Below are 72,089 nucleotides of genomic sequence, written 5' to 3' on the forward strand. Positions count from 1 at the left end.
GAAGCGATCTTTCAAGATGATTTCACATATATTAATAGTTTTTCTGATACCGAGAAAATCCTGAATTCTGATTCTGATGAGGAGAATAAACTGTTATACTTGACGAAAATGAGGTACTCAGAGGCTGAGGCTTTAATAGCCATTGAGAGATGTGGTCTGGATTCATCAATTGCAGAGTTGACAGATTTTATATGTGTTGCTCAAATGGCTAAGGCTGCTGACGCACTTCTTCTGATAGAAGATAGGAAGCCATTATGCAATGACCCTAATTACAAGAAAAGGTAAAAATCGGGCCATGATTTTTGGAAAAGGAAGAAGCAGAGGAAGCTTAAAAAGAAGCTTTTTAATAAAGACAATCATGCAGTTCATCTTCTAAATCTAATGATTGGTTTTGGGGTTTCTACCGAACCAGATCAGACAACTCAAAGAACACTTCCAAAAGATGATATTGGGTCTCCTTATTTCTATTATGAGAACGTGGCACTTGCTCCAGTTGGCGTTTGGACCGAAATGTCACAGTACTTATACGATGTAAAGCCATAATTTGTAGATTCGAAGTATTTTTATGTTACTGTACGGAAAAGGGGCTACATTCATAATCTGCCAATTGGGAACATATTTCTTCATATTTCGCTTCATCCATGCACCATACATGATGCTTTTCCATTGACAACAAAATAGTGGTCTTCTTGGGATCCAAAAATAAAGTTGAGCTGTTTACAAACATGTACAGGAAGTGCCATATTGACAGAAAAGATCCGTAAGACTTTTGAAGCTTATGACGATGATCCACCTTCGAGTGTCCAGAAGTATGTTCTTGATGAGTGTCGAAAATGGAATCTGGTAAGGGTTGGAAGGAATAAAGTTGTTCCACTTGAACCTGATGAGGTGGAAATGCTTCTAGGTTTCCCTAAAAACCATACACGATGAGAAGGATTTGCTAGAGACATGTTCCCTGGTGGTATCAATGTCCTGTCTCTTTTTCTGGGATCAGTGATGCAGAGGTTGCCTTCTACTGTCTTGGCATGCATTTGAAAGCAAATGTGCAAGAACTGAATGATGATCAGTTGGAGCAATTAATGATTAGAATTGGTGAATTTGACCTTGTTGTCAGTAGCATCCTGTGTAACAACCTTACCGGAAGAAATAAACCTCAACGGGATGAACTAGAAGATTTTTGTTGGTGCATTTTCTTACAATGATTGATACAGAGACTGCCTCTTATGTTGTTCTAAGATATATCACACTCTCTTCCCGAACCATGGAAAGGTTTAGTTGATGGTAAAACTGGTTATATTTACTTTTGGAATCCTATAACCAATGTTACCCAATATGAAAGGCATACAAGTGTAGAATCTGTTCCGATGTCAAATTTAAGTTCAGCAATCTTCTGAAGGACATAATGGATATAATCCTGTCAAGGAAAATGATCATCATGGAAAAGACAGCAATGATGTATCAAGACTTGAGCCAGCATCATGATATAACCAGAGTGCAAGTAGTGGACTTGTTCATTCTCATAATACACCTTAATGGGACTTATAGCTCTGTGATGTAATCTTCTAGAGAACATGGATTGGTGGATGGGGAAAATGATTTGTCTGGTGATGCTTATTGCCATCAGTATGAGATAAGTGATAATCTTTCTTGATGAATTGCTAATAATGTCACAGGACAGGCATTACAAGTTCAATTCTCCAGACTTTCTGGACTCTCAGACCCCTTGCCTTCAAGAATGTGAAATGTTTCATCATTTTTGGCCTTGCTCCTTCTTTTTCTTCAATTGAGATAGAATAGGAATCAACTTGCTTCAAAGACTTTCCTCATTTGAGACTGTCCTATTTGAAAATATTTTTCCCCCTTTCTTTATTGAAGAATGACAGAATTTTGTAAAGTATTGCCTTTTACAGGTTCATAATAGAATCAAATCATAAACAATGAGTTTAATGAATATCAAATAAATCAACTACACTTTTAAATCATTCAAAAATCATAGTCCTATGGCAAGTGTCAGAATTATTGACTGATTTAGGGCTTAGGTTGATTCTGGTAAAGTAAGGTCTATCAGATTGATCCAGCATATATGTCTCTTTGAGCTTCCATTATCTTGAAGGAATGGTTGTTATGCTCATCTTATAGAGATACTTCTTGGTTCCAGAATCTCATGAACATCTTTGGGATGTGTGGTGCTTCATCAAGAGCTTAAAATTGTCTCTTATGTCGTTGTTGCACCATTCGATATTCGAGCCACCTTTTAAGGTTTTCAACTCAAATCCTCCTTTGGTTTCAAGATGTTATTTAAAAATTTACATCTTGAACCCCCATTTTATCATTTTTTCATATCATGCATTAAAGATTTTAAAAAACCAATTTTTGCAAATAAAAATCAATCTTGAGAGGCGGAATGAATTTTGAAGATATTCTCTTTTAATTAGATGCCTTCAATCTTGCTTTGCTTGACTTGGATCTACTTTGCTGGGGATTTTTCCATAAGATTCGTTCATCTCCAATATTTCTTGAGCTTTTTGTTGAATATGAATCTTTGAACTAATTGTACTTGATCAATCTTGTAACTTGAGGCTCTATGAGTCACCCATTTTGATTCAATTTTTTCTTTTTTTCTTTTTTTTCTTTTTTCTTTTTTTCTTTTTTTTCTTTTTTTTCTTTTTTTTTCTTTTTTTTTCTTTTTTTCTTCAAGTATAATATTTCTTGACAGAATCTAAGTTTATTTGGTTTCTCAGAACTTTCCCATCCATTTCTGCCAAAATCAATGCTCCTCCGGAAAAGGCCTTTTTTTTACAACATATGACCCTTCCTAATTAGGCATCCATTTCCCACGTAAATCTTTATGTATAGGCAAGATCTCTTTTAAAAACTAGATCACCCTATTGGAACTCTCTCGGGTGTACTTTCTTGTTGTGATCTTTCATCATCTGTTTCTGATGCATCTACCCATGGTAAATAGCTTTCAATCTCTTCTCATCAATAAGGTTTAATTGATCAAATCGAGCTTGGATCCCTTCAACCTCCTCCAATTTTACCTCCTTCAAGATATAAAGTGGTGGGATCTAAACTTAAATCGGTAAAACTGAACAATAAGGTATTGCCCCAGTGATGTTCGAACAGTATTTCGATATGCATATAAGGCAAAAGGTAGCTTCTCGTGCCAATCCTTGTAAGTTTCAGTGGTCTTTGTAATGATCCTCTTAACGTTCTTATTTGCTCCTTCAACTGTCCCATTCATCTTTGGGAGATATGTCAATGAGTTTGCATGCTTAAACTGTGCACAAATTTTAGTCGTCTCATACATAGAAATCTTTGTAAAAAGAGGTATGTCTAGGGGGATGAATATTCAAGATTAACTTTCATTTACATGAAAACAATGTAATTAATGCATGATATATTTATTTAAATCAATCCCTTTTTTCTTCTTTGAGTATTCCCCAATCACTCAAAATTATCTTCAATAAATTGATCCAGGATGCCTCATCTCATCTCTTCTTGCAGGAAGATTCACGGATAATTGAAAGTTTGATTCTTTTGAAGTCTTTTGGTTTTACCAGTATGATGGTTTTGTATTTGGAAGGACAAAAGTGTGACTTATGAAGTCATGTATATGGTGGAAGGTAGTATCATAAACCAGTAAACATCTGGAGTTGGTCTCTCAAAAATAGGTAGAGACATTTCTTCAGAGTCTTAGATAATTGTAGTCTCAGGATTTGGTTTTGGTAAGGGTTAAGTAATTGGAGTTGGATGAGATATGGAAGATATAATTTTACCACTTGCCAAAGATCTATAACTCTTGAAAAATTAAAAGAATATTTAATCTACTTGATACTCAAGAATTTCAAGATTAAAACTTAATTCCTTGCTCATAACCATAAAAGCAACAAAAATTTATTTATTGTACAAAAGGCGGAGAAAATGAACAAAAAACAAGTTCAAACAAGATGTTGAAAATGAAGGTACTACAGTGGTAGATATCAACTTCCACTTGTTTATCTATCATGACTCATTATAATGTTGGGTGTGTAATAGGACTAAGGTTTTTTTCCTCAATTGCCCCCCATTTCTTGATCATATTTTGTGTCAACTTCTTTGGATAAACCCTCAAATGCATAAATCTTTGCTTCTTCCTGATCAGTCTCTATCATCATCTTTTTCTTCCCCGAGTGGAAATTGGGCTCAATTTTATATTCAAAACAGCTTCCTTTGGTGATGACAGTTTTGTTCTGATTCTGAATGCATCTTGTAGTTGTGATTGGAGTAGTATTTACCAGACTCTGTATATTGCCCACTACTTCACTTGTCCTCAGAAAATCTGATACAAATGTTGAGGTTTCTTCAGAGTTACATTTTTCCCATTCATTCTTAAACCTGTTGGCCAATCTCGAATTACCTCTCTTTTCATTTCTTTCTCATTTTTAGCATCAGAGAAGTATCAGGAGTTGAATCTGTCATACATACTTCATATTCCTCAATTTTGCCTTTTTTCTTTTCAATATCTTCTGTTATATGATCTTTATTTACCTTGACCCTATTAACTTTATTTTGGGGTTTGAATCCCAATTGTTTGATCAAAATGGATTGATTGTTAACATCCACTCTTATGATTTTATGAACCAAAAGGTCTTGAACTTGTCGTTTGAAGTTACCGCAATTCTCGATAGAGTATCCTCGGATTCCAGCATGATATTCACAAAAGACTTTCTCATTATACCATCTCGGGTAAGGAGGCAACAAAGGCTTAGCCTAACATGGGCCAATAATATGAGCTTTGAGTAACTCAGGATATAACTTGCTGCATGAAACTGAAGGAAACTTGGGTAGAATTTCCCCTGACATCACTGTCACATTACAATTGTTTACTTTGCTTTCTTGAAGACCTTGTGACTGACGATCTAGATGTTTTCTTTGTTTAGCTTTTTTCAATGGCACTGAAATTTCTTCCATGCTTCTCTTCACCTTGATCTTTGTCGCATTTTCTGTGGTCATACCCGATTTTTGGAGATTTATCGAATTTCCACATTCCCTGACAAAGTTCTGGTCATTTATTTCCATTGTATCAGCTACATCATTCATAATCCTATTCTAATCTTTCACAACAGGGTCTTCTAAAGGTTTCTCTCCATGGATCACAATATTCATCATATCCATTAGTTTTGTCATTTTCTCTTTTGAATTATTTTGGAAATTTTTTGCTTGATCCATCATTTCTTGTTGAGTCTTGATAAGTTGCTCTTGCAGTTTCTCAATTCTACCAACCCTTGTTAAAATCTCATTCATGGCTATTATCTTTCTTTTAGGAAGACCAAGTTCAGCTCCACTTTGATTTCAGAAATTCTGTCATGGAATCTTCCCCGAATTATTACCATGTTTTCATGATTAAATGCATGTAAAATAATTTGAAATAAAATGTAATTATGCAAAGATGCAAATGCAAAAATGAAAATGTAAATACAAACATAAAAATGCAAAAATGCAAATGTAAATATGTGAATGTAACAATAAAAATGCAAATTGTGCAATAAAAGTATAAATGCAAAATGCAAAGATGCACAATGCAAATGCATGTATGAAAAGGTGTTACTCAAGAGTGATCATCTTAGAACAAATTTCATTGAACACAAAAGTTTCTGTGCATCAAACAAAACTTTTACATTTAGGGGATAACTTTCAGTCCTAACTTCAATAAAACTTTACATATAGGGGATAACTTTCCCTCCTAACCTCTCTAAGTTAGTTTCCATTCATGCTCAAAAGTTGAGTTACCATTCTGCTTCAATTCCTTGTAAAGTCAGCTAAGTCTATCAACTCATCGGCCATATTGATTGTCAGGACTGTGGCTTCTTCCATGCCATTCTCTTTTTCCTTAATCTTTTGTGTCAATTCTTGGATTTGCTTATTTTCCCTTGTAAGAAAACCTTTGTGTTCAAGCTCTTGGACAAGATCTTCGTATATGTTACAGTTCTTTTTCAGCCTGGTGACCTATGTTATCCACTCTTCTGGGGTGTTTCCCATGCCAACATTTTGAAAGGCTTGACTGATCTTTTGGAAATCTTTATGCATGGTTTCCATTTCTATGCTCAATTTCTTGTTTTGATCCTTTAAATAACGTATTTGAGCCTCAGACCTCAGCAAATCTTCTTCCTTCTGGAAGCCCCTACTGATACTCTTACCTTTGAATACTTTTGGTATTAATCTAGCAGGACCTTCAGTTACCAAACTAGGTCGATCATTTATCATAATTTGTAAGGTTCTATGATCCAAAAGACTTTGGACTCGATGTTTGAAGGTAAGACAATTCTCAATGGTATGTCATTGAGCTCCGGCATGATATTCACAATAAACGTTGATGTCACACCACTTCGGATACGGAGGTTGGAACGGTTTTATGTAGTAGGGAGCCACTTCTTGCATTTCAAGTAGCTTATCATATAACTCTTTATATGATATAGGGATAACATCAAAATAAGAACCTCATTTTATCTTGGATTGAACCTGAGTTTCAGACGTCGAGATCAGGCTAAACTTCGACAATTTCATATTACATGACTTCTTCTCATCTCTGGGAACTTTTACAATTGTCACCATTTCTTTGGTATCTCCAGATGATTTGTGAATACGAATGATGACTGTCTGTAATTTCTCAAATTGGTTAAGATCAGAAGTCCCTTGTATATATGAGATTGCAGGGTTATGTTTATTGACATATCTCTCTTTTTGTGTAGGATTCTCTTTTCCTTTGGCCAAAACAGATATTCTACCCATCATCTTAGACATCTGCTCTCTTATTTCTCGTATCTCATTTTTCTCTTCAATGGGCATACAATTTTTGGATGCATAGCACTTCTTTATCCTCGGAGTTCCCTCATGATGTCATTCCATGGCTGCATCATATTTTGTTTGATCATAAAAATTTTTGTCCATTTATGAATTCTTTCCAATTTGATGAACAATCTTTCAAGTCAACACCTTCTGGTTATTCCATGATCATGCAATGCAAAATGCAAAAGAAATCCATATAAACAAATTAGAGCAATGTAAAAATAAGCAAAGATAAAAAAATGGTTAGTACCAATTAATGAAAAGAAAAAGAAAAAAATTATATCTATCAAGGTATATATCCTAACCTCATGCTTTCTAGTTCCATGCTTTGTTTGGAAAAATTTACCTAACCGCATGATTTCTAGTTCGCATGCATTTATTCAGAAGAAAAAATAAAATCAATTAAAAAAACAAAAGTTAGAACTTATTTCTCCTTTGTGTACACTTATGGACAGGGTTTCAACATTATCTTAGATAGGAAGAGTTTCTAGGGTTTACTATATGCAGGGTTTCAGTTCTAAGAGTAAAGGTACTCGAACTGTCCTTGTTGGTGCCCCCTTGGGCTGCTAAACCCTCAATCCTAGTCCACCACAGACTTAAGTGGATCGAGTTTAATTCGAGTGGACACATTTCTCTATGCCTGACACGGAGAATAAATTCTCACGAAGACATAGAGCATATGAACCCCGGAAGTTACTTGCTAGGTCTGACACGGAGAATAAATTCTCACGAAGACGTCGCTTTCACTCCCACTTAAAAGGGACAAGCTTGATTATAAAGCTTATGTTATGCAATGCACGTGTTGTGTGTGAGGAGAAAATATTCAAACCTCTGGCAAACAAATAAACAATGAAATTTAATACTTGAAAATAAAATAAAAACAATAATAAAGAAGAATATATAAAATATTTTGAAAATAATAAGTATATATATAAAAATTTTGAAAGGAAAGAATTATATATTAAATATATGAATTTTTAATTTCTAATTAATAAAGACAATTTATAATTGATTTTAAAGTTTTGACCAGTCCCCAGCAAAGTCGCCAAGCTGTCGTAACCAGTTTTTGCCTGGGTACGAATTTTTTTACTTGGCGGAAAAAATGAATAAATAAATGATTTTGAAAAATAAAATATTTTGGGAGTCGCCATTGACCCTTTTGGTTAAGTAGGTCAAATACCTAAAAATAACCTTTTAAAATAATTTTTTTAAGAAAACATAATTTAAAAGATAAACTGATCTACGTATAACAAAAAAAGTTTAGTAAAGAAGAGATTCATGGTCGATTACGTTTAGGGAATGATTAGCACCCCTATAACGCCCAAAATTGGTACTCATTAATTATAAATTGTCTTTATTATTGGAAATTTAAAAATTTTAAAAAATATTTAATTCATAATCATGTTATTTCAAATTTATTAGTATAATTTTAAGAAAATATATTGATATATATATATATATATATATATATATATATCTCTTTATTTTTATAAATAAGATATTTATTTACTTAGAAATATCAGAAAATGTCTTCTAGGTGCTTTAAGACAGCCCATTTCTTAATATAAAAAAATAAATAAATATTAATAAAACATTTCTCTAAAAATAATTATATAATTTATAAAAATGGGATATTTATTTATTTAAGAATATCAGAAAATGACTTCTATGTGCTTTAAGACAACCCATTTATTAATATTAAAAAATAAATAAATATTAAAATATGATTTATTTTAAAAATAATTTAAATTTATAAATAGGATTTTTATAAAAAAAATAAATAAATAAATATTATTTATTATATATATATTTATATGACTACATAATAATAATAACAATAATAATTAAATATATAAACATATAAAATTAAACTATAAATAAACAATGATTAAAATAAATAAAATTAAAACTATAGTATTGAAATATAAAAAGTAATAAAATTTATGAAATAAATGAAAGTATTTAAAATTAGTGACTAAAATATAACGTATTAAAATTAAATACCCTAATTCATAATTAGCTATTTAAAATTTCAGTGGCTAAACATGTTATTTTACCTAATATATATGTAATTATATAAAGGACTAAATTATAATAAACTAAGATTCGAATACCAAATTATAATAAATAAAAACATGTTTTAATGATCAAATTGCAAGTTTTTAAAATTAAAGTGGCTGTGGGAATAATTAAACATTCACGAAATTACACAGGGGTCCCTCACCAACCAAAACTACGTCGTTTTGGTGAGGATATTTATACCCCCTTTAAACCGTCCTTAAGGCCAAAATCTCCATTTTCTCTCTTCTCACACTCTCTCTCTAAAACGAGAGAAACAATTCTCTCTTGCCTCTCTCTAGGTTCCTCCAACCGGAGGGAAACCAGCCACCGTTAGCCACCTTGTTCCGGCGTCGATTGTCACCGCCGGCCACCGTCCATGGTGGCCGAAATTCATGAAAATATCCTCGAATCACCCTTTTCTTATCCTAAGGCCGAATATGGCCTATATTTCCCCTAAAAAAAATCCTTCGATAACTCTAGATCTACAATAAACCGAGAGTTTTACCTTCGGTTTCCTATGGTTTCCGTCGTCGTTTGAGATCTTCAATGGTAAGCTCCTCCTCTTTTCTCTTTTATTTGCGGTTGTGGGTTGTTGTTGGTCTATGGTTGCCTGTATCTCTTCTCTTTGTTCTCGAGTTCTTGGTTGCTGTCCTCCTTTTCCGTTCTTTACAGGTTCGGTTTTATAAGCCTCGATGAGGCTCTCGTCGGACCGGTTATACGAGTGAAGTTCGGTGAGTTACCGAACTATGTGGTGACTCACCCCATAGTTGTGACGTGGGGGGCATATGGCGGTTCTAGAGGTTTCTTTGAGGCAGCGTTGGAGTGTCGGCAACGGCTGGAAGTGGCATCTGGCAGAGGCGCCGCGTGGTCCCTAGGGTTATGATACCCTAGGGTTTCAAGCTGGAAGCATCTAGGCCGTTGGATCAAGATTAGATCCAACGAAAGCAAGCAATGGCAGCTGAGGGAAACCCTAATATGATTTTAGGGTTTGGCTGGGCCGATTCTAGTTGGGTCTGGCAGGATTGGGTCGGGCCTGTGTTGTAAGCGGGCTCTGATTTTGGGCCTATAATATGTAATAATAATATTTATTAATAATAATAATAATAAAAATATTATAATAATAATAAAAATAAAACGGGCCAAAAATTTAGTGTCTACACCCTATATACCTTTTTCGTAATTGAATCTATTGAATGACTAATGATCAATAGAGTTAAAGTCTCGGACTTTAGTGATAGCACATATATATAATGACTAAGTAAAATTATAAATAAATATTACTTTATAATTATTTTATACTATTAATAAATCGTAATAAAAATATTAAATAGTGTTTAGATGATGGAAAAAAAAGATGTAGATTGCTTTTGTTTTATAATAGTCAAAATTTCAATGCTAATGGAACAAAAACTGCGGCTTCTCGAGGGCAGATTGAGAAGCTTTCTTCTTTAAGGATATATAATGAAAATGGTAGATCCATAGAGGGAAGAGACAATGGAAATGGTTGAAAAAGGAGCAAGATTTTTCTTCTTCTTCTTCTTTTTTTGGTTAAACGTGGTCGTGTTCATTGAGTTGCTGCGTAGACCCCATGGATGGCTTCATAGTCGGCAGATTTATTTATGAAGTTTTATTTTAGACATTTTAATTATAAAAAAATATAATATATGATCAATGATATTAGTAATGTAAATAAACTATATTTTATATTAGTTGAATATAATGTTAATGTTCATATATGTATGTTATCCATTTGTTTTAATATATATATATATATATTGATCAACAATCTATAGAGCAAGTGGTTAAAAACTCTCAGTTGATATTATTTTCTTTCTTAGATTATGAATTCAATACCTATTACGAGCAAAATTATCCTTCCCCTCTCCCTAAGTAGAAATTGTTCAATATATATATATATTGTGTATTTTTTTTCTTTTTTATGTTATCACTTGAATTTATCAAGTTATTATTTTTTATATAAATTATTGCAGATTTTAGGAGCAATTTTTGTCCATATAGAGATTTATGTAAACCATCATCGTTTTATTTACGTTTTTATCCTTTTTTTTTCTCCTATAAAAGACAATTTTTCAGTTCATTGTTTTACACTATCTTTTACATTTAGGTTCACAAATTTAGAAGTTTCCATGTTAATTTTAAAGATAAAATTCATTTTCAGTTACATTAATCATAAAAAATTTGTATATAAAATAGGAAAATTCTAGAATGCATGTCATGTACCTAAATGTACCACTAATTTTAAAGGTAAAATTTTTAAATGGTCATTAAATTATACTAAAATATTCCTTTTGAACATCGAACTTTAAAAGTTAAATAATATCTCATTCAATCAATCCCTTAATTGTATTACAAAATGAATATCACATCTTTAATTATCATTAAAAGGATAACTTAACATGTTAAATTAATAATAAAAAAATCTCATTCAACCTTCAATTATAAACTAAATTTTATTTTGATATTTTCAATATTTTGAAATAATAATTCTAAAAAATAATATATATATATATATATATATATATAAATTAATGATTCAATTTTAAAATTATAAAAGTATTTTTTAAAAAATTATAACTTTATAATTAATCTTTTAATTCATAAAATTATAAATGTTTAAAATATGAATTTATTAATTCATAGTTTTTGGAATTATTACTTAAAATTATTGAAAATATCAAAAATAAAATTTTAGTCACAATTGATGGAGCAAATGAGATTTTTTTATTTATTTAATATGTCACATTAGCTCTTAACGATAATCAAGTGTCAATACTTTTTTTAACGAAATATAAAATTTAATATTCATTTTATAATTTTTTTTAAAGTTAAATGACTAAAAAAATCATTTTATCATAGTTTAATGATTATTTATAAATTTATACCGATACATATCGATGTGTGATGTACGATGTAGACTCATCCATCTAAAATAACAAATTTCAATATCACAACAATCACTTTATTATCTTATTTTATTTTAATTACTATTATAAATGTGTTTATTTTAAATAATAGTATTTTAACAAATATTATTTATATAATAATTAAATAATTTAATTACCTTCTTAAACTTGATTACAATTATACATTCTTGATAATTGAAGAAAGAGAAAGAAGAGGGGCACATACATGAACGAACCAAAACGGTCAAACTAGTAATGGGTGAGAAATAAATTTAAAAATAAAAAGTAGAAGAAAAGAAAGAAAAAGAAGGTGGCCGTTTGATTAGTTAAAGAGAGCATTAGTGATAAGCGCGAGCAATACGTATATCCTTTGAAGTTTCTAAGGGTCGAGACTCGACAGTGAGTTATGGAGCCCTTTCGTGTGTATCAACGTTATTGGTCAAAGAAGATGAAAATGCTGTCCCACTCGCCCACTTGCTCACATCTTAATGTTACAAAGTTAAACTCAACAGAGTTTCAAATAATTAAATATCGTGTTATTTGTGTTATAATTAGTGACTGTCTATAAATATTTTTTAGAATAGATATACATATATTAATAATATAAAATTTTTGAATGAGATGATAACAAATAAAATTTCAGGATGAACACTATTAATATAACTAATTGAAAAAATTTAGATTTCATGTAGATATATCATTGCTTATAACTATAAAAATAATTTATTTTTATATATTTTCTATTTATATCTCTTATTACATTAGTCGAAACTTATGACAATCAAATATTATATTTTTGAAGTGATTTTATAAGTATCAGACATAAAATATATTATAACTTATCTTTAAATGTTTAGGCATCATATAATGACTCGATTAGAGATCTTAATTATGTCGAGGATTTGATTGTAGAGTAAATAAAACTTGAAGAACTAATTAATGAATATTGAATATATATAACTAAAATTAGACAGCAAATAAGGTTGAGGAGAATCGAGCCCACACCTTAATCCCGTTCATGCTTAATATATATATTTTTTTGAATTAATTTGCGGTAAGTAAAGTACATTATTTGTTTAAAAATAATTCTTAACCTCTTAACATTGAACGCTCACATCTCTAACATCTATAATGAACAACAATTCCTTTTTAACGGATATCACTTAATTTGTGCACGTACTTAAAATATTAAAAGTTGAAGAATAACTTAAAATATTAAAAGTTGCAGAATAGAATTCGTTTTTCTCTCCCTTAAATAAGAATTGTTGAAAAAAAAATACTACAAGTTGAATAATTATATAGGGTGAGACTTTTAACCTAGATATATAAGGACCCGAAATATATGCTTTTACCAATTGTGTTAAGACTTCATTGGCAACATGATATTAAACTAGTAGTAAAATAAAATCATGAGGTTAAGTGATATGATTATTCTCCTCGTTTAATTCATAGATGGACAGAGGGATATTGTTGTGTGATCACACTCTAAAAATTTTGAATTCTTTTATATTTAATTTTTTTATTGATTATCTAATATCGCACGTGCTAAAATTTTATAACTCCTTACCTCCTAGATTTTTAATATAACTTCTTAAGTCTGCACCCTATGACATAAATTTCTGAATCCATCCTTGGTTTAATTATATAATTAAGTTTACGATTTTCATGCATGAACCAAACAATTTTAATGGTTACGAGATTATTGTTATTTCTTAAAGTCTCGGGTTCGAACATCACATTTGCATTAGTGTATGAGCGCTCATTATCAAATGGTTAAGAATCTTTTGAACAAATACTACTTATGTTACTTTGTTTAGTTTGTCTGACAGAAATATGAGATTATAATGCTTGGTTGGAAAAACATATGATAAAAATAATGTATATTTTATCAAATTGTCATTGAGATATATTTTCTTATTAACAAGTTGAATTCTTAAACTTAGAGTGAAACTATTTACATGAAAGTTCAAAGAAAATATAATCTTATCTATTATTTCTAATTCATATATTTTATGAAAGTTTTGTCCAATTTTATTTAATAAAAATAAACGTAGAAAATTAATAAACAAAATATCTATCCAAATTATTTAATAAAATTAAAAAAAACGTAAAAATAAAATATATAAAATCTTCTATTAAAATTAATTATAAAAAAATATATATATACCAAAAATAGAACTTGAATCAAACGCATACATTATAAATAATTAAAATAATTTATATATTTATTTATTTATTTTATATGTTCATATTATTTTATAATAAGTATTAAGAATTGAATTTGTTTAAGTCTGGATGCATAAGTTTCATTAGAAACTGGTTTTGGATCAGTAGAAGGATAATTCGAGATCATCATGGAAACTATCCTTGGCTTATAACAAGAAGTTAGGTATATCTTCCGTCCTTCATGCATAATTTGGGTGTTTTTTAGGGTTTAAAACTTGTATGGCTGCATGACTTTGAACGTGTTGTGACACAAATTGATAATGTTGATGTGCACGCCTTACTCTCTCCTCCTTTAGTTGAGAGTTTTTTTTTCTTTGATCAGATCCATTGCTGACATGGTTAATAAAGCATGGCTTGTCGATTTTGTCTTAATTCCACGTAATAAAGCATGGCTTGTCGATTTTGTCACTTGAAGCAAATTCGATAGCTGATTTCATGGCTAAACCCTTGTCGACCGTGACAGAGCTAATGGGTAGGAGTCGAAATATCTAATTTGTATAATATTTAAATTTACAATGACCTAAATTCTTATTAGACTAAAAATTTTGAGAATATGAACTTATCATACTTTAGTTTGACCCTTATTTATTTAAATATTTAATAAATTCGTGTATTTTTTTAATTAAAAACTTATTTTTACATAAACTAAAATACTATTAGACTAAAATCTATCGAATATATAAAATTTTTACAGGGGCCGTGACCCCTTTAGATCCCAACATAGCTCTGTCCATGCTCGTCGAGGCCTTGCTATTCGCTTCAAGTGTTCGAATCTCCTCCAACACTTCTGCTACTGATTTTATCTAGAGATGTTTATAGCCATCCTTCTAACTATGTAATAAGTTAATTTACTGGCCTCGACCTCTCTTTATTAAAAATAATAATAAAAAAGATTTATACACGTATAATTATATTAAAAAATGATAATTTTGAAATAACTATAATATTCCAGGAGTAATAAAGTATTTTAGGAGAAAATTGTCTAATATCAAAGAAAAAGGGAGGGAATGATATAAAAAAACTAAAGAAATACTATTATAAGAAATACTTTATTCCCTTTCTTAAACTAAACGTAAATATATTGTTCTAAAAAAATTATTTCCTAGTAATGGTTTTTTTACGAATCAAATGTCCCTTTAAAATCAAGTTAATACTTTCATTATAGCAATATTTTGCTTTTTATGCTTAACACCGGTTAAGAAGATGGTTACTACCATCTAACCTGTGACTCGGGAAAGATGACAAAAATGAATGATTAAAATAATTGATTGGGTGTTACATAGAATGCAATTCACCATAATGACGATTTGACGGGAAAGACCTATCCTCAATATATGAAACCGATAGATATTTAATATAAAAAAATACATTTTATTTTTTTAAAATAATTTAAATTTAAACCTTAAAAACAATATTTGTTATAAACGAACATAAAACATTTATAATTATAAAATAAGTGAACATGTGGAAACCATGGATGATAAATATGGACATAAAAGTACTTTCGTCCCCATTTTCTCACCTCGAGACATTTTTAATCGTTGCACTTTGACCCACCTAACCAACTTTCAAAATCCATCGTGCTATAAGGAGGGTTGGTGGCAACCATTCCAATGCCATCTCGTGTTTGGTGGATAGTCTACCGACACGTGTCTGAAATTGGAGTGGATAGTTGCCTCACGAGCGGAAACTGAACAGTGAGGTTAGCGGTCCTCCTCGTGAGGTGGACTTTCAAGACGGAGACGTGAAAACGAACTGGAACATACTCTGGTTTTTTTTGAAAAACCAAGGACAACTTGGGCATTTTCTTTCTCTATCCGGACTTCTCGCACATTTGATAATAATAAGTCCTTGTACACTTTGTTTGCAAAAACAACCCGTCACTATTCTATGTTTTACTTTCGAGTTCCTGTATGCGTGTGGTGGGACGAACTACCTAATAGTTAAATGAGATAGGATTGACAGTCGCTATGTCACCTGATAAAAGATCAGCCTATGATGTTTGATCAGATAAATAACCTATATCCCCCCCACTGTCACTATTGGGGTACAAATGAAAATTTTAAAAAATAAGATAATATATATTTATTTGTTTATTTTAAATGAATTTATATTTAAAGATAGATTTAGAAATATTTTTTAAAATGATTATATATATATATAATAGATTTTTTTTACATGGAACCATCATTAATAAAGAGATTCAATTTTCAAGGTGGGCAAATGCCCACCCTTAAAAACCCTTACATTTATCATCATATTTTGATGTATGTTCTTTTAAAATTTTAATTTTATGTCTGTATTCATTTGTTTATTTTTGAATGTGTTTGTGTACGATCATTTAGTATTCACAAATATATTTTTTTAGAGTTCACAAACACGTTTGTCAAAAGATGAAATTACACTACTAGTATTTAAGCTTTTTATACTTCACAATTTAAGCTCTAAAATTCACCATGTATTTAATTTAGTCATTGCCTTTACCAATTTTTAAAATATAAAAAAAGATAAAAGGAAAAGAAGAACTAGGTAAACGAGCTTATAAATGAATCGATAAATGAGTTTGTTCATGAATATAAACGAATCAAACCCTCTTATACTCGTGTTCATTTTTTTATTAAATGAGCATAAAATTACTGTCCATACTCGTTTATTTAACTTAATAAACAAATGTTATACAAAAATTTGATGAACATTTCATCAAACGTTTTGTTCATTTACATCCCTAATAATAATCATATGACACAAGCACATGGAACGATGATGAAAGGAAGGATCTTATTTTTAGTTCTCATTTTTTTTCTTATCTTAGAGTAATTGTAACAATTACTTCCATCCGAAATTGATTTAAAAAATAATTACGATCACCATAATTTCTTAACTATTCTCCACTTAAATTAAAGAGGTGAACTAAAATCAAACACAACCAAATCCCTCACTAAAAGAACGAATCGAACTCAAATATTAAATATCAAAACTCGAGCATGTCCATATTTTAAACAAATATATTTTTTAATCTAAATTTATAATTAAACCAAGTTCTACCTTAAAGATAATGTTAGTATGTAGAATGATCAAAAAGTGAAATCATGTGACGCAATTAGTTTTTGATTTCGTTATCCATAAAGTGTAAGTTTGTTCTAAAATTCACAATCACTTATGATAATAATTCAAATACTTTTATAGTCTTTAGTGTTTGAATATGAGAACTCTAGAGATAACAATTATCCATTTGATTACTAAGGTAACTTAGTTTGATGTGAAAATTTATTTAATTTAGTTCTTATAATATTGTATAAATAATTTTAATATACTATACTAAAAATAATTTTATGCATCAATTATCCTCTACTAAAAAGTGTAAACCTATTATTATATTAGTACATTTAAACTTTAAAGGTATGCCATAGTAAAAATTAATTACCGTTTAGTATAAATAATTTAATTATATTTATCTTTAAATCACTATCATATTTGAATTGTTCAGAGGATGTGATTTTAATATTTTAAATTAAATCTAATTAAATGTATTGATAATGCTAGTAAAAAGTTTTAAATTCTAAAATTAAATTTAAAATTATTATCTACTAAAAATAATTAGCTTCTGGTATATATATAATTTAATATCCGATTTGTTTAAAAATTATTATATTTTAAATATAATTCTCATTCTATAATAAAAATATCTTACAAAATTTGAATATTTATAGCATAACAATTAGAAATTCCAAGTAAATCACTTTAATTATTTTCAAAAATAAAAAACCACACAGATAAGTTCAGAACATTTACAAGTGTTGAATTTATTTATTTATTTAGATTTTTTAGAATATGGAATAAAACATATATCATTAGTCTGATTTTATTTTTTAATTATGGTAATAAATAAATTTAATAAGAAAAAAAATTAATTTGGGAACTTATTTGTTTATATCAGTAGGCGGCTAAAATACATATACTATTGGCCGCGTCCAGTGTTTATCCAGTTAAACAGTTTTTCACTTTTACATGACGTGTCTAATTACCTACCTTATTTTTAATAAGCTATTTTTGACCAAACTACCCTTATCGCTCTTTAAGATTTAAAATAAAAATATATTTTATTTTAATATATATTTTTTCTTAACCTACAATTTACATTTAAAACAATGAATACTTGTGTATCCCAATGAAAAAGGAGTCAAAATATTTTATTTCATTTTCAATTTTTAAATTAAACTCATGCACAGTGACACAGTTTGCGGAGGCTCGGAGCCGAACCTAATTTTCCCAAACCTTATTAAAACGACAAAAGCAGCCAACTCCCAGGTTGTTTATCTCATTCCGTCGCTGTGCCGCATAGGTTCAAAACGTACACGTGGCGGTTTTTTGAACCATGAGCTGTCACATCTCTATTGTAACGGGGTTGTTTGGGGTACAGAGGTAAATTTCTTTAGGGCTTTCCCCAAAACTGTGGCCCCCACGTACTTGTCACTGAAAAATAAATTCTCTTATTTTACTATTATTTTTTTTCTATATAAATCAAGTGCTCATTTCTTCGAAGGCTATCTAAAAGAGCAGCGTCTCAGGTCGGATCTGCTCTGTATTTTTCTCTTGTTTTCCTCCCCCTTTTGTAGTTTTCTCGTGCATTTTCTGGTTTCATTTCGTGCGATTTGATCGGAGAGGGAATTTCGATTCCTGGTTCGATTGATTCGAAGATCGGTGTTGGAGAACCCGTCGATGTTTCATATCTGTGAAAGAACCTCTATCGATTTGAAGGATTTGATTTTTGCTTGAACTGGATTTTAAAACTCAAACCTGAAGTATTTCGATACTTCGTTTTCATTTCCCCGGAATCAATCAGAAAAATACTTCAAAAATTTCATTTGAAATCCGTCCTATTTTCAGATCTCTCCATACTTGTTGTCAGATCTGAATCTGAGAACGATGCTAGATTTCCATTCCGAAATGTTCTGATCTTATTGGAAAGCAAACTCTGTGAATTGTTATTACGAGAACAAGTATTTGGTGAACCCCTGTTTTTTTGAGAAAAAAATGTCGTCCCTGTCGACGTCTAGCTCTCTTCTTCAAGATCGAAACAGCTGTTTACCGCGTCCTTCAATCAGCAAATCTTATCTTAATCCTCAGCTGAATGTTACTCTCTCAATCCACCGTAAAACTAGAAACGCTCGACTTTCAGTTACGAGAAGGTCCTCGGCGGCTTTGGAGAAGAAGTTTCTCGGAACCCGATTGCGGTGTTCTTCTTCCGACAAATTACACTTTTGGCACTCGGACGGGCCGGGTCGGATTCCGAAGCTCCGGGTGATGGTTCGGTCGGCATTGTCCGGTGTGCCCGAGAAGCCTCTTGGTCTTTATGATCCGTCTTTTGATAAGGATTCGTGTGGGGTCGGGTTTGTCGCTGAGCTATCCGGTGACAGCAGCCGCAAAACTGTATGTTTTAGTATACGTGTGCCGTGTAATTTATATTTGGTTTATATACGTATGTATGTGCGTATTTCGAGATTTTTGAGTGTTTTGACTCGACTTTCTTTTATGGAATTTGTTAGTTAACGGATGCTTTGGAGATGTTGATACGGATGTCACATAGAGGGGCTTGTGGATGTGAGACAAATACTGGAGATGGAGCTGGGATTCTTGTGGCACTTCCTCATGATTTCTATAAGGAGGTTTGTCCGTGTTATCTACATTTAATGCTCATCCCATTTCCCTTTTTTTAAAGAAAAAAATAGGGAAAAAATCATGTTTGGAATTGAATTCTATGGATGGAACAATAAAATTCTCTTACTGGAAATTTCCACTTTAGATTTCTTTTAAGTTTAAAGTTTGAACCACCTTTTGTGCGTCAGTGTGTGAAAGAATAATAAATGAAAGTGCCCCTTAATGCTCAAAACAATTACGGAGTTATTAGGGAAGTAAATGCTTTCTTTTTGAACATTTTTGAATTATCTGTGATCAGGTTGCAAAAGATGTTGGGTTTGAGTTGCCACCACAAGGGGAATACGCTGTGGGCATGTTCTTTTTACCCTCTTCTGAAAGCCGAAGGGAAGAAAGCAAAAACGTATTCACTAAGGTATATTTCTAAGCTGGAAGAGTTCTTAAATATTAGTAGTTGATCTTGTAAGTGTATTTCTGGTATTTTGAGTACAGGTCATAGTGTTGTGTGTTTATTAAATAAATGATTGCCTTTTTTTTCTCTAATATTTACCTTTTCTAAAGAGCACTCCTTTCACCTCACATATACATTTCTTTTAAATTGAAAATGTCCAACTATTTGTTTAACTTGAAAACTTTCATCCATTAAATATATATAGGAAGATTTGGTAAAATGTATATATCTTTTGACAACAGTTGATGAGAATTTTGTCGGCTTTTGTAGGTTGCTGAATCACTTGGGCATAGAGTGCTTGGGTGGCGAGCTGTACCTACAGATAACTCAGGACTTGGCAATTCTGCTTTGCTAACAGAGCCTGTTATTGAGCAAGTGTTTCTTACACGCACACCTAAATCAAAGGCTGACCTTGAACAACAGGTAGGTATAATTTTCTTTGTTTTAATAACTTGTTCCCACCGCATGCTATCATCAATTTGTTAGAATAAGTTAATCAATATTATTTCAGGGTTTATAAGAATCTGAAAATGGAATTTTTATAGGAATACAAGTAGTTAGAGTAAGCGGCATTACAAGTTGTTTCTATATGCCTGATTAAATTGCTAATATAGTAACTTTTTACAGATGTATATATTAAGGAGGGTTTCAATGGTTGCTATCCGAGCTGCATTAAACCTCCAACATGGCGGTGTTAGAGACTTCTATATTTGTTCTCTTTCCTCAAGGTTTGCCCTCTAGAAACCTGGGTTTGGTCATAACAAAAAGTTTTCCTGCAGTTCTGTATGTAAAAAATATTTACACCTGTACCTGGTTGGTGCAGGACTGTTGTATATAAGGGGCAGTTAAAGCCTGACCAGCTTCCAAACTACTATTATGCTGATCTTGGCAATGAAAGGTTTACGAGCTACATGGCCCTGGTAAATATATTATCCTGTTCACCTTCTATCTTTCTTAACTAACTCAATACTTACAGCATGGAACAACCGGTAATTGAAGGGATGCAAGGTTGAGGGATGACTTCTGAGGCATTGAGGTTTGAATGATCTCTTAAGTTCTTCCACTCCCTTGATAACTTACTATATGAATTTGGATGCTGGATTGGATGCCTTCGGTGAGTTGATAAGAAACCTCATTGCAAGTAAATAATGTTTGCAGAAACTTTCTGCAATGCTCTTTATCATCGATTGTGTGAGGATGAGACTTTTATTTATTTATTGGTGGATGGGAAATTTTTGTCTGGTTGAGGTAGCCCGGGGTAGTGAAATTTGTGTCTCAGCGCTGCAGTATACCACTCTTGAAATGCCCTGAACAAAAAATTTTGTGTTCATCATGCATTTCCAAATCAATCCTACATTCTTAGCAGAGGTGGCCGTGAATGACAAATCTACTTCTTTTGTTGATGCAGGTACACTCTAGATTTTCAACAAATACATTTCCTAGCTGGGATCGTGCGCAACCCATGCGTGTCTTGGGCCATAATGGGGAAATTAATACACTTAGAGGGAATATAAACTGGTATGTATCATAGGAACATGGAAATTCTGGATTAATTGTCACATGCATATAAATTACTATTTCCCCTTTTCCCCGTTTCAATCTTATTTCTGTAGCTGTCAATCTTCTTTTGTTGGTTGCATGCGGTCCTTTGTTCCTCTTTAAGGTAGATCTGATAAATAGTGAACAATGCATGCTAATTTGAGTTTTGACTGTTGTGTTTGAAAGCTGTTATGTTCAACAAGTATATGAGGTCATATTATTGAAGTATGTAATATTTTTAATTTTTTTTTTGTAGTAAATTTTTTTTAATGTTATTTGTCTATTAAAGCTAAAAGAACAGGACAAATAATTTGTATTGTCTGGTTTGTTGAACTGTTATATAAGATGTTTTCCTCCTTGTCTGTATTTATCAATTAAAGGGCATTGGTTGAATTTCTTGTATTTCTTTAGGATGAAAGCTCGTGAGGGTTTATTGAAGTGCAAGGAACTTGGTCTCTCGAAGAATGAGATGAAAAAGCTTCTTCCCATTGTGGATGCAAGTTCATCTGATTCAGGTAAACTTATGCATCTCTTCTTGTGCAGTTGGGTTATCTTGTATTTCTGCTTCGTGCTTGCATTTTCTTCTCATCCCATTTCAAAGTTTTGGATGTCAAACAGATGATACTAGTTGTCCTTTTAACCGGCAGGTATATGATCTTTATTCTTCCTTCTTTGCTTGCAGGGGCTTTTGATGGTGTCCTTGAGCTTCTTGTTCGAGCTGGTAGAAGTCTCCCAGAAGCAGTAATGATGATGATCCCTGAAGCCTGGCAAAATGACAAAAATATGGATCCTGATAGGAAGTCATTGTATGAGTATTTCTCAGCTCTAATGGAGCCTTGGGATGGGCCTGCTCTCATATCATGTAATTAAACCTTTTTTTCTGAAGGATTTAATATATTCTTTCAGCCTTCTTCAACTGATGAAAAACTTATTTGCAGTTACCGATGGTCGCTACCTTGGAGCAACATTGGATCGCAATGGACTCCGTCCCGGTCGGTTTTATGTTACACACAGTGGACGAGTCATCATGGCCAGTGAAGTTGGTGTTGTTGATATTCCTGCTGAAGATGTACTCAGAAAAGGAAGACTAAATCCTGGGATGATGCTTTTGGTAGATTTTGAGAACCATATTGTTGTCGATGATGAAGCCTTGAAGCAGCAATATTCTCTTGCTAGACCTTATGGTGAATGGCTTGAGAGGCAAAAAATTAATCTCAAAGACATTGTTGATTCAGTTCAGGAATCCGAGAGGGTCCCTCCATCAATTGCTGGAACTATGCCAGTAAGTGATTGGTTTTCTTTTCATTAATTCTTTCTCTATCTTCCTCAAGTACAGTTTTCTTTCCGAAAGAGTCTTACCGATGTTTAATTCTCTGACTTGAAGGCTTCCGTTGATGATGACAACATAGAGAACAGGGGAATTCATGGTTTGTTGGCTCCATTGAAGGCTTTTGGGTATGTAACTATTTGTTCAGCTATGCGTAACACAAAGGAAATTTCTTAATGTAACATTCTGTAATATTCTTCTGGCCTTCATGCAGCTACACAGTTGAGGCTTTGGAGATGCTGCTTCTTCCTATGGCTAAAGATGGTACAGAGGCCCTTGGTTCAATGGGGAATGATACTCCTCTGGCAGTTATGTCCAACCGAGAGAAGCTTACATTTGAATATTTCAAGCAAATGTTTGCTCAAGTAACCAATCCCCCTATCGATCCTATTCGAGAGAAAATAGTGACATCCATGGAATGCATGATTGGTCCAGAAGGAGATCTAACGGAAACAACAGAAGAGCAATGCCATCGTCTTTCATTGAAGGGGCCTCTATTATCAATTGAAGAAACAGAAGCAATCAAAAAGATGAATTTCAGAGGTTGGCATAGTAAAGTTCTTGACATAACTTATTCAAAGGACCGTGGGAGGAAGGGATTAGAGGAAACCTTGAACAGGATTTGTGCTGAAGCACGAGATGCAATTAAGGAAGGTTATACTTTACTGGTGCTTTCTGACAGAGGTATTACGTTCTTCCCTTCACTGTAACTGAACTTTTATTCTTTTATTTGATTGAACTTTTTGTGGCAATTTGCTCTGCACCTTCTCTATTGCCCGTCATCTTTTCTATTCATGAATCATGATTTAATGAACTACTTTCACCTCTGTTAAACATGTAGCCTTTTCATCGAAGCGTGTTGCTGTGAGCTCCCTCTTGGCTGTTGGTTCTGTTCATCACCATCTTGTTAGAAATCTTGAGCGTACTCGAGTTGGATTAATAGTTGAATCTGCAGAACCGCGTGAAGTGCATCATTTTTGCACACTAGTTGGATTTGGTGCGGATGCTATTTGCCCATACTTGGCCATAGAGACCATTTGGAGATTGCAGGTAGATGGGAAGATTCCTCCTAAATCTAGTGGTGAGTTCCTCTTGAAGGAAGAGCTGGTGAAGAAGTATTTCAAGGCAAGCAATTATGGAATGATGAAGGTTCTTGCCAAAATGGGAATATCTACTTTGGCGTCATACAAGGGTGCTCAGATCTTTGAAGCGTTGGGCCTTTCTTCAGAAGTAATTGAAAAGTGTTTTGCAGGAACTCCTAGCAGAGTTGAAGGAGCAACATTTGAGATGCTAGCTCGTGATGCACTTCATTTACATGAGTTAGCTTTCCCTTCTCGGGCTCCTGCTCCTGGAAGTGCAGAAGCTGTAGCACTGCCTAACCCAGGAGATTATCACTGGAGGAAAGGTGGTGAAGTTCACCTGAATGATCCTTTTGCTATTGCGAAGTTGCAAGAAGCTGCCAGGGGTAATAGTGTTGCTGCCTACAAGGAATATGCCAAGCGTATTCATGAATTGAACAAAACCTGTAATCTGCGTGGTATGTTAAAGTTCAAAGAGTCGGGAGTGAAAATTCCATTGGATGAGGTGGAACCTGCCAGTGAAATTGTAAAACGGTTTTGTACTGGGGCCATGAGTTATGGATCAATATCATTGGAGGCACACAGTGCCCTGGCTATTGCTATGAATACAATTGGGGGAAAATCAAATACTGGTAAGTTCTTAGAGAAGTATTAACATATCTGCTCATTTGAGACTCCTATGTCTAACTTTGATCTAAAAATGATGGATTTTTGTTAGTTTATCTGTAATTCAAATTTTGCTAATAGGTGAGGGCGGTGAGCAACCATCTCGTATGGAACCTCTTTCTGATGGTTCAAGGAATCCAAAAAGAAGTGCTATTAAGCAGGTTGCTAGTGGGAGATTTGGAGTTTCAAGTTATTACCTTACAAATGCTGATGAACTACAAATAAAGATGGCTCAGGTATTAATCTTTCATATGGAACAGTGTCTACACATTCTTTTTTGTATTTAGTGCTTCTATTCCATTAGGAATAGAGGTTCCTCTTGTTTATGGATTTATATTCCTGGCAGATGATGCTGTCTTATGCAAAGCACCTTTGAGTGACTTTGCACCATTAACTGATACCTACATTTGACATTTGGTGAGATTAAAAATACGAACAAAGTAAATTATTCTTTGTAGATTGATTATCTTTTACGTTAAGTTTTCTTTGTTATGCAGGGTGCCAAGCCTGGTGAAGGAGGTGAACTTCCAGGTCATAAGGTAATAGGAGATATTGCAGTCACTAGAAACTCTACAGCTGGTGTGGGACTTATCAGTCCACCTCCACATCATGATATCTATTCAATTGAAGACCTTGCGCAGCTAATTCATGATCTAAAGGTAGGTTTATGTACTCTTATCTTTATATATATATATATACATTTGTATATATTTGAGACTGCCAGGGCACCGGAGGTTTGAGTTCTTCACTCTACCCTCCACTTTTGAGAATTGGTTTGTGTTTCTTACTAGTAAAATAGAAACACATGCCAAGAGAACTTGGTCTGAGTTCTTCACTCTACCCTCCGTTTTTGAGAATTGGTTTGTGTTTCTTACTAGGATGCAACATTTTATGATGTTATTGTTGGATGCTTTGTCTATTTGACACTCATGCTTTGGATTTTCAGAATTCAAATCCATCGGCTCGGATCAGTGTGAAGCTGGTATCTGAAGCTGGGGTGGGAGTAATTGCTAGTGGGGTTGTCAAGGGGCATGCAGACCATGTCTTAATATCTGGTCATGATGGTGGCACTGGGGCCTCACGTTGGACTGGCATAAAAAATGCTGGGCTCCCATGGGAACTTGGTTTGGCCGAGACTCACCAAACTCTAGTTGCCAATGATCTTCGTGGTCGTACAGTTCTGCAGACCGATGGCCAACTTAAAACTGGAAGAGATGTGGCCATTGCTGCACTGCTTGGTGCTGAAGAGTTTGGCTTCAGCACAGCCCCTCTAATAACTCTGGGCTGCATTATGATGCGAAAATGCCACAAGAACACCTGTCCTGTGGGCATTGCTACTCAAGATCCTGTGCTGAGAGAAAAATTTGCTGGAGAGCCTGAACATGTTATAAACTTTTTCTTTATGCTAGCTGAGGAGGTCAGGGAGATAATGTCTGAGCTTGGCTTCCAAACAGTTACTGAGATGGTTGGGCGTTCAGATATGCTTGAAGTTGATAAGGAAGTCCTTGGTAGTAATGAGAAGCTTCAGAATATTGACCTTTCCTTGCTTCTTAGACCTGCTGCTGACATTCGCCCCGAAGCTGCTCAGTATTGCATTCAAAAACAGGATCATGGCTTGGATATGGCTTTGGACCAAAGGCTCATTAAACTATCTACTGCTGCTCTAGAGAAAGGTCTTCCTGTATACATTGAAACACCTATATGCAATGTCAACCGTGCGGTTGGAACAATGCTGAGTCATGAAGTAACTAAGCGCTACTACCTAGCGGGGCTTCCTGCAGGTACAATTCATATCAAACTCTCAGGAAGCTCGGGGCAGAGCCTGGGAGCTTTCCTGTGCCCTGGCATCATGCTGGAGCTTGAAGGTGATAGCAATGACTATGTTGGCAAAGGATTATCAGGTGGAAAAATTGTAGTTTATCCACCTAATGGAAGCCAGTTTGATCCCAAGGAAAACATAGTAATTGGTAATGTGGCTCTCTATGGAGCTACTTGTGGGGAAGCATATTTCAATGGAATGGCAGCAGAAAGATTTTGTGTTCGTAATTCAGGTGCCAAAGCAGTTGTAGAAGGTGTTGGTGATCATGGTTGTGAGTACATGACTGGTGGGACTGTTGTTGTGCTTGGAAAAACTGGTAGGAATTTTGCTGCGGGTATGAGTGGTGGTATTGCTTATGTCCTTGATGTGGATGGAAAATTTCAATCTCGATGCAATACTGAGCTGGTAGACCTTGATGAAGTTGAAGAAGAAGAGGATACTGTCACTCTTAAAATGATGATTCAGCAACATCAGCGTCATACCAACAGCCAGTTAGCTAGAGAAGTACTTGCTGACTTCGAAAATCTTCTGCCCAAATTCATAAAAGTCTTCCCCAGAGACTACAAGCGTGTCCTGGCAAAGATGAAAGATGAGGAAGCCTCTAAGGAAGCACTCGAACATGCTGAAGAAGCTGTGGATCAAGATGAAGCTGAGCTGAATGAAAAAGATGCTTTTGAAGAGCTCAAGAAGTTGGCAGCTGCTTCTTTGAATGAGAAATCAAGTCTGGTATGCAGTATTTGCCATTATCAAGTCTTTCATTCCTTTAAAAGGGTCTTTGCCTCTTTTTAGTTAAACTTTTCTTTCCCATGCTTATCTTTTGGATTTTTTTCATTGAATTTATACAAACCCTTGTGTATTGCATATTTTCTCCCTTCTTTCTGGTATTTGGTTGATATCAACATAATGCCTGTTTGTATACTATGATCTTATTTGGCTTTTGTAATTGTAGACGGTCGAGGCTGAACCAGTGCAGAGGCCAACTCAGGTTTCTGATGCTGTGAAACATCGTGGTTTTGTTGCTTATGAACGTGAAGGCGTTCAGTATAGAGATCCTAATGTTCGGATGAATGACTGGAAGGAGGTCATGGAGGAATCAAAACCTGGTCCACTTTTAAAGACGCAATCTGCTCGCTGCATGGATTGTGGTACTCCTTTCTGCCATCAGGTACTGTTACCTTTTTTGCTCTTTTTTCGTCACTTTAGATATGAATTTACCCAAAGCACAGCTTAAATCTAATTCATTTTTAATAAATGCAGGAGAACTCTGGATGCCCTCTTGGAAACAAAATCCCTGAATTCAATGAACTGGTGTACCAAAATAGGTGGCTGGAAGCACTAGATCGTCTTCTAGAGACAAATAACTTTCCAGAGTTCACTGGCCGAGTCTGCCCTGCACCATGTGAAGGGTCGTGTGTGCTTGGTATTATTGAAAATCCTGTGTCCATCAAAAGTATTGAATGTGCTATCATAGACCGGGCATTTGAGGAAGGGTGGATGGTGCCACGACCTCCTCTCAATAGAACAGGGTATGGCTTGTGTCCTTCAGTATGTCTATCTAGTAGACCTTGCGTTTAAAAAGTTAGTTCCTTTGTTAAAGGTTCAAGTAAATTTTTCCAATAATATGGCTAGATTCAGGAGATGCTTTGCCTTTCTGCAAGATTGATATATTTTAGAAATTTATGCTTTCGCTAAAGTAGAAGTTCGTATGTATTTATTACTGCAGGAAAAGCGTTGCTATTATTGGAAGTGGACCAGCAGGTTTGGCTACTGCTGATCAGCTAAATAGAATGGGTCACTCAGTCACTGTGTATGAGCGTGCTGACAGAATTGGTGGGCTTATGATGTATGGAGTCCCTAACATGAAGACTGACAAGGTGGATGTAGTTCAGCGACGGGTGAACCTTATGGCTGATGAAGGAGTTAAATTTGTGGTCAATGCCAATATTGGAAATGACCCAAGCTACTCCCTTGAACGGCTACGAGAGGAGAATGATGCCATTGTTTTGGCAGTTGGAGCCACAAAACCCAGGTAAATCTTTGAGGGAAGAAAGAAAGCTGTTGATTTTTGATAAATCTTTTGATAAGTTAATGTTTTTGCTTTTCCTTACAATGAGAAGGTGGTGGTCAAAATGATAATATTCATTATAACATGGTTGCAGAATTGATTGCATTTATTTGCTTGATGCAGGGACCTTCCTGTACCAGGACGAGACTTATATGGTGTTCATTTTGCGATGGAGTTCCTACATGCAAATACTAAAAGCTTGCTTGATAGTGATCTCCAAGATGGTAACTACATATCAGCTAAGGGAAAGAAAGTTGTAGTCATTGGTGGAGGTGATACTGGTACAGATTGCATAGGGACATCTATCCGGCATGGATGTAGTAGCATTGTCAATCTCGAGTTACTTCCTCAGCCACCACAGACTAGAGCTCCTGGCAATCCCTGGCCACAGGTATGTCAGTTATATTCTTTGTTTCTTAATGATTCTATACTGCGGCTTTTAATATGTGCATGAAAATATAGAATATGGGCTCGTGCTGGACTATTTAATTTTTATTTTCCTCTTTTTTTAGACAACAAAATTGCATTTGAAACAGTAAGATCCTTTACTTGCTATCTGATTGCTTTGCCTTTGGAACCAAGTAATTTAGTGGTGGTACTTGGTATAGCAGTGTTCATTGGAATAATCTAGAAATCTGACTGCTTCCTCTTTTTTTTTTTTTTTTCATTTTTTGGAATTGCAGTGGCCTCGTATATTCCGTGTAGACTACGGGCACCAAGAAGCTGCTACCAGATTTGGTAAAGACCCAAGAACCTATGAGGTTTTGACTAAGAGGTTTATAGGAGATGAGAATGGAACTGTGAAAGGACTCGAGGTGGTTCGTGTGCGTTGGGAGAAGGATGCCAGTGGGAAGTTCCAATTCAAGGAAGTTGAGGGCTCTGAGGAAATAATCGAGGCTGACCTAGTCCTGCTAGCTATGGGGTTCCTCGGGCCTGAGCCGGTCAGTATTGTGATCATTGCCCCCTTTATGTTTCTTTGTGGAAATCAGTTCATAATGCCTCGTTGTGAACCTGAATGCTTATTGACGCTTTGGTTAATTTCCTAGCATCGCTCATCAAACTCTCTTGCTCTTTGATTTGAACAGACAGTGGCAGAAAAATTAGGTGTGGATAAAGACAATCGGTCAAACTTCAAGGCAGAATACGGCCGCTTTGCAACAAGCGTGGATGGGGTCTTTGCAGCTGGAGACTGTCGACGTGGTCAGTCATTAGTCGTGTGGGCAATCTCAGAGGGAAGGCAAGCTGCTGCACAAGTTGACAAATACCTGATTAGTGAGGAAGAGGACACAAGCACCGATGGCGAGACTCCAGATTCCGCCAAGCGGCATCAAGACCTTTCCCAGAAGCAGCAAACGGTAGTGACATAATTTATCTTGGTTGTTATTGGTTTACATTGGGCTAAAAAAAGAAAAGCATAATTTGATACCATAAGGGGGAAGAGTTTTCGAAGGTATTTGTTGTAGGGTCAAGTGGGAACTAAAGCATGACATGGGTTGGTTTATTTAATAGTTTTTACAGCTTGTTTGGAGGTTCAGCTCTCATGGTTTTTCTTAAAAGGAACAATCATGTATAGTTTATTGCATCGTTGGATTTAGAAAAGAATGCTATCGTTATTATTATTTGGGTTAATATAAAAATAAGTAAATTATATTGTTTTTTCACATAGGTGTTTAAATTTTTTTTCCGGTCAATCCATATATCTAATGTTACAAACATTACCACTTTATGTGCTTCGATTGTAACGGTCGTTAAAAGTCTGTTAAATAATATATGTCGCATTTATATAAATTTTTTTAATAGAAAAACTTAAAATTAAAAGAAAAATCTTAAAATTTCCTTAAATCTTAAAAAAGTCCAAAAATTTTGAAAATTTTTATTTAAATCTCTGTACTCACGTCGATCGTAATCCTTTTCTGTTGATCGAACTACCCGATGAGCATCCACCAACGAACCCACCAGTGACCGGTCGTAGCCCTAATCCCCTAAAATTTTAAACTTAAATCCCTGAAATCACAAATATTCAAATTCCTAAAATTTTCTTAAATCCCTATGGCTGACCGTTTTGGAAGTGACAATCGACCAGATGTTTAGACAATGGTAGCTGGGTCGGCCGTTTGGACAGTGACAATCGGCCGACTGTTTGATCTTCTTCAAGTAAATGATGGTTGGTGTTGTGTGAGGCGAGAGAAGCAGGATGTGGGTGGGACTCAATGAATTTTTAAAAATTTCAAAATTATATAAATGTAACACCTGTCGGTTAACATAATTTTTTATTGACCGTTACGATTGGGCCACTTAAAATGATAATATTTATAACATTACCACTTTATGTGCTTCGATTGTAACGGTCGTTAAAAAAGTCCGTTAAATAATATATGTCGCATTTATATAATTTTTTTAAATAAAAAAACTTAAAATTAAAAGAAAAATCTTAAAATTTCCTTAAATCTTAAAAAAGTCCAAAAACTTTGAAAATTCTTATTTAAATCTCTGTACTCACGTCGATCGTAACCCTTTTCCGTTGATCGAACTACCCGATGAGCATCCACCAACGGACCCACCAGTGACCGGTCGTAGCCCTAATCCCCTAAAATTTTAAACTTAAATCCCTGAAATCACAAATATTCAAATTCCTAAAATTTTCTTAAATCCCTCTGGCTTACCGTTTTGGAAGTGACAATCGACCAGATGTTTAGACAATGGTAGTTGGGTCGGCCGTTTGGACAGTGACAATCGGCCGACTGTTTGATCTTCTTCAAGTAAATGATGGCTGGTGTTGTGTGAGGGGAGAGAAGCAGGATGTGGGTGGGACCCAATGAATTTTTAAAAATTTCAAAATTATATAAATGTAACACATGTCGGTTAACAAAATTTTTTATTGACCGTTACGATTGGGCCACTTAAAATGATAATATTTATAACATTAAGTATTTGAATTAACCAAAAAAAATCTAGACATCAATTTAATAAAAATGATCTAATTTTACATGAATTTGGGATTACTGGTAACTCCGTAAAAAGGTCATATTTGAGACCTTTTCACTTAAGTTATTGACTGTCTAAAAGCTCATATAGGATCATATAGATGCATTTAGCAGCATATAGTTGCATGTGGTGAAATTCTGTTTGTCGCGACATTTTATTTTGTAATCAGTGCTGCTTTATGGGGAAGGTGTTTGTCTGGTGATGTACAGGATTTGGGAGCAAGGAAAAACAAAAGGGAAATGCCATGACATAAGGAGCCTGTTGAGCAGAATGCAAATGCCGAACCAGTTGGCATTTCGAGAGCGATCAAAACGAAAGAAGAATATTTTTAGTAAGAGCCAATTGTCATGGCATAAAAAGTGCTTTATGCAATCAGCCATAAAGGAGGGTCCAATTACCATCTTTGCACCGACTCTCACATAAAAGGAATGAACTTTAGGGTACTAATGCAATTTTAACGCAAAACCCTAGGTTCATTCTCCCCTATAAATAGAAGATTAAGCCTAACTTTTTAAGGAGACTTGGAGATTTTTAGACAGCCGCCAAGAGCCTAAAAATTCAGAGAAAAAGTTCTATCTTTTTCCGTCAATCGTTTTTTCCGTGGCATTCCTCCGTTGACAAGCTAGAGGGAATGGCGAACTAGGCGTCCGAGAGGAGCTAGATCGCTGGGACTGTCCGTGGTGGCCGAGGGAAGCTCCGACAGTACACGTCGAAGGCTTTTCATCCATCCCTTTGCTCTTTGCTTTCATATTTTATCTTTTGGGTTGTAAGGAACGGATTAACTTGCTTCGTGCTTGCTTATTTCGAACCCCCACTATGAACTAATCCTATTTGGTGGGAGTTTATTTTGGATATTTAAGTTTTGCTTTAATGAATGATTATTTTTCTATGTTATATTCTGTTTTGTTTATGAATCTTAGTGCCTTAAGGTTGTAGGATCTACGAGAGTAGTCATTCCTAAGGAGATTACTTAGTGTTCGAGACAATACCTAGGTAGAACATCCTTAGTGTTCGAGAGAAACTAGGGAGGAACCACATAAGCAAGGGGTTTTAGATAATAACTAGGCCTAATCCACCATAGAGATAAGACTAGGATTTCATTCGACTAAAAGGAGTTGTGCATGAGCGATAAGTTAGATGTTAATGATGTTGCAAAAAGGTATTGCCAAGACATATCATGTTATCTGGACCAATAGGATCACTGCAGGGGTTTACGCCAACCGATTTTGCCAAGGCATCTTCACTCTGTCGAGTCCCTTACTAGAGATAGCATAGGGCACCCTAGTAGACTCTGTCGGGCAGATTAGACATAGAAGTAAGATCATTCTGAGAAGTGGACTTAGATTTTCCTTAGTGACTCCTATCACTCATTCTCATAGTAACTTGTCGTGTGAGGAGTCTAAAGTCCTTATAAGAAAATCCAATATTTACAATTTATTTTGACTTTACATTTACATTTGATTGCACTCAACACAATTCAATTTGCCATAACATCTTAAACTGCTACCATATTACCATCAGACAATTTCCACAATATCCATTCATTTTGCCACAGGATTTTTATTTGCAAATAACATTATTAACTTAATTATGTGACATAGTAAAGCGATTTGATTGAACTTATCAATTTCTTCCAATCCCTGTGGAGACGATACTCATTCATCATTGTATTACTTGTTCAATTGTGTATACTTGCACATATTTCCGCACCCATATATAGTACTCACAAATAGCGGACAAGTTTTTGGCGCCGTTGTCGGGGATTGGCAACTGAAAGTTAATTTGTTTTGTCATAGCATTATTATTTTACTTGTTTATTTATTTTTTATTTATTTATTTTAAATAGTTTTACTTTTTATTTTCCTTATCTATTTCAGGTTTTTCGCGGTATATGACCAGAAGACATTCGGACGAGCCATTAGAACTGGTTAAACATGAGATCGAGAGGCTTTTTAGGCAAAGAAGACGTGCTCAACGTGCAAATATGTATCAAATCAGAAATCAAGGCATTGGTCATGAGGATGATCAGAATGCCGAGGCAAATCTAAATGCTGGGAATGCAGCTCGACCTTGTGCCATTCGTGATCATTTAAACCCGATCTTAGATGACTTAAATCCTGGAATTGTGGCACCAGAAATTCAGGCAGCCCACTTCGAGTTCAAACCTATCATGTTTAATATGCTGAACTCCATAGGGCAATTTGGGGGAATGCCAAATGAAAATGCCAGACAGCACATTCGTAACTTCTTGGAGGTGTGCAATTCTTTTCGCCAACTAGGAGTGCATGAAGATGTTCTGAAATTAAAGCTATTTCCATATTCCCTGCGTTACCGAGCAAGAGCTTGGTTGAATGGCATTCTAGCGGGTTCAATGGAGTCGTGGACTGATATGTGCAAAAAAATTTTGTTGCGGTATAATCCTCCGAACATGAACACCCAACTGAGGAACAACATTGCTTCTTTTTCGTCAACCTGATGACTATTCGATATATGAGTGCTGGGATCGATACAAAGCATTGCTTCGTAAATGTTCAAATCATGGTTTTGAAGATTGAACGCAAGTGGTGATGTTCTACAATGGAGTTAATGCACCCATGAGGATAATGCTAGATGCCTCGACAAATGGGACATTACTTGACAAATCACCAGCAGAAGCATTTGACATTCTAGACATGGTTGCCACTAACGATTATCAGTTCCCATCCACAAGTCTTGGACTTGGGCGCAAATCACATGGAGCTTTCGAGCTAGACTCTAAGGATAACGTGTCCACCCAACTTGCTGCTATCACCAACATGTTGAAGAATCTGCAAAGGCCAAGTGAGGCGAGAGAAGTGAAGGCAACCCATTCAGCATGTTTATTATGCCGCGACAATCACAATGAGAGTGACTGCCCGACTAATCAAGAATCCATCAATTATGTAGGCAACTTCAACCGAGGTAACAACAACCCCTATTCTAACACATATAATCCTGGATGGCATCAACATCCAAACTTTTCGTGGGGAAACCAAGGAACCAGCAATGCCCATCAACCAACTTGGCAGCAGAATTTCAATGACTCCCAGGGATTTCAATCGAATATGCCATGGCATAATTCCAACAAGGGAGGGCCATCTTCATCTAACACTAGTTCTTTAGAGGCCACAATGCAAGAGTTCATAGCAACAACGAAGACAATGCTGCAAGACCATGCAACCTCCATCGGCATTACAAGAACGACGACCAAAACATCTGTCGAGTGAAACTAAAGTCACAAAACCTCATGGCAAAGAGCATTGTAGTGTGCTAACTCTACGAAGTGGTACACGAGTTAATGTCGAAGACAAGTTTGGGGGAAGATCAAAGGATAATTCACCCCCTGAGACTGTACAAGCTGATCAAGAAGTGCTAGAAGAAGCACCAGAGGAAGAGGATAAAGATGAGAGTTCATCAAGTAAAGTGACCGAGGGAGCAAAAAAAATGCCAAGGAAAATTCTGTTCCCACCCCATCAGTACAGGAAACCAGACCCCCACCTCATTTTTCACAAAGACTAAAAAAACATAACGAGGATATTCAATTCAGAAAATTTGTTGACATTCTGAGTCAACTTCAAATCAATGTTCCTTTTCTAGAGGCTATGGAACAAATGTCTACATATGCTAGTTCTTCAAGGAGATTGTGACCAAGAAAAGAAAGGTTGAACAGTATGAGACAATTGCCACGGAAAAAGAATTTTGCTCATCCTTAAACAAGCTGCCACCGAAGAGACATGATCCGAGAAGTTTTACCATCCCATGTTCGATAGGAAACAAATTTGTTGGGAAGACACTATGTGACTTTGACTCAAGTGTGAACTTGATGACTAAGTCAGTTTTTTTAAAGCTTGGGATAGGAAATGTGAGACCCATATCCGTCATCTTGCAATTAGCCAATCGTTCACGTATACGTCCTGAAGGGCGAATTGAAGATGTCAACGTGCGGGTTGACAAGTCCTTTTTTCCTATTGATTTTTTGATTATGGACTGTGAGGTCGATGCCACAACACCCATCATCTTGGGGAGACCCTTCCTAGCTACCGATCATATTCTCATTGACTGCGAGAGGGGCGAGCTGACCATGAGAGTGGCCGATCAACATGTCACTGTGAATGTCTTTCGATCCCTCAAGTACATGAATGATTCTGAAGAATGCTAAAGCATTTTAGAAGTGGATACAATAATCAAAAAAGAAGGAGATCAATTTTGCAAGGACAACTTCATTTAGCTGGGACCTAATGAGGGGTTATTCGAAGACCCAAAGGCCGAAGAGCCTAATGATTTTTCATCAGAGGAGCAGCAGGCTAGCTTCCTCATAACTAGCCCAGGTACGCATTTTGAACCGCTTAATTTTGAAGAGTTTGTTCCTCCCAAGCCCTCATTACAGCATGCTCTTACCCTAGAACTTAAGAATTTGCCACAACATCTTAAATATGCTTATCTGGGTAGTAATGAAATTTTGCATGTGATTATTTCCTCTGCCCTTACTCCTAACCAAGAATCTAGTTTGCTATGTGTTTTGTCACAGCATAAGAAAGCATTAGGATGGACGATGGCAGATCTGAAGGGAATAAGTCCAACTATTTGCATATACAAAATCCCGCTGGAGGAATGCCATGGCAAATCTATAGAGCCACAACGAAGATTGAACCTAATCATGAAGCAAGTTGTGATGAAAGAGATTCTCAAATGGCTTGATGCTGGAGTGATTTACCCCATTTCGGATAGCTCTTGGGTGAGTCTCATCCAATGTGTGCCAAAGAAGGGAGGCACGACCGTGGTGACAAGCGAAAATACCGAGTTGCTACCTACTCGCACAGTCACCGGGTGGCGAATCTGCATGGACTACCGCAAGCTCAACAAAGCCACCAAGAAGGATCATTTCCCTTTTCCGTTCATCGATCAAATGTTGGATTGACTTGTTGGCAAGGCATTTTATTATTTCTTGGATGGATACTCGGGGTATAATCAAATTGCCATCGCACCAGATGACCAAGAGAAGACAACATTTACGTGTCCTTATGGCACGTATGCTTTTCGAAGAATGCCTTTTGGACTCTGTAATTCCCCGACAACTTTTCAGCGCTGCATGCAAGCCATATTTTCTGACATGGTAGAGGATTTCCTGGAAATTTTCATGGATGATTTTTCTGTTTCTGGAGATGATTTTCAAAATTGCCTCGGCAATTTGGCAAAGGTACTGAAGCGATGTCAGGAGGCTGATCTCGTGCTGAACTGGGAAAAATGTCACTTCATGGTGACTGAAGGCATTGTTCTAGGCCATAAGATTTCTGCAAAGGGCATTGAGGTTGACAAGGCCAAGATCGAGAAGCTATCGCCACCAACTTCTATCAAGGGCATTCGGAGTTTCCTTGGACATGCTAGATTTTATAGACGATTCATCAAGGACTTCTCCACAATATCCAAGCCCTTGTGCACCTTGCTGCAACATTACCAACCGTTTGTATTCGATCAAAAATGCCATGGCGCATTCGAAGAGCTGAAGCAAAGACTTATCCCTGCACCGATCGTAGTTCCCCCACATTGGATGGCACCGTTCGAACTAATGTGTGATGCAAGTTATTTTTCCGTGGGAGCTGTGCTTGGGCAACGTAGAGGTAAAATCTTTCATGTTATATTATGCCAGTCGAACATTGAATGAGCACAATTAAACTATACCACCACTGAGAAAGAATTAATTGCCATGGTATTTGCATTTGAAAAGTTTAGGCCACACTTGATAGGCACCAAATCCATAGTTCACACTGATCACTCAGCTATAATATACTTAGTGAACAAGAAAGATGCCAAGCCTAGACTCATTAGGTGGATATTACTATTGCAAGAGTTTGACTTAGAGGTAGTTGATAGGAAATGTACAGAGAACTAGGTTGCAGACCATTTATCTAGACTAGAAAATATATCAGAATGCCATGACATTTTTTATATTAAAGAAGAATTCCCTGACGAGAAAATTTTATATGCCACGACAATTCTGTGGTACACTGACCTCATTAATTTTCTTGATAGTGGTGTTTTTCCATATGAATTGAATAGCCAGGGCAAAAAGAGGTTTCTGCATGATGCCAAGTTCTATTTTTGGGACGAGCCGTACTTGTTTAAAAATGTGCCGATCAAATGATTCGACGGTGTATCCCCGAATAGGAGCAACGAGACATCTTACACCATTTCCACACAGCATCCTATGGAGGGCATTTTGGAGGTGTGAGGATTGCTACAAAGGTCTTCCAATAAGGTTTCTATTGGCCATCATTGTTTAAGGATGCCCACGAGTTTTGCAAAGAATGCGACAGATGCCAACGCACTGGGAACATTTCCAGATGACACGAAATGCCGCTGTAAAATATTTTGGAGATATAGCTCTTTGATGTTTGGGGAATTGATTTCATGGGACCATTCCCATCTTATTTTGGAGATTTATACATCTTGCTTGTGGTGGACTATATATCTAAGTGGGTTGAAGCGATTGCCACACCGAGGAATGACTCTAAGACGGTGCTCAAGTTCTTTCACAAGAACATCTTTACTCGATTTGGAGTACCAAAAACCATCATTAGTGACGCGGGCAATCACTTTGATAACAAGCTAATTGCCAAGGCATTACAAAAATATGGAGTGCGACATAAGATTACCACGTCATATCACCCACAAACTAATAGGCAAGCTGAAATGTCCAACCATGAAATCAAGCAAATCTTAGAGAAGGTGGTGAACCCTCAAAGGAAAGACTGGTCCCCAAAACTGGACGAATCGCTCTGGGCTTACCGAACGATATTCAAGACACCTTTGGGAATGTCGCCCTTCAAGATGGTATATGGAAAAGCCTGCCACCTACCAGTTGAGCTAGAACATAAGGCATACTGGGCAATCAAGAAACTGAACTTTGACGCGCAACTAGTTGGGGAAAAATGGTTGCTTGATTTGAACAAAATGGAAGAGTTTCGAGCACAAGCATATGAAAATGCCAAGCTCTACAAAGAAAAAACTAAGAAGTGGCATGACAAAATGCTTTTGTCACAACATTTTCATGTGGGCCAGAAAGTGCTCTTGTTTAACTCTAGGCTCAAACTCTTCCCTGGCAAATTAAAATCACGATGGTCAGGACCATTCGAAGTCCACCATGTTTACCCGTATGACACTGTTGATATCAAGAACATGGACGATGAGTCCATCTTTAAAGTCAATGGCCAGCGCCTGAAGGTTTACCAAGGAGTTTCACCCATGCGTGACAAATATGCACTCCTCTTGCATGATGTCGAAACTGGCTCAACATCTTAAGGATGCTGTGACATTTTAGTTTTACTCCTGTGCATAAATAAATGTTTATTTTGTTACTGTTTTTATTCAGTTTCCTTTTATTTTACTATTTTATTTTTCTCTGTAATGTTAGGGTCCATCCAGATTTCAACCGTACCAATATCATATTTTGAACATTCCATCCCCACATAATTACAAAAGCACACACGTCGCACGATCACCGCGCCACCACAAGCGTAAAGTCAAGGTACCTTGCATTGCATTGCATTTTATAGCATTTAGTTTAGTTTTGCTTAGTTTTTAGTAAGCATTGAGGACAATGCTTCTCTCAAGTTTGGGGGAGGTAGGGTTCTTAAATCATTGCATGATAGTATTAGTAGAATGAATATGCAATGACATTAGTAAGTGGTTGAATTGGTTTTATGGAATAAATTAAGGATGCCCGATGATGATGAATTCTTGATGGCTAGGATTGAATGTACATGACTGTTGAGGATGATAGAACCAACTCTAGGACTTGCTTCTTTAAAACCTTTGAATACACGATTGTATGTTTTTCATGCTTAAGGATCTTAGAAATTTTTTATAAGAGAACTCTTGCATGTCTTGGCATAAACAATGAAAACAACACTTTGTAAAAACAAGAGAAAAAAAAGAAAAAATGAAGTTGTGAATAAATGCTTCGGCATATCTATGGAGTGACACTCCGCTATGCCATAGCATTTCCTGGAAACTACAAATAAATAAATGGCAGTTATGGTATATGAGTGAATGAAAGTAGTCACGGGATGACTCTACCTTATTATATCGGGGGTGGAAGGTATGCTCCCTTTCACCTAGAGTGTGGGATGGTAGGTGTGATGGGCTGACTCCCCTCGTAGCAATGTTAAAAAAAAGGAAAAAGGAAAAGAAAACAATGTGGGAGTAAAAATTGTAAATGTCATGGCAAAACAAGAAAACTTGCCTAGAAAACTTTTAGGTTTGTTAAGCATGGACTGGATACAAACACGCACACACCCACACAAAGAATCTTTCCCTAGGGGACAGTACTTGATTTCTCAAACTAGTCTAGCATGTTGAAGCCAAATGTTCTGAGAGCTGAAATTCTATCCCATATAACTATTCTGCTTCTGAACTTGCCATGGTATTTTTATTTTGCTTAATACTATCCATTGCTTGAGGATAATCAATAGCTTAAGTTTGTGGGTGTGATAACTCCGTAAAAAGGTCATATTTGGGACCTTTTCACTTAAGTTATTGACTGTCTAAAAGCTCATATATGATCATATAGATGCATTTAGGAGCATATAGTTGCATGTGGTGAAATTCTGTTTACCGCGACATTTTATTTTGTAATCAGTGCTGCTTAATGGGGAAGGTGTTTGTCTAGTGATGTGCAGGATTTGGGAGCAAGGAAAAGCAAAAGGGAAATGCCATGACATAAGGAGACTGTTGAGCAGAATACAAATGCCGAACCAGTTGGCATTTCGAGAGTGATCAAAACGAAAGAAGAATATTTTTAGTAAGAGCCAGCTGTCATGGCATAAAAAGTGCTTTATGCAATCAACCATAAAGGAGGGGCCAATTACCATCTTTGCACCGACTCTCACATAAAAGGAATGAACTTTATGGTACTAATGTAATTTTAACTCAAAACCCTAGGTTCATTCTCCCTTAGAAATAGAAGATGAAGCCTGACTTTTTAAGGAGACTTGGAGATTTTAGACAGCCGCCAAGAGCCTAAAAATTCAGAGAAAAAGTTCTCTCTTTTTTCGTCAATCATTTTTGCCATGGCATTCCTCCGTTGACAAGATAGATCACTGGGACTGTCCGTGGTGGCCGAGGGAAGCTCCGACAGTGCACGTCGAAGGCTTTTCCTCATTCCCTTTACTCTGTGCTTTTATATTTTATCGTTTGGGTTGTAAGGAACAGATTAACTTGCTTTGTGCTTGCTTATTTCAAACCCCCACCATGAACTAATCCTATTTGGTGGAAGTTTATTTTGGATATTTAAGTTTTGCTTTAATGAATGATTATTTTTCTATGTTATAGTCTGTTTTGTTTATGAAGCTTAGTGCCTTAAGGTTGTAGGAGCTACGAGAGTAGTCGTTCCTTAGGAGATTACTTAGTATTCGAGAGAATGCCTAGGTAGCACATCCTTAGTGTTCGAGAGAAACTAGGGAGGAACCACATAAGTAAGGGGTTCTAGATAGTAACTAGGCCAAATCCACCTTAGAAATAAGACTAGGATTTCATTCGACTAAAAGGAGTTGTGTATGAGAGATAGGTTAGATGTTAATGCTTCCGTAAAAAGGTATTGCCGAGACATATCTTGTTATCTAGACCAATAGGATCACTGCAGGGGTTTACGCCAACCGGTTTTTCCAAGGCATCTTCACTCTGTCGAGTCCCTTACTAAAGATAGCATAGGGCACCCTAGTAGACTCTGTCGGACAGGATAGACATAGAAGTAAGATCATTCTGAGAAGTGGACTTAGATTTTCCTTAGTGACTCCTTTTACTCATTCCTATAGTAGCTTGTCATGTGAGGAGTCTAAAGTCCTTATAAGCAAATCCAATATTTACAATTTATTTTGCCTTTACATTTTCATTTGATTGCACTCAGCACAATTCAATTTGCCATAACATCTCAATCTGCTACCATATTACCATCAGACAATTTCCACAACATCCATTCATTTTGCCACAACATTTTCATTTGCAAATAACATCATTAACTTTACTTAGGTGACATAGTAAAGCGCTTTGATTAAACTTATCAATTTCCTCTAATCCCTGTGGAGACGATACTCACTCATCACTGTATTACTTGTTCGATTGTTTATACTTGTACATATTTCCGCACCCATATATAGTACTCACAAATATCGAACAATTACTTATAAGCTCAAAATGATTTTATTATTATTATTTAGCTAAGTTCCATTTTTTTATTAAATACATGAGTTTGGGAGTTTGTATTGTAGTACGTATATAATATATAGTTTTTTAAAACATTTTTTGAAAATATATATATTAAATAGTTTTTGAAAACATTTTTAAAATATATATAATATACAGTTTTGAAAACATTTTGAAAACATTTATATATTATATAGTTTTTAAAAATCATTTTGAAAGTATATATAATATATAGTTTTTTAAAACATTTTGAAAATTATATATAATATATAGTTTAAAAAATATTTTTGAAATATATATATTATATAGTTTATATCATATTAATTATTTTATTTTATTTTATTTCATTTTATTAATTTAATTTAGTTTAATTTCATTTATTTTGTTTTATGGTCCAGGTTTGTTTTGGGTCCAACAAGTTACAGTCAGATAGTAGTCCAAAGGGTTTTGGGGCCTGATCTAACCCAATATATATTAGGGTTTAGGAACCTTAAAAATCAGTCAACAGCACCGCACAGTAAGGATATCAAGAGTCAGGTGCAAGTCGGTCGGCCGGAAAAATCGGGACTGCACTATCCCGAGAATCCTGGCCACGTGAACATCGAGGGGAACCGACCTCGTTATCATCGGAAACAACCTTCACCGAGGGGGTTATAAATACCCCGGTGAGGCCATTCAAGGGGGAAGATGAACACAACAATATACCGAGATATCAACAACTAAACCAAACAGTAAACGGAGAGAACCCCCGAGAACCATCACAAAAAACACAGGAAACCAACCATCACACGAGAAACACAATACCCTCGACAGTACACAAATAACACAGTCCCAAAACACTATTAACAAAGAACAAAGGCCACAACACTGAAACCACAAAAAACCAAGAGCCATAAGACGCACAAAAGCAAATCACAGAATATACAACACCAAAAACAAACCCAGAAGACAAGCATCAAGACCAAACCAACGATCATCGGGAAACCAAGGGTTACAGGAAAAAAGGGTAAAAAACCGGAACTTAAAACTAAGATCTACTCCAATCGGTGGGGTTTTTGGGAATTTAGGTTTCAGGTTAGTGTTTAGGACGATGAGGGCGTTGTTTTGGTGTGGTTTGGAATTTTCTGGCCACTGAGCGGCGTTTGTCGCGACAGGGAGGCCACTGGGTGGTGGATATGGTTCGACTGGCTGGGAGAGCTTCAGAGCATTTGAAAGTTTTTTTTTGTTTTTTTCCTGATTTCTGATACAAATGAAGGAGTTGGGGGGAAGGTTGGGTCATATACCAACCCGTCGAATCGACCCAACCCAGTCTAGGGATCTGCGTGTTTCCAGATTAAGGGGGAATTGAGCTTCAGTACCCAGGATTTTGTAATATTTTATTTTAATCATTTAATTAAGTTTCATTTTATTTTATTTCGAGCATGCATATTTCAACATTGGTATTATGGTCACCAATAAGAATTAATTTCCTTTTCTATGTTTTTTAATTTAACCTTTTTAATTTATTTTTTTAATATCTCTATTTTGTTATTTTGTTATTTTTTTATTTTCTTTTTATCTTTATTCATTTTTTATATTAATATTTTTTTTTATTTTGGATTCCATATTAACTTAATATTTTTTTCTTTCGATCTATTTCTATTTATTTATTTATTTATTTCCTAATTTATTTGATTTTATTTTTTTATATTTTTTTCTACTATAATTTTTTCCCCTTTAATTTATTCAGTATTTTTTTATTATTTGTTATCTAACATTTTAACTTTGTAGAGAAATTCTAATCGATCAAATGTAAATAATTCGAACCGAATTTTTAAATTTCAATTTAAAATTTTAATTTTCGCAAATAAAGACAACTGGCAAATTAATTGGTACCGAAAGGGCGATTCAAGAGTGCTAATCATTCCTTGATCGTAACCGACCCTCGAGCTTGACACATTTCTAGTAAAACACAGATCAGGTAAGATAGTGTCCGATCCACCTAAATGTTTTTAAAGTGATCGGTGGCGACTCCTAATCCATTTTCCTAAGTCGAATCACAATTTCGGGCCCAACTGAAGGACGACCGCGACATCTTGGCGACTCCGCTGGGGAAAGGTAAGTGAGTCAAGCCAGAATTAATTTTCGGTTGTCTTTTTGAGCGAAAATTACAAATTTTAATTTTAATTTATTTATTCGATTCCAATTATTTACCTTTAATTATTTTTCAAATAAATAGTTGTACTAACATTTTTTTCAATGATTTCAGATTTTCAAAGTTTTTCTATTTAAGACTCTATACCCAAGCTCCGAATCCTATTTAAGTGGGGGTGAAAGCGATGCCTTCGTGAGAATTTATTCTCCGCACAGGCCTAGCAAATAGCCTTCGAGATTCATATACCTTATGTCTTCGTGTGAATTTATTCACCGCACAAACATAAGGGAATATGTCATCTCGAGTTTAACTTAGTCCACACAAGCCCGTGATGGGTTTAGGACTAAGGGTCTGGCAAGCCCAAGGGGGCACCAACAAGGAGAACTCGAGTACTTTTTTTAGAACCTAAACTGGGAGATTACAGGGAATTAGAGCCCACCCCAAAACCTCATTCCAAACCCTAGACTACTTTGATATTATTTTCTGCTTTACTTTCTGTTCAAAGCATGCGAACTAGACAAATATACAGTTAGGATTTGTTTGAAATTAGCATGCGAGGTAGATATCATGTAGGGTAAGACTTTTATTTTCATGATTATTTTTTATTATTTTCACCTCACTAACCTTTTTCATTTTTGTTCTCTTTTATTTTATTTTCATCTTTTACATCATTCATTCAAAAGAGGTGTTGATCCACCAAAAAGGTGTTCGTTAAATGTAAATAATCTATATTAATGGATAAAGGGGTTATAATACAAGAGGTGAAAAACAAAAAAGTCCAATTCAGAAGGGTCTGGGATTTACACTGTGCACATCAAAAGTTGACTTTTCGAGCTGGCAAAGGTCGTAGGGGCAAGACGAGAAAAAGGTTATTGATCTGGAGAGTCCCTTCAAAGACGACAGACCATTGTTGACAACAACAACAACAACAACAAAAACAACAAAACCCTATTCCCATATGCAATGGGGTAAAGGGGAGGTAGGGTAGTAGGCTGTCCCCCAACGCCAGGTTGAGAGCAGTTTCCGTGGAAGACCTCCGGCAATCAAAAAATTAAAAATAAAGATAAAATACAATGCATGTTTAAATAAATAAATAAAATATGTAGTTGAACAATCTTCATATGCAATCCTCATATGCACGTCTGTAATGGGAAGTAATCCTTGCAAATAAACCCCTGCGTAAAAATAACTGCATATAGACAGAAACGTAAGACCCATCCAAAATTATAAAGAGAAAACATAAAGAGCAGTATACATAGAGTTCAACGATAGCACGCTTCGAGAAAGGATAAAGTCAAATGGGTTAAAACCTAAACTAAGGCAACACTATGCTCCGCTACCTTAGTTCTAGGCCTTCATAAATTCCAATGACAGAAACGTATAAAAAGTATAAGTAATGAAATTACTACAAAGGCATTAAAAGAAGACAAAGATGATACACCCAATGGATGTGACTCGCCCTACTCGGCTACCTTGGTCTTAAGTCGCCATAATTTTCTATAAGAGGTCATGTCCTCGGTAAGGGCTAAATCCTTCAAATCAAATCTCAAGCAGTCTTCCCATTTCCGCCTTGGTCGACCTCTCCTTTTGGTACCATCGACTGTAATCGACTCTACCCTCCTAACCGCATCCGATGGTTTTCGTCTTTGGACATGGCCAAATCACCGTAGTCTTCCCTCCCTTAATTTTTCGGGTACAGGCACCACCCCCAAGGACATCCTAATAACAGAGTTTGGTGTCATGTCCCACAGAGTCCTACCACATACCCATCGAAGCATTCTCATTTCTGCGGTATCCATATTCCTTACGTTATCCTTCTTGATAGCCCAACATTCTGATCCATACTGCAGTGCTGGTCTTATTGCCATTCTATAAAATTTTCCCTTAAGTTTTAGAGGTACCTTCTTGTCATACAAAACTCCAGTAGCAGCCCTCCACTTTAGTCATCCCGCCTTTATACGGTGTGAAACGTCTTCATCTACACCCCTATCTTTATGTATCATAGACCCTAGGTACTTGAAACAATCCTTTGAGGGAAGAACGTGTCCTTCTATGCATATTTCTACATCTTCATCGTTTTGGTTCCCACTGAAGTTTGAACATAAATACTCTGTCTTTTCAATATTGATCCTTAGACCTTTTTCTTCCAAAGTTGTTTTCCAGGTAGACAGTCTACTATTCAGCTCAGTTTTTGTTTCAGCCACTAAGACAATATTGTCAGCAAAAAGCATACACCATGGAACACCATCTGGTGTCGCACAATAGATGTCGTCCATAATCAAAGCGAAGATGTAAGGGCTAAGAGCCGACCCTTGGTGGAGTCCGATGAATGCCTCAGTGTCGCCAACTGTAGTCCTGACGTGGGTAGTAGATCTACAGTACATATCACGAATCGCACGGATATAAGCAGTTGGGATCCGTCTCATTTTCAATGTCTTCCAGATCGTATCGCGGGGAATGCTATCATACGCCTTCTCAATGTCAATGAACGCCATGTGAAGATCTCTATTTTTCCCTATATTTCTCCATAAGTTGTCGAAGTAGATGAATCGCCTCCGTAGTAGACCTGCCTGGCATAAAGCTAAATTGGTTTTCCGAAACCCTAGTAACTTGTCTCAACCTAGCCTCTATCACCCTTTCCCATAGCTTCATGGTATGGCTGAGTAGTTTAATAACTCTGTAGTTTCCATAACGTTGGGGATCTCCTTTATTCTTATAGATTGGTATCACCGTAGACTCTCTCCACTCCTCTGGCATCTTGGCAGTCTCTAGAATAATATTAAAGATATTGGTCAACCACTTAACTCCCTCTTCTCCTAGGGCCAACCACACAGTGATAGAAATTTGATCTGGTCCGACAGCTTTGTCCCTTCCCATCTTTCTAAGAGCCATTTTGACTTCCTTAAACCCAATCTTACTTGTAGGACAGTCATTTGAGACTCTTTTTGGGGCAAGTAGATCTTTGCTTGCATAATTTAGCCAAAAGGAGCAGGGACGGTTCGACAGTCTATTCAACCGATAAAAAAATGACGGAATACGAATCAACTTGTCAGAGGCTATTCGGGATCTATACCATCAAAATGTTTTTTGTCTCTTCAAAAGTAACACTTTTGTCCCCAATAAGGATTATTTATAATAACAAACACATTTTTAGATCAATGCCTCGAACATTAAATGCATCATGTATTTAGACATATTTTGCATTTTGTTATTTTTTTTCTTTATATTCATATTAACTAACAGAAGTATGTCTCATATAAAATTGGGGAACAAACCCTGGATATACCGCCTCAAGCATGGACACTCCTGAAGCATAAATTTATGCATCTGAGGGTACATCAAAAAGAGCCTCGGCAAATGAAACGGTCAAGAAATGGGGAGCAAGTGTAGATGAAAACATTAATCCAACCAGTGGGGCATCCTAATGAGGCCTTATTCTATTTTGGAACATCATGTTTGGACTTGTTTTTTTGGACTTTCTCATATTTCTTTTTGAAACCTACTTTTCAACGTTGACATATTTCTTTTTATGAGGATATTTCAATGAATTTACGATGAGCATTAAATCAAATTTACAACTTGAAATTCTTTGAATATCAGCTGAATTAAAAAACTCTGTAAATGATTCAGAGTTACAGATCTTTGACAAAGTAACAAAACAAAGACTTTACTCTGAAAGGCTCGAACACCACACATTTTCCTTACAAGAACCGATATAGCCTTCTCCCCTCATAAAAGAATGAAAAGAGGCTTGGTATTTAGATGTGCATAGGTGCAGACAACATGAGGCATCTTTTGCATATGACATTTCTATACTTTTTGTTTAAGACCTTCAGTGATGATAATGATCTTCACAAGATGGAACAGTCGAGTAGGTGAATATAGTTTAGGTCAGTTGCTTGGAAATTGAACTCTAAGAATGAGATTCATTGACTTTTAAAAACACCTAGACTATGACAGGTTCTTCTTGACAAACTTAAGAAATTGGACCTGTATACCCATATTATAATATTATATATATATAATAAAGCTTGAGTTGTCCCTCTAAAGCAATTGGTTAAACACCCCGACTTTATGGATAAGATTTAGCTAGCCTGATAAAGGTGATTATAATATACAATAAAACTTGAGTTGTCCCTCTTGAGCAATTGGTTAAACGCCTTGGCTTTATGGATAATATTCAGCTAACCTGATAAAGGTGAATATAATATCTATACAATGATATTAAGCTATCCCTCTAGAGCAATTGGTTAAACGCCCTGACTTTATGGATTTAGCTAGCCAAACAATGAAAAATACTAAATAAGGAGTTTCGGTAAAGATGGACTAAGGGAGTTAAGGAACACCTGTTATAGTCAACTTCACACGAGCACTCAGGAATTTCATTTTTAGACTGATATTTCCGCACTGCCTTTGTTAGAGGAGCCTATAAAGCTTGAACAAATGGGAGATTTCAGAGAACTGAAATAGAAGGTCTTGTAATTGATAATGCTAGTTGCGTCATTTTGTCCGCGTATAATTAAAATGCCAAGCCAACGAAAAACATGTTGCAATAACCGAAAAAATGACTTTTTTATGGCTGAAACCTTAAGTCAACCTAAAGTTAACTCATCCATTTGAACCTTTGTCAAAGAGCTATAACTCTGAAAGCATTAAAAGAGCTATTGATTCCTTTGATATACTTAGAATTCATGTTTATAATTTGATTCAATTGCGAACAATATTTTACAGAATTTTTATCCTTTTCCCTCCTAAAACAAGAAAAAGGAGAAAAACATTTTCAAACATGACATTCTCAAATATGAAAGGTCTGTAAAGCCAAATCTCGAGAAGCAAATGGGGCACGATCGATTCCAAGGACCAGATTGGCAGACAAAACACGAGACTCCAATCCAAGAGATAAAACATAACTCATTCATGTTGCATGCATCTTAGGCATACTTAAGAGCATCACATTTATTATTTTTCGCATACATGATTTTATTACAGCTTTTAGAGTCAAGTTTTGACTTCAAGATGAAGGATACTCGATTCAAAAGCACCTTTAAAGATCGATGGTGGTTGCTTAACTCAGCAGCGAGAAACTACACCTCAACCAACTCGATATATTGAAAGATTGACAATCAACCTCGGATGGGTTCGAGAACTAATTTAGAACGAATCCATTTCAGCTTAACTCAACAATGAGTAGTAGGTTTCCAGCCAGATTTCAATTCCACAACGGAAGATATCCGACTGACATAATTTATCAGTGGGCTTTCCTGTGAAGGGGAATCATCCAAAAATCATATCACTTGGTTCAGACACACTCAGGGGAACCAACTGAAGAATTATGACCAGCTTAAACCTGTGAAGGGAAGCCAATTTTTTTATTTGCAGCATAACTCAATGCTAGAAGGGTTATCTGCCAACCAAAGACCTTCGAGTTCGACTACGCTCAGCTCCAAGGCACATCATTTGCAGCATAACTTAAGTCGATAAGGGCTATCTGCCAAAGACCCTCGAGTTCGATTACACTCAGCTTCGAGGGCACATCATTTATAGTATAACTCAATGCTAGAAGGGTTATCTGTCACCAAAGACCTTCGAGTTCGACTACACTCAGCTCCAAGGCACATCATTTGCAGCATAACTTAAGTCAATAAGGGTTATCTACCAATCAAAGACCTTCGAGTTTGACTATGCTCAGCTCCAAGACACATCATTTACAACATAGCTTAAGTCGAGAAGGGTTATCTGCCAAAGACCCTCGAGTTAGATTACACTCAACTTTGAGGGCATATCATTTATAGCATAACTCAAGGTTAGAAGGGTTATCTGTCACCAAATACCTTTGAGTTTGACTACGCTCAGCTCTAAGGCACATAATTTGCAGCATAGCTCAAGTCTAGAAGGGCTATCTGCCACCAAAAGACCTTCGAGTTTGACTATACTCAGCTCCAAGGCATATCATTTGCAACATAACTTAAGTTGAGAAGAGTTATCTACCAATCAAAGACCTTCGAGTTTGACTACGCTCAGCTCTAAGGCACATCATTTGCAGCATAGCTTAAGTCGAGAAGGGATATCTGCCAAAGACCCTCAAGTTCGATTACACTCAGCTTCGAGGGCGCATCATTTACAACATAACTCAAGGCTAGAAGGGTTATCTATCACCAAAGACCTTTGAGTTCGACTACGCTCAGCTCCAAGGCACATCATTTGCAGCATAACTCAAGGCTAGAAGGGTTATTTTCCACCAAAAGACCTTCGAGTTCGACTACGCTTAGCTCCAAGGCACATCATTTGTAGCATAGCTTAAGTCGAGAAGGGCTATCTTCCAACCAAAGACCTTCAAGTTCGATTACGCTAAGCTCAGAGGCAAATCAAATTTACAGCATAACTCAAGGCAAGAAGGGCTATCTGTCAATAAAATTGTCGAGTTCGATTTCATTAAGCTCGATGACACCTCAATCATACTACTGTCCGGATGATATCGAGGTTTTCAAGTCGAGAAGAAGACATGGGTTAACCGTGCCTTAGTGACAAAAAATCATTTTTCGGCAGCATAACTTAAGTCGAGAAAAGCCATATGTCGACAAAGACCTTTCAAGTTCGATTTCATTCAACTCGAAAGCCTATCAACCACAGGGTGGAGTCAATGAACTACTTTCCAATCGAACTTTTAGTCAGAGTCTTTAAACCGAGAAGAAGACCGAAGGGCAACGAGAAGCCACATTCTGATTCCGAACTACGGCTTCAATCTCCATATCATTTCAAGGTGGACTCGACTTCGCGACGGAGGAGTCATCCACAACACAATTCGACATGGAGTTATTCTTGATTGAAATCAATTTCAACTCCACTGAACGAAAATTTGTGTATTTTTATCTTTGTCCTATTTTTTGTTCCACGAAAAAGGACAAAGAGAGACAGCTGTAGACACTAATTTTCGTCCATATTATATATATATATATATATATATTATAGTTTGCAAATGGTTTTTGAAAATACGTATATATTATATAATTTTTGAAAACATTTTTAAAATACATATAATATATAGTTTTGAAAACATTTATATATTATATAGTTTTTAAAAATCATTTTGAAAGTATATATAATATATAGTTTTTTAAAACATTTTGAAAACTATATATAATATATAGTTTAAAAAATATTTTTGAAATATATATATATTATATATTTTATATCATATTATTTATTTTATTTCATTTTATTAATTTAATTTAGTTTAATTTCATTTATTTTGTTTTGTGGTCCAGGTTTGTTTTGGGTCCAACAAGTCACGATCAGATAGCAGTCCATTGGGTTTTAGGGCCTGTAATATCCCAAAAATTTAGACAATGACCAAAATGAAAATTTGGAAAGTTTGATGGTCAAAGTAGAAATTGGGGAAAAGTTTAGGGAATTAAGTGATAATTTTCTAAAAAGAATTTTATTCCATAAATAGATGGTTTACTCTTGAGAGTAGAGTTTTATAGAAATCATATTTTTGGATTTGGAATTTTAGTAAAGAAAAACTAGAAAGGGTTCAAGCCGGTAAGGAAATCGCTATTTCAGATCGAATTGGAATTTTAAAAAAATTGGAAGGATGTTATAAATTGTTTGGAAATATTATTTTAATATTTTATATCAGAGAAATTTGGTTTGGAAATGTGCAATTTTTTAGATTTAATCGAAACCGTGGAATTTAGTGACTAAATCACAAGATTTGAAAAATTCAGAGGAAATTTCGGAAATAAAAGTCAAAATAATTCAGCTTTGACTTTGAAATATGATAAGGATGTGTTGTCATGGTTTTATGGTGAATAAGAAGATTCATTAAGGGTGATTTGGTCTTATCTCAAGAGAATGAATATTTTATTCATTTAAAGTTAGATTAAATGTAAATTAGGATGAAATGTACCTAACATTTCATTTCACATGCTCATGTTCTTCTCCAACCAGACGTGAGCTTTATCAAAGGTGAGAGAAAGCTTCAATTTCATTTTCAAGTAATTTCCTTAGGATTTTGAGTACGCTGAAAATAGAAAATTGTTATATGCGAAAAACGCTATCATTTGGTACCAATATTGCATGATAATATTGGTAGTGTTCAAGTTCATCTTGAGTTGATGAAGGGGATGCTGATTTCTTGTGTTTTATGGGTTGTGAAGAGTTAAGTGATTTTAAAGAATTGGTTGTAAGAATTGATGAAGAACCTAAGGATGAGGTTAAAGAAAACATTTTCTATTTTGAATTTAGCAGTGAGTTTGAAAATTCACCATAATTTATATAAAAATAATTTGGAGGTTATTTTTATATATTTGCGTTCATATATCGACCTAGTTTTCTTTAAAACAAACAGAGATCAATTTCAAGGTGTGTACAAAAAGATAGGAATTTTTAACCAAGGAAATGTCAAAAAAATCGGACAGCAGATTCTGCAAAACAGATTATGTTGGTCAACTTTGAAAATTCACCATAAATTGTACAGAATGAATTAAAAGAAGTTATTTATATGGATAGATTCTTATTCGAGTATAGTTTTCAACGGAAGAAACGGAATTAAATTCCAGTGTGTATATCAATACAGAATATTGATTCTTTAAAGGTAGTGTGAATTGTCTGAATATGGAAATTTTAGAATTTAAATGGAAAGGGATTAGAAGATGAAGAGTAATGTTTAAATGTTGAATATATTTTTGGATACTTGGAATTGAAGTTAAATGGTAGGAGACCATTTTGAGTAAATTGGAAAAGTTGGTTCCAATGTTAAAAAGGAATTATTAAGTATTGAGTATTTTGATAGAAATGAGTTTCAAATATATTATGGAGTTGTTATGGGATATGTTTATGTTAGTAAAATACTAACATATGTATTATTATGAATTTGTGATTTATACAGATCATGATTGATTTGCGATTGAAGCAAGTCAAGTATAAAAAGGGTTTATTGTGGACAATAGTGAGGAACATATTTTAAAATATATAAAGTGTCAAGGTGAGTGCAATACATGCATGAAATTATACATGGATGTTTTATACATCATCAGGAAGACTTGCGATAAGTCAACCTTGTTTATAGCAGCATGATATTATGTCATTTATCATATATTTGACATATTCTAAATATATCAAAGGTCGAATATAAAATGCATTGATCACTGATTTTTGCATATGTTGTTATCATGAACATATATGATTTTTATCATGAATAATACTGCGGGTATGAACTGCCCAATGATAAATGGTATTGATATACTTTGCCATGGACGGATCAAATAAAATTGACTATATGCCCAAGTATGTTATTAAGGTTCAGTGGTATTAATGGCATGCCATAGAGTCTAGCAGTTGCATATTAGGTAGAACTAAAGTGTCTAGAGAAGGCACATAGTGCAGGCCTCAAAGTGTCTAGTGAAGACATGGTACAAAACACTACGGTGTACTAGGTGGGTAAATCCCGACCTCAGCACTACGGTGCATTATTAGGTGAGCAAAGCTCGACCTCAGCACTTCGGTGCAACATTTGACTCCTATATCGGGTTCCTCATACAGTTATACTAAGGGCTATGATTTATGGTTTATTGGTTAATAAATGATAAACTGGCAAATAAACTTACGAGATTATGGAATAATGGCAAGTATATTGGTAAAATAAGCTTACGAGCTTATGGGATTAAATGGTAAGTATATTGGTAAAATAAGCTTACGAGCTTATGGGATTAAATGGTAAGTATATTGGTAAAATAAGCTTACGAGCTTATGGTATTAAATGGTAAGTATATTGGTAAAATAAGCTTACGAGCTTATGAGATAAATGGTAAGAGAATTTATCTTATTTTGATCATGGAAAACTATTGGATATGTTGGTAACATGATTTTATGGCATATTGAATTTGACATTGAAATTCATGCATGAATTGTATTACACTGTATATTGTTTTAATTGCCTCACTAAGTTTATACTTAGCGTGTGATGATTTTCAAGCGTAGGTAAAAAGTCAGTAATGGAATAAAGAGTTCAACGTGACATCAAGCATCGAGGAGTATATTTCATTATCAGTAAGACATCCTATGATGGAATTTGACTTAGATAGTGACATGTAATTTGATAATGTTTAATTTGTTTTGTTGAATTAATTTGGAAACAAATTGGTAAATTGATAGTAATGAAAGGTTAATTTTTATGAGTTTTATATGTAATTTTCGAAAGTTACTGTAGCAGTTATTATAACCACGTTTTAACAAAAATTTCCAGAATGCTTTAAGGGAACCGATTTCCTGCTACAGGGGTACCAATACCCTCAACGTTCACGGGTACGGTTCACGGTTACTGTTTACTATTCATTGTTCACTATTCACTATTGTTGAGTTAATCGATCGACGGAATCGGCCAAGAGGGGGGTGAATTGGCAATTAAAAATTTCGTGGAAGCTTTTGCAGAAAATTGAAAGAAATTGCACAGCGATTTACAGTGGTTCGACTTTCTCAAACAAAGTCTACATCCACTACCTTAGCTATCCACACTAAGGATTTTCCAACAAATTCACTAATTTGTTCTTTCTTTTGAGGCCAAAGAGATAACCTTACAACAACCTCAAGAATATACCCCAATTCTTGAGAACACTCTTTTTCCCAAAGAGAAGATTACAAATTTGCAAACTTACAAGAAAACCTCACAAGGTAAGATGTTTGCACAATTCTAGAACAAGAAAAGAACACTCAAAGATGATTACAAATGAGCACAATATGTGTTCTTGAAAGCAAAATGAATATTGAAGAAAAATTGGCTTGATTTGCACAAACTTTGTGTTTGATGCTTTCTCTCTTGTTTCTCAATGATTTCTTCTTGATCAAGGGCTTCAGAACTTGTTTAAATACACCTTGAATCACTTCTGAATGTTGGGGATGATTAGTGAAGATCATATAGCCGTTTAAGTGTGAAAGCAATTAATTTTTCTAGGTGGAGCGTCTCATGCATCGATGCATGATGGATGATGCATCGGTGCATCAGTGTAAAATTCAATTATTTTGACCGTTGGAACACTTGATGCATCGGTGCACTAAGTGTGCATCGATGCATGAAATGTATTCGATGTTTGAAAAATAGCCTGATGCATTGATGCATGGATAATCCATCGGTGCATGCCTTTGAAAAACTGATTTAAGGCTTGATTTTGGTTCAAAATACTTTGTGAAAATTGTTTCAAAAATAGTTTAAGTACAAATCACAATTTTTACACATTTAGTAAGGATTAAAATTGATCTTGAAAAACTTGGAGTAATAATTTGATATTCGATTAATTGAATCGAATATAATTTGTAAAATCATTTGTAAAATCTTAAAATTCATTTAACTTAATTTGTTATATCGAAATATCAACAAAATGTTTTCAACAATCTCCCCCTTTTTGATATAACAAAACATTTGAGTAATTTTAAGATTTGTTTAAGAAATTATTTTTGAAATTGATTTTGAAAAACTTACTCCCCCTTACTATAGCACATCAAAAACTTACTCCCCCTTACTATAGCACATCTTAAATTTTCTCCCCCTTTTGTTAAATCAAAAAGACTCTATAAAACGTTAGCCAATTGATTTATTAATAATAAGCTGCTAAGATCACAATCAAAAGAGAGATTAGCCATTAGTTTTCATAGACAATATTCATAATAAAATGTGAAATGGTATAATTTGGTCATAAATTTCTAATGATGCAAAATTAATAAACAGAAAGCGTTAAAATGTCAAACCAAATATATATAATAAGTTCAAGCATCCTCAAACAAACATCCAACAACTAATCAAGTTCAAAGTACCAAACAAAGCACAAAAATCAAAATCAATCCAAGTTTTAAAAACAAGAAAACATGACAAGCAAGTCTACTCCATCGGAGGATCGGGAGGAGGAGGATAATGAGCTCGAACTTCAAGAGTTAGAGCATCCATACGATCACGCATCTCCCTCTGAAACTCAAAAATCGTAGACTCAATGGAGGCAAAACGTAGATCAAACGACTCTAGAAAAGATCGGAAATAAGGTGGCGTTTGATCATCTTGCCGAGCTGGTACTTCCTCCTCAATATCTCTCATAAGCCTTTGAAGCTCTGGATCATCATCAGCGTCAGGAGCTGGAGGAGGAGGAGGAGCACGAGAAGAACTAGGAGCAGCTCGTGAAGAACTAGCTCCCGGGGTTTGCTTACCGGATCGAAAAGACCATAGTCCGGTGTTCTCATCCAATTTCCAATCTGATTTCTTTAAGGATGTGATATTGATTGGGTTTTGGAGCGGGATAGGATTGTCAAGGGAGACATCTAGGCCGAGTTTGATAAACAAATTGCTTAGTAGACAACAATAAGGTAGGGTTTCTACATGCTTTGAGGGAATGATGTTTATGATATCGACAAGCGTGCTAAAGACAATATGTGGAAAATTGATTTTCTTTTTGTTCTTTATACAGTGCATCCACCATAAGTCTGTAGTACGTAGTGTGGAGTACCGACCTGCGGATGATCTAAACCACCAAGAGATCATTAAGTGAAGAAATCGATCGTGGTGAGACCTAAAGGTACTGACACTAGCATTAGGGAGATATGGATATTCCACATCTTCCTTCTCATTAAATAAACCCTCGTCATCTAAACCAAAATGAGATGCGATAGATTCAGAAGTAATAGTGATATATTGTCCTAAAAGATAGGATCTAATCGCTATAGTACCGCACTGAGTTGTGTTCTGAATACAAACCGCATTGGAATAAAAGATGCGGACAAGTTGGTGAAAGACGATGGGTTGAAGAGAAGAGAGTTTATCAAACTTCCATCGGCGAAGAATTGAGAGGTATTCAAATTCAAGTTTTATCATAGCTTGTAGAGAAGGAATACGTTCTTCCCTAATACGATAGGATTGGAAGGAGTTCATGTACCTAGAGTACAATTCATCCCTACGGTTTTTAGGCATGGTAAAACAAGTACTAATGAGGGATGAAGGAATATTGGATGGATTTTGAGGTCTAGGAGCGGGAGGACGGTTTTGGTGAGACCGACTCGAGGATGACCTAGGGCGTTTGGGATTAGACATGGTTAGGGAAATCGGAAAAGAAATATCACCTGCAATTTAAAAACACATGTATGCACAAAAATCAATCCCAAAACTCAAATGAGTCCTCAATAATTCAAGGTTCTCTAACATAATCCTAATGGGCAAAGTTTTGAAAACTATTTTAAAATAATATCATAATATGTATAGTTTTCATGAAAACAACACAATTAAATCAAAACTATCACTTAATTTTAATTTTTTTTTTAATTCGAAATTTTAATTTTGAAAAATTATGTGTTTTTGATGAAATTCGTTGTACAAACTAGTTTAAAATCATCATATAGCCAATGCCTGATAATTATTTCAAACTAGAACTAATCTAAACTAGTCCTAAGTTCAAAAATTTAATGAAATAGAGTTTTTGTGAAAATACCTTGAAAAATTCGGATTGAGGGGAATAAGGAGATGTTTTGCGCGATTTAATGAGTGTAGCAGGTTTGTAGGATGAAAATCTTGAAGAATCCGATGTTTTCCCGAAGATTTTGAGCAAAAATAGAGATTTTGGAGAGAGAGGGGTCGAATGGTCGTATGTTTTAGTGTTTAGAGTTTGAGAAAAATGAAGAAGATGAGGATTTTAAACCTAAAACCCGACGGATGCATCGGTGCATGGTCTTATGCATCGATGCATTTTCAAGGCATGCATCCACTACCTTAGCTATCCACACTAAGGATTTTCCAACAAATTCACTAATTTGTTCTTTCTTTTGAGGCCAAAGAGATAACCTTACAACAACCTCAAGAATATACCCCAATTCTTGAGAACACTCTTTTTCCCAAAGAGAAGATTACAAATTTGCAAACTTACAAGAAAACCTCACAAGGTAAGATGTTTGCACAATTCTAGAACAAGAAAAGAACACTCAAAGATGATTACAAATGAGCACAATATGTGTTCTTGAAAGCAAATGAATATTGAAGAAAAATTGGCTTGATTTGCACAAACTTTGTGTTTGATGCTTTCTCTCTTGTTTCTCAATGATTTCTTCTTGATCAAGGGCTTCAGAACTTGTTTAAATACACCTTGAATCACTTCTGAACGTTGGGGATGATTAGTGAAGATCATATAGCCGTTTAAGTGTGAAAGCAATTAATTTTTCTAGGTGGAGCGTCTCATGCATCGATACATGATGGATGATGCATCGGTGCATCAGTGTAAAATTCAAATATTTTGACCGTTGGAACACTTGATGCATCGGTGCACCAAGTGTGCATCGATGCATGAAATGCATTCGATGTTTGAAAAATAGCCTGATGCATCGATGCATGGATAATGCATCGGTGCATGCCTTTGAAAAACTGATTTAAGGCTTGATTTTGGTTCAAAATACTTTGTGAAAATTGTTTCAAAAATAGTTTAAGTACAAATCACAATTTTTACACATTTAGTAAGGATTAAAATTGATCTTGAAAAACTTGGAGTAATAATTTGATATTCGATTAATTGAATCGAATATAATTTGTAAAATCATTTGTAAAATCTTAAAATTCATTTAACTTAATTTGTTATATCGAAATATCAAAAAAAAATGTTTTCAACAATCTCCCCCTTTTTGATATAACAAAACATTTGAGTAATTTTAAGATTTGTTTAAGAAATTATTTTTGAAATTGATTTTGAAAAACTTACTCCCCCTTACTATAGCACATCAAAAACTTACTCCCCCTTACTATAGCACATCTTAAATTTTCTCCCCCTTTTTGTTAAATCAAAAAGACTCTATAAAACGTTAGCCAATTGATTTATTAATAATAAGCTGCTAAGATCACAATCAAAAGAGAGATTAGCCATTAGTTTTCATAAACAATATTCATAATAAAATGTGAAATGGCATAGTTTGGTCATAAATTTCTAATGATGCAAAATTAATAAACAGAAAGCGTTAAAATGTCAAACCAAATATATATAATAAGTTCAAGCATCCTCAAACAAACATCCAACAACTAATCAAGTTCAAAGTACCAAACAAAGCACAAAAATCAAAATCAATCCAAGTTTTAAAAACAAGAAAACATGACAAGCAAGTCTACTCCATCGGAGGATCGGGAGGAGGAGGATAATGAGCTCGAACTTCAAGAGTCAGAGCATCCATACGATTACGCATCTCCCTCTGAAACTCAAAAATCGTAGACTCAATGGAGGCAAAACGTAGATCAAACGACTCTAGAAAAGATCGGAAATAAGGTGGCGTTTGATCATCTTGCCGAGCTGGTACTTCCTCGTCAATATCTCTCATAAGCCTTTGAAGCTCTGGATCATCATCAGCGTCAGGAGCTGAATGAGGAGGAGGAGCACGAGAAGAACTAGGAGAAGCTCGTGAAGAACTAGCTCCCAGGGTTTGCTTACCGGATCGAAAAGACCATAGTCCGGTGTTCTCATCCAATTTCCAATCTGATTTCTTTAAGGATGTGATATTGATTGGGTTTTGGAGCGGGATAGGATTGTCAAGGGAGACATCTAGGCCGAGTTTGATAAACAAATTGCTTAGTAGACAACCATAAGGTAGGGTTTCTACATGCTTTGAGGGAATGATGTTTATGATATCGACAAGCGTGCTAAAGACAATATGTGGAAAATTGATTTTCTTTTTGTTCTTTATACAGTGCATCCACCATAAGTCTATAGTACGTAGTGTGGAGTACCGACCTGCGGATGGTCTAAACCACCAAGAGATCATTAAGTGAAGAAATCGATCGTGGTGAGACCTAAAGGTACTGACACTAGCATTAGGGAGATATGGATATTCCACATCTTCCTTCTCATTAAATAAACCCTCGTCATCTAAACCAAAATGAGATGCGATAGATTCAGAAGTAATAGTGATATATTGTCCTAAAAGATAGGATCTAATCGCTATAGTACCGCACTGAGTTGTGTTCTGAATACAAACCGCATTGGAATAAAAGATGCGGACAAGTTGGTGAAAGACGATGGGTTGAAGAGAAGAGAGTTTATCAAACTTCCATCGGCGAAGAATTGAGAGGTATTCAAATTCAAGTTTTATCATAGCTTGTAGAGAAGGAATACGTTCTTCCCTAATACGATAGGATTGGAAGGAGTTCATGTACCTAGAGTACAATTCATCCCTACGGTTTTCAGGCATGGTAAAACAAGTACTAATGAGGGATGAAGGAATATTGGATGGATTTTGAGGTCTAGGAGCGGGAGGACAGTTTTGGTGAGATCGACTCGAGGATGACCTAGGGCGTTTGGGATTAGACATGGTTAGGGAAATCGGAAAAGAAATATCACATGCAATTTAAAAACACATGTATGCACAAAAATCAATCCCAAAACTCAAATGAGTCCTCAATAATTCAAGGTTCTCTAACATAATCCTAATGGGCAAAGTTTTGAAAACTATTTTAAAATAATATCATAATATGTATAGTTTTCATGAAAACAACACAATTAAATCAAAACTATCACTTAATTTTTTTTTTTAAATTCAAAATTTTAATTTTGAAAAATTATGTGTTTTTGATGAAATTCGTTGTACAAACTAGTTTAGAATCATCATATAGCCAATGCCCGATAATTATTTCAAACTAGAACTAATCTAAACTAGTCCTAAGTTCAAAAATTTAATGAAATAGAGTTTTTGTGAAAATACCTTGAAAAATTCAGATTGAGGGGAATGAGGATATGTTTTGCGCGATTTAATGAGTGTAGCAGGTTTGTAGGATGAAAATCTTGAAGAATCCGATGTTTTCCCGAAGATTTTGAGCAAAAATATAGATTTTGGAGAGAGAGGGGTTGAATGGCCGTATGTTTTAGTGTTTAGGGTTTGGGAAAAATGAAGAAGATGAGGATTTTAAACCTAAAACCCGACGGATGCATCGGTGCATGGTCTTATGCATCAATGCATATTCAAGGCATGCATCGGTGCATCATGGTGATGCATCGATACACATTCAAAGGGATGCATCGATGCATTGTTAAATGCATCGGTGCATAAAGCACAAAAATCCATTTTAAACACTTAAAATGCTAAATAATTTGGCTCTAATGGTATTGGCAACTCATATATCAAAAATTAATTATGTTCAATCAATTAAATTAATCTTTAAACATTATTTGAACATAAAATTAATTTTCACTAAGAATCATAAACTCCCCCTAACTAATAGCAAGAATGCAATCAAAAATTATTATTATAAGCATTTTTCAACATTATTTAAAAGTGCTAAAATATTTTAAACACTAAGTGAAGATAGGTCAGCTAAACCTAATTCTCTCCTAAGTGTCCAAAATCTTTCCTTATCTAAGGGTTTTGTAAAGATATCCGCTAATTGATGCAAAGTATCAACATATTCTAGAACTACATCTTCCTTAGTGACATGGTCTCTAATGAAGTGATGTCTTATTTCAATGTGCTTAGTTCTAGAGTGTTGGATGGGATTTTTAGTGAGACAAATAGCACTAGTATTGTCACACTTGATAGGAATGGTACCTACTTCAATTTCATAATCAAAAAGTTGTTGTTTCATCCATAAAACTTGTGCACAACAACTACCGGCTGAAATGTATTCCGCTTCAGTGGTAGATAATGCAACACAATTTTGCTTCTTTGAAAACCAAGAAATCAACATATTTCCAAGGAATTGACAAGTACCGGAGGTGCTTTTCCTATCTAATTTGCATCCTCCATAATCCGCATCAGAAAAGGCATGCAAGCTAAAGCTAGAGTCTCTAGGATACCAAAGTCCTAAACTAGGAGTGTCCTTAAGGTATCTAAAGATTCTCTTAACAGCTAGTAAATGTGATTCCTTAGGACATGATTGAAATCTAGCACATAAGCAAACACTAAACATAATGTCCGGTCTACTTGCAGTTAGATAAAGGAAAGAGCCAATCATTGACCTATATAATTTAACATCTATACATTTACCTCCTTCATCTAAGTCAAGCTTTGTTGAAGAGCTCATTGGAGTGTCATGAGGTTTCCCATTTTCTAGTCCAAACTTCTTGAGCATATCTTTGACGTACTTAGCTTGATTAATGAAGATGGCATCTTTTCTTTGCTTGATTTGGAGTCCCAAGAAAAATGAGAGCTCCCCCATCATGCTCATCTCAAACTCACTTTGCATTAGCTTAGAAAATTCTTGGCAAATAACATCATTAGTAGAACCAAATATTATATCATCAACATAAATTTGAACTACTAATAAATCTTTACCTTTATGCTTTAAAAACAATGTAGTGTCAACCTTTCCTTTTGAAAAACCTTTTTCAATTAAAAAATTTGACAATCTTTCATACCAAGCTCTAGGAGCTTGTTTTAAACCATAAAGAGCTTTTGTCAATTTTAAAACATGATCCAGAAAATTTGAATCTTCAAAACCTGGAGGTTGTTCCACGTACACTTCTTCCTTTATAAAACCATTTAAAAATGCACTTTTAACAACCATTTGATATAATTTAAATTCATTGAAACATGCAAATGCTAATAACATTCTAATTGCTTCCATCCTAGCTACGGGAGCGTATGTTTCATCATAGTCTATGCCCTCTTCTTGAGTATACCCTTGAGCAACAAGTCTAGCCTTGTTTCTCACTATATTACCACTCTCATCAAGCTTATTTTTAAATACCCATCTAGTACCTACAGTAGATTTATTACTAGGCCTTTCAACTAATGTCCATACTTTACTTCTCTCAAATTGATTTAACTCTTCTTGCATAGCCATAATCCAATGTTCATCATTTAATGCTTCTTTAATATTCTTAGGCTCTATGCATGAGATAAATGCAACATAATTACAAATATTTCTAAGAGAAGATCGAGTTGTTACCCCTTTTGATGGATCACCTATAATTTCACCATCCTTGACATAGTTGTACTCTCTTGGATAAGATACTTCCCTTTCTTCAATGGTTGGATTCTCAAGAGGATCATGAGTTTCCTCATTTTTCGTTTCTTCCTTTGATGATGGTTCTCCAACTTCATGTCTAACGTCATTTGTATTTATAACACCTACATCATCATTCACACAAGAATCCTTCCTCGGAAGGGGATTATCATCGAAAACAACATGTATAGACTCTTCTACAACTAAAGTTCTTTTATTAAATACACGATAAGCTTTAGAATTTAAGGAATAACCCAGAAAAATTCCTTTATCACTTTTAGCATCAAATTTGCCAAGGTTTTCTTTACCGTTGTTTAAAACAAAACATTTACATCCAAAAGGATGAAAATAACTAATGTTAGGCTTTTTATTTTTGAAAATTTCGTATGGAGTTTTCTTTAAAATTGACCTAATCATTACTCGATTTACAACATAACAAGCGGTATTTGTGGCTTCCGCCCAAAAATATTTTGGCAAATTATTTTCACAAAGCATGGTTCTAGCCATTTCTTCTAAAGTTCGATTTTTCCTCTCAACAACTCCATTTTGTTGAGGGGTTCTAGGTGCTGAAAAATTATGACTAATACCATTAGAATTACAAAATTCAATAAATCCAAGATTTTCAAATTCAGTGCCATGATCACTCCTAACACTAGTTATAGAGTAACCCTTTTCATTTTGGATTATTTTTGAAAATGTGATGAACTGTTCTAATGCTTCATCTTTAGTACTTAAAAATAGAACCCAAGTATATCTAGAATAGTCATCTACCAAGACAAATGCATATTGTTTTCCTCCCAAGCTAGTAGTTCTAGTTGGCCCAAAAAGATCTAAATGGATCAATTGTAATACTCTACTAGTTGATACATCATTAATAGATTTAAAAGAAACTCATTTTTGTTTTCCTTTAGCACAAGCATCACAGATTTTATCATTATCAAATTTAAGCTTGGGCAACCCTCTTACTAAGTCTCCTTGAATCAACCGTTGCAAAACACTCATACTAGCATGACCTAATCTCCTATGCCATAACCAACTATCATGCTCATCCTTAGCAACTAGGCATAAATTAGTCATATCAATAGAATCTAAATGCACCATGTATATGTTTCCTATTTATGACCAATAAGCATAATCAAAATAGATGCAATGCCAATCAATTTTGCAAACTTTTAATTTAAAAGAAAATAAGACATTGTATCTTTTTGTCAAAATCATTATTCAGAAGATTATGCTTTAACCCATTCACATATAAAACATTATGCAATGTTGATTATCAAAATTAAGAGCATATGCATAAAGTTTTACAAAGATGTTATGCATTAAATATTGATATCGATATAGAGAGATATCATTAAAACTTTGAAATTACTTGCATAAACATTAAAACAAAATTTAAGGTCAAAAATCAAATTGTTTGAAAATTGATATCAATGGTTTAAAATGAATATCAATTACGTTAAAATTTTGACCAAGTTTTATTATGATGAACTAAAATTCTGAAAAATAAATATAACTTTAAAATGTTCATCATAACCATATTTTCAACATACATGAGAATAAAACAATTTTGCAAAATCAAAAATTATTCAACATTTAAAACCTCATGTATGCACAAACTAAATGAGCAACCAAATAAACTAATAACATTAAGTTTAGAGGTTACCCATTCCTTTTTCATGTGTGGCTAGAGCATCTTGAATATCATCATCTTCATCATCATTGCTCTCACACATCTATAAGAGACATTTAGGTGGATTTTGGTATCCAAATTGCTTTGGATCCTTGAACATTAGTTTCAATGCCTCTTGTTCCTTTTGGAACCCATACTTGTCTAATTTTAAATCGTTTTCCTTTCTTTAAAGGACAAGTATGTTCCTTATGACCATGATAATGACAATGTGAGCATATTGTCATTATTGAATTATTTGAAATGATTTCTTTTTCTTTTGTTAGGCATTCAAGCTTAACTTTCAAATCAAATTTTTCTTTTTCAATATTTTCAAACTTTATTTTTGAAAATTCTAAATCCTTCTTCAGCATTTCATTTTGTTTTTCAAAATCCATTTTGATTTCTAAAAGAAGGTTATTTAATTTGAAAATTTCTTTTTCAAAGTTTTCAGATTTTATTTTCGAAAGCTCTAACTCCTTTTTCAACATTTCATTTTGATTTTCCAAGTCTGTTTTAGCTTTCAAAATAAACTCATTTTTAGCTATAAATTTAGAAATCAATTTATTGTATTTGGAGTTCATGGTCTCAAACTCCGAAAACAATTTATCATAAGCATCTTGTAACTCACTAAAGGATTTTGAATTTAATCTATTTGAGTTAGAAGATACCTTTGGCTCTGTGAGAGCTAATAGAGACATTACTTTCATTGGTTCTTCTTTTTCCTCGTCTCTATAGATCTCCTCAAGCTTTTCCCACATTTCCTTGGCATTTGAACAAGAAGAAACTCTTTTATATACATTAGGATCAATTGCACAACACAACATGTGCATAGCCTTTGAGTTTTGTTGAGCTTCATTCCGTTCTTGAACACTCCACTTCTTTGCCTTCTTAGTAGGAGAGGAATATCCTTTCTTGATTATCATCCAAGCTTCCATATCAAAAGCTTTGATGAATATCATCATACACCTCTTCCAACGACGATAATTTGTTCCATTGAAGTGAGGAGGTACGTCAATTGGTCTGGATTCTTCCATGGAGAATGAACCGGAAGTGGATGCCATCTTTATCGATTTAACTCTTCCCGGATCTACTCAAGAGGCGGTTAAACCTTCAAATGAGTGAGGCTCTGATACCAATTGTTGAGTTAATCGATCGACGGAATCGGCCAAGAGGGGGTGAATTGGCAATTAAAAATTTCGTGGAAGCTTTTGCAGAAAATTGAAAGAAATTGCACAGCGATTTACAGTGGTTCGACTTTCTCAAACAAAGTCTACATCCACTACCTTAGCTATCAACACTAAGGATTTTCCAAAAAATTCACTAATTTGTTCTTTCTTTTGAGGCCAAAGAGATAACCTTACAACAACCTCAAGAATATACCCCAATTCTTGAGAACACTCTTTTTCCCAAAGAGAAGATTACAAATTTGCAAACTTACAAGAAAACCTCACAAGGTAAGATGTTTGCACAATTCTAGAACAAGAAAAGAACACTCAAAGATGATTACAAATGAGCACAATATGTGTTCTTGAAAGCAAAATGAATATTGAAGAAAAATTGGCTTGATTTGCACAAACTTTGTGTTTGATGCTTTCTCTCTTGTTTCTCAATGATTTCTTCTTGATCAAGGGCTTCAGAACTTGTTTAAATACACCTTGAATCACTTCTGAACGTTGGGGATGATTAGTGAAGATCATATAGCCGTTTAAGTGTGAAAGGAATTAATTTTTCTAGGTGGAGCGTCTCATGCATCGATGCATGATGGATGATGCATCGGTGCATCAGTGTAAAATTCAATTATTTTGACCGTTGGAACACTTGATGCATCGGTGCACTAAGTGTGCATCGATGCATGAAATGCATTCGATGTTTGAAAAATAGCCTGATGCATTGATGCATGGATAATGCATCGGTGCATGCCTTTGAAAAACTGATTTAAGGCTTGATTTTGGTTCAAAATACTTTGTGAAAATTGTTTCAAAAATAGTTTAAGTACAAATCACAATTTTTACACATTTAGTAAGGATTAAAATTGATCTTGAAAAACTTGGAGTAATAATTTGATATTCGATTAATTGAATCGAATATAATTTGTAAAATCATTTGTAAAATCTTAAAATTCATTTAACTTAATTTGTTATATCGAAATATCAAAAAAAATGTTTTCAACAATCTCCCCCTTTTCGATATAACAAAACATTTGAGTAATTTTAAGATTTGTTTAAGAAATTATTTTTGAAATTGATTTTGAAAAACTTACTCCCCCTTACTATAGCACATCAAAAACTTACTCCCCCTTACTATAGCACATCTTAAATTTTCTCCCCCTTTTTGTTAAATCAAAAAGACTCTATAAAACGTTAGCCAATTGATTTATTAATAATAAGCTGCTAAGATCACAATCAAAAGAGAGATTAGCCATTAGTTTTCATAAACAATATTCATAATAAAATGTGAAATGGCATAATTTGGTCATAAATTTCTAATGATTCAAAATTAATAAACAGAAAGCGTTAAAATGTCAAACCAAATATATATAATAAGTTCAAGCATCCTCAAACAAACATCCAACAACTAATCAAGTTCAAAGTACCAAACAAAGCACAAAAATCAAAATCAATCCAAGTTTTAAAAACAAGAAAACATGACAAGCAAGTCTACTCCATCGGAGGATCGGGAGGAGGAGGATAATGAGCTCGAACTTCAAGAGTCAGAGCATCCATACGATTACGCATCTCCCTCTGAAACTCAAAAATCGTAGACTCAATAGAGGCAAAACGTAGATCAAACGACTCTAGAAAAGATCGAAAATAAGGTGGCGTTTGATCATCTTGTCGAGCTGGTACTTCCTCGTCAATATCTCTCATAAGCCTTTGAAGCTCTGGATCATCATCAGCGTCAGGAGCTGGAGGAGGAGGAGGAGCACGAGAAGAACTAGGAGCAGCTCGTGAAGAACTAGCTCCCGGGGTTTGCTTACCGGATCGAAAAGACCATAGTCCGGTGTTCTCATCCAATTTCCAATCTGATTTCTTTAAGGATGTGATATTGATTGGGTTTTGGAGCGGGATAGGATTGTCAAGGGAGACATCTAGGCCGCGTTTGATAAACAAATTGCTTAGTAGACAACCATAAGGTAGGGTTTCTACATGCTTTGAGGGAATGATGTTTATGATATCGACAAGCGTGCTAAAGACAATATGTGGAAAATTGATTTTCTTTTTGTTCTTTATACAGTGCATCCACCATAAGTCTATAGTACGTAGTGTGGAGTACCGACCTGCGGATGGTCTAAACCACCAAGAGATCATTAAGTGAAGAAATCGATCGTGGTGAGACCTAAAGGTACTGACACTAGCATTAGGGAGATATGGATATTCCACATCTTCCTTCTCATTAAATAAACCCTCGTCATCTAAACCAAAATGAGATGCGATAGATTCAGAAGTAATAGTGATATATTATCCTAAAAGATAGGATCTAATCGCTATAGTACCGCACTGAGTTGTGTTCTGAATACAAACCGTATTGGAATAAAAGATGCGGACAAGTTGGTGAAAGACGATGGGTTGAAGAGAAGAGAGTTTATCAAACTTCCATCGGCGAAGAATTGAGAGGTATTCAAATTCAAGTTTTATCATAGCTTGTAGAGAAGGAATACGTTCTTCCCTAATACGATAGGATTGGAAGGAGTTCATGTACCTAGAGTACAATTCATCCCTACGGTTTTCAGGCATGGTAAAACAAGTACTAATGAGGGATGAAGGAATATTGGATGGATTTTGAGGTCTAGGAGCGGGAGGACGGTTTTGGTGAGACCGACTCGAGGATGACCTAGGGCGTTTGGGATTAGACATGGTTAGGGAAATCGGAAAAGAAATATCACTTGCAATTTAAAAACACATGTATGCACAAAAATCAATCCCAAAACTCAAATGAGTCCTCAATAATTCAAGGTTCTCTAACATAATCCTAATGGGCAAAGTTTTGAAAACTATTTTAAAATAATATCATAATATGTATAGTTTTCATGAAAACAACACAATTAAATCAAAACTATCACTTAATTTTAATTTTTTTTTTTAAATTCGAAATTTTAATTTTGAAAAATTATGTGTTTTTGATGAAATTCGTTGTACAAACTAGTTTAGAATCATCATATAGCCAATGCCTGATAATTATTTCAAACTAGAACTAATCTAAACTAGTCCTAAGTTCAAAAATTTAATGAAATAGAGTTTTTGTGAAAATACCTTGAAAAATTCGGATTGAGGGGAATGAGGAGATGTTTTGCGCGATTTAATGAGTGTAGCAGGTTTGTAGGATGAAAATCTTGAAGAATCCGATGTTTTCCCGAAGATTTTGAGCAAAAATAGAGATTTTGGAGAGAGAGGGGTCGAATGGCCGTATGTTTTAGTGTTTAGGGTTTGAGAAAAATGAAGAAGATGAGGATTTTAAACCTAAAACCCGACGGATGCATCGGTGCATGGTCTTATGCATCGATGCATATTCAAGGCATGCATCCACTACCTTAGCTATCCACACTAAGGATTTTCCAACAAATTCACTAATTTGTTCTTTCTTTTGAGGCCAAAGAGATAACCTTACAACAACCTCAAGAATATACCCCAATTCTTGAGAACACTATTTTTCCCAAAGAGAAGATTACAAATTTGCAAACTTACAAGAAAACCTCACAAGGTAAGATGTTTGCACAATTCTAGAACAAGAAAAGAACACTCAAAGATGATTACAAATGAGCACAATATGTGTTCTTGAAAGCAAAATGAATATTGAAGAAAAATTGGCTTGATTTGCACAAACTTTGTGTTTGATGCTTTCTCTCTTGTTTCTCAATGATTTCTTCTTGATCAAGGGCTTCAAAACTTGTTTAAATACACCTTGAATCACTTCTGAACGTTGGGGATGATTAGTGAAGATCATATAGCCGTTTAAGTGTGAAAGCAATTAATTTTTCTAGGTGGAGCGTCTCATGCATCGATGCATGATGGATGATGCATCGGTGCATCAGTGTAAAATTCAAATATTTTGACCGTTGGAACACTTGATGCATCGGTGCACCAAGTGTGCATCGATGCATGAAATGCATTCGATGTTTGAAAAATAGCCTGATGCATCGATGCATGGATAATGCATCGGTGCATGCCTTTGAAAAACTGATTTAAGGCTTGATTTTGGTTCAAAATACTTTGTGAAAATTGTTTCAAAAATAGTTTAAGTACAAATCACAATTTTTACACATTTAGTAAGGATTAAAATTGATCTTGAAAAACTTGGAGTAATAATTTGATATTCGATTAATTGAATCGAATATAATTTGTAAAATCATTTGTAAAATCTTAAAATTCATTTAACTTAATTTGTTATATCGAAATATCAAAAAAAATGTTTTCAACAACTATTCATAAAAAAATCTTTTGAATTAAATTTGTTATAAAGAAACATAATTTGTATAATATGATATTTTTATAATACCAGTTACTATTTTAAGAAAATAAATTTTAAATCACTTATAAAATTGGGAATGGTTTTAGAAATTCGGGTGACATCTATAATCTGTATAGGTATAATTATATGGGTTATGGGTGTTACAGGGCCTAATCTAGCCTAATATATGTTAGGGTTTGGGAACCCTAAAAGTCTATCAATAATGCCGCACAATAAGGATATCAAGAGTCAGGTACGAGTCGGCTGGCCAGGAAAATCGGGACTGACCATCCCGAGAATCCCGACCATGTGAACGTCGAGGGGAACCGACCCCGTTATCATCGGAAACAACCTTCACCGAGGGGGTTATAAATACCCCGGTGAGGCCATGCAAGGGGGAGGATGAATACAATAGTATACCGAGAGATAAATGGCTACACCAAACAGTAAACGGAGAGAACCCCCGAGAACCATCACAAAAAACACAGGAAGCCAACCATCACACGAGAAACACAATACCCTCGACAGTACACAAACAACACAGTCCCAAAAAACCATCAACAAAGAACAAAGACAACAACACCGAAACCATAAAAAAATCATGAGCCACAAGACGTACAAAAGCAAATCACAGAATATACAACACAAAAAACAAACCCAGAATACAAGCATCAAGACCAAACCGACGGTCACTGGAAAACCAAGGGTCACCGACGAAAAAGGGTAAAAAACTGGAACTTAAAACTTAGATCTACTCCGATCGGTGGGGTTTTTGGGAATTTAGGCTTCGGGTTAATGTTTAGGACGGTGAGGGGGTTGCTTTGGTGTGGCTTGAAATTTTTTGGCCGCCGAGCAGCGTTTGTCGCTGTAGGGAGGCCACCGGGCGATGGCCAAGGTTCGACCGGTTGGGAGAGCTTCAGAGTATTTGAAAAGTTTATTTGTTTTTTTTTCTAATTTCTGATACAAATGAAGGAGTTGGGAAAAGGTTGGGTTATATACCAACCCGCCGAATCAACCCGTGTGCGACCCGACCCGGCCCAGGGATCCACGTGTTTTCAGATTAAGGGGGAATTGCACTTCAGTCCCCAGGATTTTGTAATATTTTATTTTAATCATTTAATTAAGTTTCATTTTATTTTATTTCGAGCATGCATATTTCAACATTGGTATTTTGGTCACCAATATGAATTAATTTTATTTTTTATGTTTTTAAATTTAACCTTTTTAATTTATTTTTTAATATCTATATTTTGTTAGTTTGTTATTCTTTTATTTTCTTTTTATCTTTATTCATTTTTTATATTACTATTTTTTATTTTGGTTTCCATATTAACTTAATTTTTTTTCTTTCGATATATTTCTATTTCTATTTTTTATTTATTTATTTTTTCCTAATTTATTTTATTTTATTTTTTATATTTTTTATACTATAATTTTTTTCTTTTTTTCTTTTTCCCTTTAATTTATTCAGTATTTATTTATTATTTGTTATCTAACATTTTAACTCGTAGAGAAATTCCAATCGATCAAAGGTAAATAATTTGAACCGAATTTTTAAATTTCAATTTAATTTTTAAATTTTCGCAAATAAAGACAACCGTCAAATTAATTGGTACCGAAAGGGTGGTTCAAGGGTGCTAATCCTTCCTTGACCGTAACCGACTCCCGAGCCCGACACATTTCTGGTAAAACACAAATCAGGTAAGATGGTGTCCGATCCACCTAAATATTTTTAAAGTGATCGGTGGCGACTCCTAATCCATTTTCCTAAGTCGAAGCCCAATTCCGTGTCGCAACACTTATAACTCAAAATATTACATCAAAACACATTATATGAAAGGGTAAAATACATTTTAGCCACTCAATTATTGGTTTAATTATACATTGGTTGTTTTTTCAAAAAATATTACTAGAGAGAGACTAATAGTCTTAAATATTAGATAGAATTGTGCCATGATTTAATACAATAACATATTTAATCTTTGAAACTTATTTATTTTATTAAATTGATCTTTAAATAATTTAACAAATTTAATTTTTAAATATCTTTTTATT

At 34.8% G+C, this 72,089-nt stretch overlaps 1 protein-coding gene across 4 annotated transcripts; it reads left to right on the top strand.

The window, feature by feature from the left end:
- Positions 1-19,073: 19,073 nt before the first annotated feature.
- On the top strand, positions 19,074-52,236 carry LOC120117517 (glutamate synthase [NADH], amyloplastic-like). 4 transcript variants are annotated; one of them, XM_039137795.1, is made up of 25 exons: positions 19,074-19,469; positions 19,586-19,705; positions 19,996-20,109; positions 20,416-20,568; positions 20,773-20,873; positions 20,969-21,065; positions 21,554-21,663; positions 22,096-22,199; positions 22,367-22,546; positions 22,623-22,966; positions 23,069-23,139; positions 23,226-23,695; positions 23,853-24,722; positions 24,838-24,992; positions 25,254-25,415; positions 25,703-27,301; positions 27,525-27,740; positions 27,833-28,101; positions 28,299-28,604; positions 28,764-29,031; positions 29,324-29,581; positions 29,726-30,016; positions 44,739-44,753; positions 44,995-45,002; positions 52,225-52,236. In XM_039137795.1, the coding sequence occupies exons 1-22, from the start codon at positions 19,074-19,076 to the stop codon at positions 30,005-30,007; spliced, it is 6,645 nt and encodes a 2,214-aa protein (XP_038993726.1). In that variant the 3' UTR covers positions 30,008-30,016; positions 44,739-44,753; positions 44,995-45,002; positions 52,225-52,236. The 4 variants fall into 4 exon arrangements, with proteins under 4 accessions (XP_038993726.1, XP_038993730.1, XP_038993722.1 ...); XM_039137799.1 differs by lacking the exons at positions 29,726-30,016; positions 44,739-44,753; positions 44,995-45,002; positions 52,225-52,236 and adding an exon at positions 33,525-33,535 and having other exon boundaries at positions 29,324-29,618; XM_039137791.1 differs by lacking the exons at positions 44,739-44,753; positions 44,995-45,002; positions 52,225-52,236 and having other exon boundaries at positions 29,726-30,020.
- Positions 52,237-72,089: the final 19,853 nt, after the last annotated feature.

Source organism: Hibiscus syriacus, unplaced genomic scaffold, assembly GCF_006381635.1.
Source record: "Hibiscus syriacus cultivar Baekdansim isolate YM2019G1 unplaced genomic scaffold, ASM638163v2 tig00000916_pilon, whole genome shotgun sequence".
Taxonomy (NCBI): domain Eukaryota; kingdom Viridiplantae; phylum Streptophyta; class Magnoliopsida; order Malvales; family Malvaceae; genus Hibiscus; species Hibiscus syriacus.

Coding starts and splice junctions, on each gene's coding strand:
- LOC120117517 (XM_039137795.1), top strand. CDS start 19,074: ATGTCGTCCCTGTCGACGTCTAGCTCTCTTCTTCAAGATCGAAACAGC. Junction 22,547..22,622: donor TGGGCCTGCTCTCATATCAT/GTAATTAAACCT, acceptor ACTTATTTGCAG/TTACCGATGGTCGCTACCTT. Junction 28,605..28,763: donor GTTGGAGCCACAAAACCCAG/GTAAATCTTTGA, acceptor TGCTTGATGCAG/GGACCTTCCTGTACCAGGAC.